At 32.8% G+C, this 72,089-nt stretch overlaps 3 protein-coding genes and 2 long non-coding RNA genes across 5 annotated transcripts; 1 reads left to right on the forward strand and 4 right to left on the reverse strand.

The window, feature by feature from the left end:
* Positions 1 to 354: 354 nt before the first annotated feature.
* LOC133202619 (uncharacterized) lies at positions 355 to 7,084 on the reverse strand. The gene is made up of 2 exons (XR_009723266.1): positions 6,735 to 7,084; positions 355 to 957 (listed from the first exon to the last, which is right to left on the reverse strand). It is a non-coding gene; the product is annotated as an uncharacterized LOC133202619 (long non-coding RNA).
* Positions 7,085 to 7,090: 6 nt separating this feature from the next.
* Positions 7,091 to 12,672, reverse strand: LOC133202621 (uncharacterized). The gene is made up of 3 exons (XR_009723267.1): positions 12,553 to 12,672; positions 11,945 to 12,018; positions 7,091 to 7,129 (listed from the first exon to the last, which is right to left on the reverse strand). It is a non-coding gene; the product is annotated as an uncharacterized LOC133202621 (long non-coding RNA).
* A 945-nt stretch (positions 12,673 to 13,617) lies between these two features.
* On the reverse strand, positions 13,618 to 16,655 carry LOC133202431 (uncharacterized). Its single transcript, XM_061338247.1, has 3 exons — positions 16,618 to 16,655; positions 15,154 to 15,225; positions 13,618 to 14,869 (listed from the first exon to the last, which is right to left on the reverse strand). Exons 2-3 carry the CDS (start codon positions 15,216 to 15,218, stop codon positions 13,660 to 13,662), a joined length of 1,275 nt encoding a protein of 424 aa, XP_061194231.1. The 5' UTR covers positions 15,219 to 15,225; positions 16,618 to 16,655; the 3' UTR covers positions 13,618 to 13,659.
* Positions 16,656 to 28,632: 11,977 nt separating this feature from the next.
* LOC133202822 (N-acetyl-D-glucosamine kinase-like) lies at positions 28,633 to 40,782 on the forward strand. Its single transcript, XM_061338700.1, has 12 exons — positions 28,633 to 28,663; positions 29,089 to 29,193; positions 30,702 to 30,831; positions 31,082 to 31,166; positions 32,834 to 32,932; positions 36,940 to 37,081; positions 37,495 to 37,605; positions 37,899 to 38,011; positions 38,693 to 38,780; positions 39,004 to 39,104; positions 39,211 to 39,289; positions 39,683 to 40,782. Exons 1-12 carry the CDS (start codon positions 28,633 to 28,635, stop codon positions 39,859 to 39,861), a joined length of 1,263 nt encoding a protein of 420 aa, XP_061194684.1. The 3' UTR covers positions 39,862 to 40,782.
* A 19,879-nt stretch (positions 40,783 to 60,661) lies between these two features.
* Positions 60,662 to 65,783, reverse strand: LOC133202824 (DNA ligase 1-like). Its single transcript, XM_061338701.1, has 11 exons — positions 65,713 to 65,783; positions 65,024 to 65,233; positions 64,622 to 64,846; positions 63,896 to 64,111; positions 63,532 to 63,756; positions 63,063 to 63,239; positions 62,698 to 62,922; positions 62,086 to 62,254; positions 61,872 to 61,916; positions 61,478 to 61,576; positions 60,662 to 61,162 (listed from the first exon to the last, which is right to left on the reverse strand). Exons 1-11 carry the CDS (start codon positions 65,733 to 65,735, stop codon positions 61,064 to 61,066), a joined length of 1,713 nt encoding a protein of 570 aa, XP_061194685.1. The 5' UTR covers positions 65,736 to 65,783; the 3' UTR covers positions 60,662 to 61,063.
* Positions 65,784 to 72,089: the final 6,306 nt, after the last annotated feature.

Here is a 72,089-nt window from a genome sequence, read left to right on the forward strand (position 1 = left end):
AAATATGCATAAACTCTCTCTTTATTGAAATATGAAATAAAATAAGTCATCTACCACAGATATATTGTCAAAATTTAAATTTTCTTCTTTGCATCAAGGGCAGATAACTCTTGAAAATGTTTACGGTGCAAAATGGTCATGCAGTTTCTAATATGTTATCAGTCATGTGAATTTGGTTCATTTTACTTTCATCATTAATATCTAGCAATACATATTTAACTAGTTTAAAATAATTCAAAATTGCTCAATATTCCTTCATTATACATTGAATACCTTAAAATAACAGATTTTTAATGACATTATCCCATTTTTCATATTTCTTCATTATCTCCCCTTGAAAAAAGATGCAGCACCTTTATTTGAATAAGCTTTATTCCTTTTAAGCAGAGATACATTGTACCAAATGTGGTTTACATTGACCAAATGTTAGAAAAAAAAGAAAATGTTAAAAGTTAATGGAGGACAAACAGTCAAAACATAAATGTTGCATTGTTGGATACCAGAAACTTCTTTTTATCAGAATTGTGCAATTGAGCCTTTGGATCAGGTGAGCTAAATTCCATATCCATGTTTAGCTATGGACCTCACTGTTTAAACAGGTGTGCTATATCTTCTTGAAGTAATGTACACCATATACAAATGTTATTTTTAAGGCAACTCACTTCAATTTATTAATACTGGTACAATTTAGAAGATCTGAATTCCACTGGCAACTGTCAAAGGCAATCTAGTCTCACTTATAGATGAATCAGAATGTTTTTAAATGTACTTTTTAAACTTTAATTCAATTGTCACAGCAGAATTTGTTTAACTTCCAAGAAATATTTTTCGAACTGGCTGGCTCTCTCAGTTGGACATTCAAGCACTCAAAATGGCTGCATGATTATTTTTTCTGATGAACACTAGGAATTTTCTTTTGTCCTGGTTTTCTTCTTTAGCCCACCATCTTGCATGCATCTATATTGAAATTAAATTTAAATGATCATTTAATCATGCATGTTTAAAAAAAAACACTTCAAATTATCAAATCCTTCCTGCATATATATATATATATATATATATATATATATATATATATATATATATATAAAACAGTGTATTATTTGAATTTGGAATTATTCGCAAATGTACATGTAATCTGGTTCCCCTTAAAAATTAGAAAGGCTATAATTCTGTCAAAAATCAATAAAGTGGAATGAAATGCAAACTTGATCTGTAACTTAATTATCAAGGTACACACACATGTACTAAAAATCAGCTAAATACACATGTACACTGTATCTGCGGGTGTTTAGTATGCTGGCATATTTCTGCCCTCTACATGCAAGTTAAATTATGTTAACATGAAACATAATTATGTAGACATGCAATTTATCTATGTCAACATGCAAAATAATTATTTTAACATGCGAGATAAATATGTAGACATGCGACTTATTTATGTCAACATTCAAGATAATTATGTAGATATGCAACTTATTTATCTCAACATGCAAGATAATAATGTTAACATGCAGCTTATATTTTTCAACATGCGACTTATTTATGTCAACATGCGAGTTATATTTTACATGCAAGATGATTATGTTAACATGCAACTTATTTATGTCAACATGTGACTTATTCATGTCAACATGCAACTTATTTATGTCAACATGCGAGTTATATTTAAACAAGCAAAATAATTATGTCAACATATGCATGCAAGATAATAAGTTGCATGTCAACAAACATATCTCACATATTGACATAATAAATTAACCCGCATGTCAACATAATTATCTTGCATGTTGACATAAATAAGTTGCATGTTAACATTAATTATCTTGCATGTTGACATAAATAAGTCGCATGTCTACATAATTATCTTGCATGTTAACATAAATTAGTCGCATGTCAACATAATTCTGTTACATCTTGCTTGTATGATGTCATATAATGGCGTGCATAAGTAAAGTTTAAAATTAGATTCTCTTGAGAAGTTGGAAACTTGCAGGTAACATAATTATTTTGCATGTTGGCATAAATAAGTTGCATATCTACATAATTATGTTGCATGTAAACATAATTTATCTTGCATGTAGGGGGCAGAAATATGCCACCAATGCCCATAGTTTAGAAAAAAAATCCAGAAAACCAAGTGATAAAGACTGACAGACAGACTGAAAGACAGATAAAGGGGAAACCTGTAGTCCCCTTCGGTTTCACTGGTCAAGGGGACTAAAATAATTACATATGGTGTACAAATATTTTGGAGACTCTCTGGAACAGTAGTATATTCATTAATTTTAAAATGAACATCATGAAAATATTGATCTTAGTACATGTACATGATGTGTCATAATAGAACATGCTAACTAAATAAATTAAAAGGAAAATCCCACTTTTCAGAGCACGGTTTTAATAAAACAAAAAGTGTGGAAAACCAAATGGGACAGACTGACAGACAGTCAAGGAGAAAATCTATAGTTCTCTCCAGTTTAAACGACATGGGACTATTAAAATAAGAAGTTTACACCCCCTCAAATGTTAAACATATAAAAAGACCCTTCTTTTTTGGATTGAGATTTTTTTTTTTTTTTTTTTTTTTTAAAGTGATATTCTTACATTTGGTGATCCAAACAGAATTATAAAATTTAAAACTAGATTTACATAAAATTTTAATGAATAATGAGTAGAGAAAACATTTTTTAAACATTAGAAATTTTAATCTATCCATTTTAGCAAATATTTTTCATCACTCGAATCATTCTTGCTATGGCAGATTAAATTTGAAAAAAATAATTATTAGATGCGTAGGTTGCAGGGGCTTTTGAATTAAAAAAATATTGTGTAAAGGAAGTCTTAACATACAAATATTAGCTGTACATATATACATTAAATATTATACAATTATTGCTGGTTTTTGAGGTCAATACAATGATTTAGACACCTGAAGAGTACAGTATTCACCGAGCCCGAAGGGCGAGGTGAATATTGTACTTCGAAGGTGGCTAAATCATCGTATTGACCGAAAAAACAGCAATAATTGTTTTATTATATGATTAAATGACACACACTCATTAAGCAATCCATGCCATCTTACTTGTTCACATCTATTGAAGTACTACCTGAACATAATGAGAGAAACAGGGTTAAAAAACAACCAGTTTTATCACATGTATTTTGGAATTTTTAATTCTAGTTTAGGGTCAATGTAGAGGAAATAAATGTCAGGCACATATATAGGATTGATTTTGAAAATGGGGGCATTAGAAGGGGAAAAAAATGACAACTTACCTGAAAACAAACTTTTGACTAGCCCCCCCCCCCCCCCCCAAAAAAAAGGAAAAGAATTCTCCCAACTCAAAATTTTATTTAGTGGGATATAAAGATCCATAAACGAGGGGAGTGGGGCTTTCATTGAAATTTTTTATACTTAAAATTTAAAATAAAACTTTACATTCTCAAAAGGTGGGGAGAGAGCGGCAGTCCTCCTGCAACCCACCACTCCCACCCCTCACCAAAGAATCAATGTGCCTTTAATGTTATGTTCATATGAATGGAAGTCAGGTGCAAGTGAAATAACTTTCCAAAACTATTTGCATCAATTTGGAATTTCCCTATCTATTTTTGGTCAAATGTAGAATAAATAATTCCTTATATTGACCTGAAAGGTCACGTGCAGGTCAATATAACGTAGTATTTTTCTAACATTGTTGGATCTCAGCCAATCAGAGAGATGGGAATTATTCAATCATATAATAAATAAATATATATATATTACCGTATATACTCGCCTATAAAGTGGTTCGCATATAAGTCGGTTGTATTTTTTTAAGCTTTTATTAGAGGGATTGACCATGTTGACCGTCTAAAATATCAGTCTTTTTATAACTCGCCTATAAGTCGGACAAAGAGTTTTGGTCCAAATTACAACTCCCAAAAAACCGACTTATAGGCGAGTATATACGGTATATATACACTGTACTGTAGAAAGCCTGTCCACTGCTAGAATTCATTCACCATTTTTTAATAAATATGTTGTCAACTTACATGACTTAGTGTCTTCAACTTATCCCTCTTATCAGTTAAACTTACATAATTAACATGATTAACCATGTTATCTGACACATTTGCTTTCAACAGATTTTATCATAATCTAAAAATATCTCATGATTTTATTGCAATTATAAATTCATAAAATTTATAAGTCCTTATTTGTCGCACATAGTCTCTTAATTAGGGGTGTTTGTTATACATGGACCAGTATATGGAGATAACTTTCAACTGAAGTTGGTTACCAGTTAAAGGCAATCTTAATTATCTTTACTTTTTTGGTTGTCAATTTAAAAATCAGAAAAGAATTCAAGTCATCTTAATTTAAGTACGACTTCACTGTACTTTACAAAATGTAAACTTTTTTTTTTTGAGATATAGAATTTTGGATTACCATGATTACTGATTCTATAAACATGATAAATTATATTTATAAACAAACCTTATCATAATGATTGAAGAACACATTTATTCTTATTAATAACAATTTTACAGTGGAAACTTCAAGGAATTTTTTTTTAATATTCTATAGAACACGTAGAACAAAAGTAAAAAAAAATTAAGTGATATGCATCAATATATATCATAAAACACAAGTCAAAATATTGTGACAGTCATGATTAAATTTTTTTGCATTTTGATACTCATCCCTACTTTTAATTAAATGAATATTTACTCTACACTTTGTGTAAGTTTTGAATGAAAAAGCATTTATGAGATTAGACTCAAAGCAAAGCTAGGGGGCTTATGAACAACAAAACAAGAGGCCCATGGGCAACAACACTCACCTATCAGTCACTTTGGCCCTGCTGTTCTGCCACAGATTTTTCCCCCAATATACATGTGTTCCTAATGGCTATGTAAAATTTTGATCGTCTTTTGTGGCCCAACCCTATATATAGGGGCCATCATTTAATAAAAATGAATCTACGCTACCAGAGGATGCTTCTTACATTATTATGTTTCATTGTGGCTTTAATGTTCTTGAGAAGAATTAAGCATTTTAAAGATTTATCCAATGTAATCCCTATTGTGGCCCCACCCTACCCCCAGGGGCCATGATCTGAACAATTTAAAACCTACACTACCTAAGAAAGCTTTCACCTATTTTCATCTTTTCTAGTCCAGTATTTCTTGAGAAGAAGATATTTAAAATTTTTCCTATATATTTCAATGTAAAGTTTTGATTCCCTATTGTGGCCCTATCCTACCCCCAGGGGACATGTTTTGAACAATTTACAATCTACACTACCTCGATCAGGAAGCTTTCAACTAAATTTCATCTTTACTAGTCCAGTAGTCTTGAGAAGAAGAATTTTAAAGATGTTTTTCCTACAATATTTTCAATGTAAAACATCCATTCCCTATTGTGGCCCCACCCTACTCCCGGGGACCATGATCTGAACAATTTATAATCTAATCTTCCTTAAGAAGCATTTATATGAGTATCAGCGTTTCTGCCACAGTGGTTCTTGAGAAGAAGATATCTGAAGATTTTCCCTATATATTTCATTGTAAAATTTTCATCCCCTAATTTGTGGCCCCATCATGCCCTGTGGGGGCAAGATTTGAATAATTTACAATCTACACTACCTCAGGAAGCTTACATATAAGTTTCAGCTTTTCTGGCTCATTGCTTCTTGAAAGAATATGTTTCAATGGCCCCACCCTATTTTTGCATTTCTTGATTATCTCCCCTTGGAAGGAAACTTGGCCCTTCATTTTAAAATTTAGAATCCCCTTTACCCAGGAATGCTTTGTACCAACTTTGCTTAATATTGGTCCAGTGCTTCTTGAGAAGAAGTTGAAAACATGTGAAAAGTTTACAGATGGACGGACAGACACTGGACAATATGTGATCTAACTTGAACTTTCAGCTCAGGTGAGCTAAAACTGGAAAAAGGGTGGGAAGGGGGGTGTTAAGTCATACATGCACCTTGTCCATTAGCTTTCATGAAAATTAAAAATATATGTACATGTATTTTTAAAAAAATCAATGTGAGAAGCTACATCAGGGTTTGAAATTAACAGTCGCCCACTCGCAATTTGCGACTAATGTTCCATATGGGCGACTTAAAATTACGTTCAAGTTGCCCACATGGCGATTAGAAAATTTACGATAATAAATATTTGTTTTTCAATTTTGTCCGAATGTTTTGTTTTTTCTCTTGAAAAATTTCATAATCAGTAAAGTGCTTTATGATTACCCGTAAGAAGTACTTATACATAAAGCGTCTAAGTGATTGTGTCAGGCACAATGTGACATCGACGGGTCAATAAGCCCAAGAAACCAAAAAGTTCTGTTGTTATTTGTGAATGAAAACGTGCCATGTGCTCTATATATGATATTGAATGATCATATCAATCTTCATAAACAGAAGAGTTCCACTTCAAATTTAGATAAGTCGTGCATAATGTTACAACGGATAGAAAAGAAACACAAAACACATGATAAAAAAGAAAAGAAAAATGGGGTTATTGTTTTTATATTCAATAGAAGGTGTGATAATCTGTGGGTGAATAAATTTTGATGTGGGCCCCAGAATTGAGGTTCAGTAGCCCACATTGCTATCAAAGATTACAAGTTAGTTTAAAACCCTGTACATGTAAAAATTAGTTAAAATTAAATGGTAGTAATTAAAATTGCTAGGTCATTAACAATCAAGATAATTGATATAAATGTTTAATTCACTTACCAACAATGAGATCCAAGTTCAAAGAGCCATATTTCCAATGGTTGATTCTTTGTCATCAAAACTCCTAAAATCCGTCTTAGTCTTAACTCGCACATCTTCCTTAGATTTTTGAGAATCATGATTTTTGTTAATTTTGTCAGTTCAACAGTATTTCCTGACTTAATGGAAGTCTGAAAAAAGTCCTGAGGATAACACTCTACTATTCTTTTTTTTCACACTCCCATGGAATTTATTCTGATTTGTCATATTTGGTTTCTCACAATCCTTAAATCTTTCTATTGTGGCTATACATGCTTCCTTTAAACTTGGTTGATATCATGTGTTCTATGATCCACCACAAGCTGTAGAACAGACGTCTTCTTCTTACAGGGTTTGTTGATAAGAAATGTTCATAACTAAAAAGATAAAGCGATTCCCATCTATTAGAATGTTGCAGACCTTTAATGAAATATCAAGATTACAAACAGTATTTAAGCTCAAAGGTGCATTGAAACATTACTAATTGTGAGCATTGCAAACATAGATCTCTAAAACATCAGAGGTGGGATGAGTTGTCATGGAGGAATAAGCATCCCCTGTCAACTAGTTACACCTGCTGTGAGCTCCTTGTCATAATAGGGTGAAATGGATAAATCTGTAGACAATTCAGTATGAAAATAATGGCATAACAATTTCTGTATGAAAAACATCGATCAGTAAACATTTGACTTATCTGTACAGTAGACTGTATTTGTTAACAAGGTCATTGTATCAAACACAGAATTTGCAAAATGTTCAATCTGTATCATCAACTTATTTGCCAATAGCTTGCCTCATTTTAGTAATTGTTTGTACTAGGTACACATGCTCTTGTCCTTTGAATCAAATGGGAGTCATAAACTCCATATGAAGGTGATAATGCTACATAAGTAAGGGAAGTTAATAATAGAAAAATTAAAGTGATGTGTTTATCATAAAATTTAGTTGTTACTTTGCCATTAATGTCTTTGTCTAGTAAAATATTCAAATATGAAACAGATGTATATGCCTCTGTGGTGTCTTTAATTTTGAGTTCAAAGAGATAATTACATGTGAATGAAAAAAAAAATTAAATATAATGAATAGTGATCAATCTCAAAAAATGTATAAACATTACAAATCTGTGAAGTGCCTTGCAAAAACAAGGACCCCCTGGAAATCCCAGAGGTGGGATCAGGTGTCTAGGAGGAGTAAGCATCCTCTGTTGACCGGTCACACCTGAATAAGTTAATGTAGGAATAAAAATGAATAATTACTGTCCATTGATAAAGCATCATCAATATGTCATTATACATGATATATCTAATCATGTACCATTAGTATATATAGGACAGGAAATACAAAATATAGTTATTTATAAAACAGTGTACAGTGCTACCTCGGTATATTGCCAGCTTTTGTCCAAGGCAGATTTTGGCATTATAGCGAGGGTGGCAATATAACGAATTCTGCCATAAATTACAATTCAGTGGGTAATCAAAGCAAAATAAATAGTTTATGTAATTCATTTCAGTTACAGTCTATTAATGTCATGCTTGTGCACATACGTATAAGGGAAGCTCTCGTTTCTTTTTGAAAAAGAAGTCATTATTTTTTTAGTTTACAATATTTTTACTGAAAAGAAACAAAATGTCAGAATATTGAACACCTGTCAATTCCCTGCTCTTTCGCCATGCTCCAAGAATTTAATAACCTGATAACAAAGATGTCAGTAGCCGTTATAGCCTCTCGGTATTAAAAAAGTTTTGAGAATTATTATTAATCTCATCTGAATCGAAAGTAGATTTTTTTCACCGTCTCAAGAATTTCTGAATCAGTTAAAAAGTTTGGTTGGTAAAGTGTCATGACGAATGGCAAGTCACGTGTCAGAATACGTCAACCTGTTGTAATAAACATGCATTCTTATGTTTGCTGGTACCTGTGTACTTCTCTTCCGATTCTGTTTTGATATTTATCAATCAACCCAATCTGTGCCCAACAATTTATGAAAAATTCAGGGGTAACAGAATCCTTAATATTTTCACGTGCGGAATTATAGTAGTCTAAAAATAGAGGTGGGATTTCCTTTTGATCGATAGAATGGCTTCTTAATCTAAGAGGACACAAATGAATATTTGCATTTATTATGGTTGGGGGCATTATCCATGATAAGCAATAATCGGCGATTTACAATCAAATAGATCGAATATTGATCAATAAATTTTTTTCTTCTCGTAATCCAAATTTGTACGCTTTCTCTTGCCTGACGTTTCCATTACTGTGATGAAATAATTCTTCTTTCTTATAAAAACACGCCAAAGACATTGCTAATTTTGAGTTTTATTCACCAATTATTTTTAATTTAGCTGAATTCCTTGTCCAGCCCGTTACGCTTCACCGCAACCACTGTCAAAGCACGGGTGTGTTGTCCAAATTACCGACCCGCTCTAGGTAATTGGCATTGTTCTCGAGGGTTTTCCTTATATAATTTGACCTTTTGTTTCCAAAAACCAGTGGCGGATGGCAATAAGCAGGGGTGGCAATATAACGGGTGTATTAACAAAAGGGGGAAATCCGTTCTTCGAGAATTCTTGGCAATAAGCGAGGGTGGCAATATAACGGAGGGCAATATACCAAGGTAGCACTGTATTTTCAACTTCAGCTAGGTCATCATATTAAAAAAAATCATATATTTCCAAACATTGAGGAGTTTCATTGTATTTAATCTTGTAAATAATGTATCTGACCAGCAACATATGGCATGTGGCTTAATTGTGCTATTACGCATGCATCAAAATTTATTTCTAATTATAGCTTTCCTTAGTGTGCACACGGCCTAAATGCAAAGAAATTTGATGCGCAGTAAATTAATTTGAATTAACTTATTTGCATTAAATTGTCCATGTGAATGTGGTTCAAATTTAATCTGTATTAACTTACGTTTAATTCGAATTAAACCCTCCTTGTGAAGACGACATTAAATGTACATATCTCATACTGTACACCCTCATCAAAACTTCACAACCAGATAATACATATTCTTGTCAGCTGTCAAAATCACATTCGCATGATTAAAATGAAAGTGAACGTGAAGTTGAATACCGATCCCGATTAGAATGAAGACAATTAAAGGACTGTTAAGGACCCTCTATACACTAAATCAAAAATGTTTTTAGTCCAAGATAAATAAATTGAACACTTTATTTGCATGTGTTATCTCACTCAAGTAAACAATGTGTAGAGATTTCTGTTCATCAATACTTTAATGTCTTTGAATATTTTTCTTAGGGTGTAAACATGCCACGTACCCTGTGTTGAACATGTTGAAATTCAAGAAAATGAAGTAGATCTGATAAGCTCATTATTTATACCTTTATACAATATGATTTTTTTATTCAATTGTTAAGAATGCTTGTATTAACTAAAATTCAGTAACAGACTGCTAGGATTTCAATTTATCAAATTTGATTTAGACCCCAGGGCGAATTAGTCTCTATCTCAATAAAAATACCATAAAATCAGAGCTCTTTGGTGTGCAGTATATACTAGAGTGTAATTGATTTGTATGAAAAAACTGAAATTAAAATAATCATGGAGGGTAAAAAATTGGGGGGGGGGGTTACAATCTTTCAGATTTCTTCTAATTCCATCAAAAAATATATACAGAGAGATTAATTTATGCAATCTAAGTAATTATAATACACAGATGATAACATTTCTTGCTCATTTGAAATTACATATACATTTGTAATATTCTTGGCACACCGACTTGTTCACTATCAACAAAATGTTTTCCTTTTAAATTAAATTTTAATAATCTGGTTAAGTGGTACATTCTAACAGATACTCTTTATCAACAAACTTCTCTTAACATAATTGATCACTCAGGTTTACAGCGCCTGCCAGTCAATCGATATCAAACATTAATTAATAGAGTCCGGCCTCTAAAAGATTATGAGGCCCCTTATATTTTTTGTTGTATTGTCAAAATGTCTTTTATTGTCTTTTTTACTATTTTTAATACACTTACAAACAACTTGTTCCTTAGACACTAAATAATGATTAAATAACTTGAGTTTGGTCTGAATTTACTGTGCTTTTCCAGTCACTGCACTTAAAAATACTATTTTTGCATCTACTGTAAGTTTTACTCGCATTAAGGTGTTGATTATATACATGTACTGTAGAAGGACAAATTTTCGTGGGCATAAAATTTTGTTATTTCTTATGTTATCTGAGAAGGTTGTGTAGGCATTAAATTTCATTGTTATGAATGTAACCCTACTCATTATATTGAAATGTAATATTTCATGTGGGATTAACAACGAACAAATGACAAAATAAAGGAATATTTCTGCTTTAAAAGCATAATATTGTGTGTATATATATACACTGTATAGCACTGGCCTTGGGGAACTGGAATCTTGCTCCCTCCCTCAATGATATACTTTAACTGTATAATAACATAATTGTATTCTCTGCAGTTGGAAAATCTTTTCATTAATTTTTCTTTTTAAATCCCTCAATAAAAAAAAAAAAATCTCTTCATTTTGAATTTCAGTGGTTGCATTATACCCCAATAAATACATGTATAGTGTGTACCCCTCCTTCTTTGTTTTTTTGGGTTTTTTTTCTGAAAATAGAAGTGTGCACACCATAAAAGAGAATTTATAGTAGTTCGTATTTGTCTAATATATTAACACATTACATATGGAATGCCCCGATGACAACAATGGCCAATGGTGTAGTATTAATTATCTGTCCTGTTTATTATGGAAAATAGCTTAATAATGAAAATTATCAGTATGACTGTCAGTTGCAAACAACTTTTTTTTTTTAATCCCATTTAAATAATTTTATTTTACTTTTTATCTGGACTACATGTATCATTGGTGAAGTTCTTTGTCTTTTAAACTGAACCTTTAATTTTTTTTTTATACTGGCACAATTAGCTGATAACATACAGACTTAATTTTAAATTTATTGATCCTCCCAAATTGGGCCAACAGACTGTCATTAAGGTAAATAAATATGTAAAACACTGATTCATGGCTGTAGTATATTGAAATAATGCAGGAAAACATGTACAGATCATGTTGATACACAAACACATCATCATGAACTCCGATCATCAGAACTTCAGGTAGTTTTGTTTTTTTTTCTGACATGTAGGTTTTCACTATTAAATGAATATTATATAATTGCATTCATACCATAAACTTCTCTCTGCTGTGTTCTGAGAATCCATGAACATTGATAATTTCTGATCCGAAACCAATGAATCTACCTGAAATGTATTATAATATTATGCAGTTTTAAAACATAAATTCCATGATAAATAAATAGGAAAATATATTCTTTAATTACTGTAACTTAGTAGAAGTCGCATCATTTTCATGAATCATCACAGCTATACATGTATATACATATTCTCTCAAAACTGTCCCAATGCAATAATGAGTGCATAACAATAAAATGACAAGTATCAATCTTTAAATTCACATACTTTGAAAACTTTGTACATTAAAATTAGGGCATGGCACTGTCTAAATGCACAGCATGCCTTTGACATTAATATCAACTTATATAGCTGCACTATACCCTCAGGTTGCCAGGGCTAGAAGACCACGTTGAAGCAGGGACCTATACATGCTTAACAATTATATCTATGTCCCTGGGAGAAGTAAACAGCTAACCCCCCCCCCCCCCCTTTCATCATTTAAATTATTTCTAATATTTACGCCTCAGTTGTACATGTGTTTTTTTAGTTGACAGCTTAATATGTACACAATATTAACAATGCTTTTAGCAGCCCACGTACCTATATATAACCCAGGCAGACTGAACGTTTCCCCGGCCCATAACACGTTGTGACCGACTCTACTTTCGTTTTTAATATGAAACCTTCGAACTTGACATGACACATAAACAAGACGCGAAACGCAAGAAAATATTTAAAATTTCTAACAATATATTTTGCTACACATTTCAAAAGATCAACGTTGATTCAATAAAAATCGAAATATTAGATGCACGTACATGCAGAAATAGTTTCTCTCCGCGAGTACAACATATGCCAATACGGAATGTGTTTACCTTCCCAGAGACATAGAAGATTTCTTTATGTTTTCACTAACATTAATAATAATAACTTTTAGTTTAATGGTTTTAACCATTTATACTGCAATCATGCAACGATGCACATTGTAAGAATACAGCATATACATGTATACATATCGTAGGAAATTATTGAGTAAACAATAATGCCGTAATGTCATAATGGACACATATCTTTACTCATTTATTCATAGGCCATATTTAATACATGTACATAAAATTTATTTATTTATTTACAGATTTTGTACTTACCTTTTACAAAGTTTACTTCGTCCTCATGTACATGACTAAGTGTGAAACGGGTACTGTATTATGATGTCATTTACGACGTCATTTGATGTAACGAGCATGCGCACTCGCAATGTGTGTAAGTCTCGCCGAGAAAAAATGATGGATCGGTGGTCATCTTATACACACTCATTACACAGATCTCATGCATCCGGTCAAATTAACACTTCATTTTTTTGAAATGGGATGCATCCTAGGACATTTTCTAGTTGATTTATGACAAAAATCAACTGAACACCACCATTTCGTGTTCATTTGGATTTTTCCGTGTTCATTTAAACGTGTGCCGTCTAAAGCACGTGTCCAATTGACAGGGTTTACAAACACACTGCAAGCTCAATAACAATTTAACAAATAACCATCATATTAGTATTTACATTACACAACCATAACTCCCCCCCCCCCAAAAAAAAAAACCAACAAACAAACAAACAAAAACAAAAATACTAGTAAATAAATACATAAAAAACAGCAAAGAGAATTGTCTCAACTTCCTCCATTTATTTTAAATTTGTATACATTTCTAAAAAATTTTGAATGGTTCCAGAGTATTGTAATTGTCATCAAAATCGTTGTCCAATAGAGAGCTTCCTGTGGTACTAGAGACGGATGTGCTTCCTAAGGTACCCATTCTACTGGTCGTTCCTGAAAATGATTTCAGCCAATCGTCATCGTCATTATCAAATCTCAATGAGGAACCCATGTTTCCGAAGGTCCTAGAGCCACCAAAAGAGCTAAAGAGATTATTCATATCGTCGTCACTACGAAGTGGCATGGATGAAGCCATATTTCTCGAGCTTCCTATGGACATAGAACGCCTGAGTGGATTCCAAAGGTCATCGAGATCATCGTTATTGTCATTAAAAATTCGCATTGGCGAAATGTTTCTGCGACCCCCCATGGTTCTAGAGGGCAAATTTAGATTGAAACCGTCATCAAGATCATCGAAATTGTCACTAAAACCTCGCATTGGTGAGACCATGCTTCTCATATTTCCCATGGTTCTAGAGAATGGCCGGTTAAATCTTAGGGAATCGAAATCGTCATCATCGTCACCAAATCTTCGCATTGGTGAAACCCTACCTCTCATGTTTCTAGAGAATGGCCTTAGGACATCATCATAATCGTCATCTAGGCTGCTAACTCGCAACGGTGAAAGCACGCGCCTCCTGGAATCCATGGTTAGAGGGGCTCGCCTGTTAAATCTGAACAGGTCATCGAAGTCGTCATTGTCGTCACTAAGAACTCGCCTTGGCGAAAATATGCTTCTCCTGTTTCCGATGGTTCGAGGAATTACTCTTCGTCCAAGTCCCACTCCTGGACCAAGGTATCTTGTGCTACCTCTCATTCTGCGTCCAAGGATGTCACCCAGATCATCATCATCAAATCTTGGAGCCATTCTTCTTATTGTTGTACCGAATCCTGTTAGTCTCCTAGGTCTCAAAAAACTGTAATTATCGTCATCATCGTACAGTGACGTCATGAGAGAACGTCTTCCTACTCCCAGTCTTCTCACCGGGGATCTTCTTCGAACGAGAAGTGCGCTTCTTCTCAGGGGAGAAAACGTATTGTCATCATCACCAAGAGATACTACCCTTCTGAGACCCCCGGGGGATACCCTGGTTACACCTGATGTCAACAAGTCATCATCATAATTACGGATCATCCTCCTCTGTGGGAAGCTTCCACCTTGGAGACGAAACAGGTACGGATTGGCATAGGTTCTCACCAATCTAAATATTTGAGAATAAAAGGATTCCAACTGTTTTATTTAAAAAGTGGTGATTATTTGTGACATACAAGACGATATTACAAGAGAATATGGAAATCAGAAAACTAGAAACATAAATGACAATACTGAATTGAAACTGTATTAGCATGTACATGTGTATACAATCATGTACTAGTGTATGTATGGTGCATTTTACATTTATACTATCATATTCATTTGTTCAGTCCAAATGAAAATTAACCTATAGTTCCTTACATGCTAAGAGAATAAAAGTATATATCTAACCTTGTCTGCTGTGCACCGACAGCTGCCACTAGAAATAACAAACCAAAGCAAGCCACCTTCATCATAGAGACCCTGTAAAGAAAAAAAGTTAAGAAAATTTTGGTTCCGAGGAGGAAAAAGGGGGAAAATTTTGTTTGATTAGATCTAATGCAGTGATAAAAAACTTTAATCTACACATTTCTTTTGTTAATATTTTTGACAAGAACTTAACTGTTTAGTATCCATATTTACAACCTGCAATGTTTTTTATAGAGTATCTCTTAATTCACTACATATGTAATCATTGATCCAGATTAACTTTTCATTGCTATACAAGAAGGTTTGAGAAAAAAAAAGTGTGAAGGAAACAATATGCAAAATCATAAAATTGAAAAAGAAAAAATATATTCATGTACATGTAAATCGTATTTCTCCAGTTTTCACATGTAAGAGTATTGGCCATTTTCAACTGAGCATTTCAATTTTTAGTACCTCTCCGGATAAAATAATAGTGTTTTTGACGAAAAGAAAAAAACCCACACCTGCTTACATACTGTAGTACAGTCTTTGAATTTTCAGATTTAAATGTTAACGGAATGATTCTCAAGAGTAATACATGTATATTGCTTATACTAAAAACACAACATTCACTTTTTTATAATTATTTTGTACCCGAAAATCAAAGTTTCAGGTAGAAGTCTAGCTGCAGAACTGTTCAACTGTAGCTCTCCAAAAAAAAAAAAAAAAAAAAAAAAAAAAAAAAAAGGAAGACCGTAGTCCATCCCAATTTTTCTTTTAAACAAGTGAGCTACAGATCTGCAGCTAGTAAGAGCCAATCAAATTTACTTAAATACTCAGCCAGTTTAAATAAGAGGTACCTTAAATGTAAAAAAAAGAATGGATGAATAAATCGATCACTTATGCAATATCCAATGAATACTAATTTTACTGAGTTTGTGTTCCCATCCTGAATAAATTTATTAAAATTTCATGAACAACGAATAGGAAATTGATGGAGCAACTTTGGGCCATTAACGTCAAGGCCGTATGATGCAATTTCAGGGGGAGGGGGAAATCCAAACATTTTCAGTTTGGGTGAGTAGGGGGGCACTCAGCAAAAATTCCTTGACGATGAAGAGAAGGGGGCATCAGATGTTTTTGCAGAGGGGAGCACAATATACTGAATATCGACAAAATTAGGGGGGGGGGGGCACTTGCCCCTTCTTGCCCCCTTTCCAGTTCCTAGAGCCAGGAACGTCTTGAAATCCCCACAGAATAAATATATTAAATTTCATGAACAACAGATAAAAAAATTGATAGAGCAACTTTGAGTTATTAAAATCGCTTTCAGAATTTGAATTGTTTCTAAATTTGACCCCGAGATGGAGCTTTTTTCATTCTATGATAGTTGCAAATATTATTAAAAAAAAATGTTTTTTCCAATAAGTACTGAGTTTTCTGTTTTTTTTCCTTTAAAAATCTTACCTGACGATGACAGCAGAGTGGTACTAAGTCTTATGAGCTAACTACGTACACCTGACAATACTAGGACTTTAATACCTGAGTACTGAGGTTAACGCTGCGTTTGACCGATGACGATCTCATCCATTAATGGAATGCGTACAATAGACATTTGTAAATGAGCAGGTTATTGGGTAAGGTTTACAACAAATGAAGATGGAGTTGATATGTAGAAGGAATTAATTATCGGTTTTGAAGATTACCAAAAACATGTCCTAAATAATTGTAAAAAATTAAAAAAAAGTTAAGGTACCTTCAAGTACATGGTACAATTGTGATTTGTTTAGGAATCAACGTACAAATTACTAGGAGAAGGACATATTTTACTTTGAATTTTGTCTAGTTTAATTTTTAAGATAAAATACATGAGTCCGATTTAGTAAACTCCAAACAATTATTTAAAAAAAAAAGTTAAAGAAAGTTTACAAAATGGAGTTACATATTTTGAATATAGGAAGCTCAGTCGAAATCTTTCTTTGCAGTTCAAATCAGAGAAACATTGGTATTTTAAGCATCTTAATTCAGAGTTATTTAAAACTATGTAGTTAAACATTTTACTTTTTTGTCCTTGGAACTTTGTTGTAAAAAAATTGCAAATAAATGCAGGTAACTTACGTATGATACTAATTAAATTACCAACGGGTGTAATTCTTCGATAGAGTATTTTTAATGATATGAAAAGCCCCCTCTCTCTCTCTCTCTCTCCACACGTGCACTGAATTATGTATATTACGAAACACAATTAAGAACGTGGGTCATCCAAATCCAACTTTTCACAATTGTCACATTGCACATGACCGACTTTTTTTTTGATCGCCGAAACCCTTCAAATGCGGTCACCTCCTTTGATTTTATAACATTGAGACGTATTGATTTGAACTTTGTGAGTAAAATGTACAACTAATTTCAAACATTTTTTTTTTTGGATTTTTTAAAACATGAATTTACCTCGCTTACATTTTTTTCCATTAAAAGTGCAGTCAAAATTAATGTGATTATATTTTAAGGAATAACTGTCAAGTTGTTGTTGTTGTTTTTTTTTTTGGTTTATGATGTGATCAAACATGATAATTTGCATAAACACCGAAGACGGTTTATGCATAAAATTATCAAGTGACCTAAACACCAGACTGTTACATGTATCCTTATATTCACATTTTTACCTGATCTCATCTTCGCTAGCCAGGGGTTTTCAGTCCACTCCGCTCCATAAACGAGCGAAATGGACTGAAAACCCTTGGCCAGCGAAGATGACCTGATCCTTGATTCAATGAAAAAAAATGAGATTATTACATTATTTTTTATCAATAATTATAAATCTATGGTGTCAAGTCCCGCCCAGTCACACACAGCGAGAAGGAGTTCCATCACGTGATGAGCAGATGACATTATAAAGAAATCAAACCATTTCCTTATTTGTAATTTTATTTTGGACATGTAATTTTTTATTTTGAATATGTAAATATATGTAAATATGTATGATGTCTACCGTTTAGCAAGTAACTGATATATGTTATTATGGCAGAACCGCCACAGAAGATTTCAATCCACAATCACAGCTAGGTGCTTGGGGACGGGAACCCCCCCCCCCCCCCGCGTTCTGTACCCCAAGGGTTATTCGACTTTTTTTTTTTTTAGATAAAACAGTTTATATGATATATATATACTTTTATTTAAAAAAAAATCACATTCCCTGATACTATAAGAGAAAAAGTGTTCTCTTTTAGTATCAGAGAATGTGGAATTTTTATAAAAGGTTAGTTTTAAGTTAGATTCTGGATTTTTCAATTGTAATACTTGGTGAATGTGTCATAGACAGCTATTTCATATAAAAAAAGTCGATGAACCCTTGGGGTACGGAACACGGGAGGGGGGGGTCCCGTCCCCAAGCACCTGTGCCCACAATGAGACAGATCAAGACAGTGCTTTACTTTTTTTATCATCCTCATTTTGAATACATCACTTATATATGACACCTGTTTGTATATTAACAGTGGGTTTTTTTTAAATAAAGGAATTTATTATATGATTGAATAATTCCCATCTCTCTGATTGGCTGAGATCCAACAATGTGAGAAAAATACTATGTTATATTGACCTGCACGTGACCTGGTCAATGTAAGGAATTATTTATTCTACATTGGACCAAAAATAGATAGGGAAATTCCAAATTGATGCAAATAGATTTGGAAAGTTATTTCACTTGCACCTGACTTCCACTCATATGAACATAACATTAAGGCACATAGATTTTTGGGTGAGGAGTGGGGGGGGGGGGGGTTGCAGGAGGCCTGCCCCTCTCCCCACCCTTTGAGAATGTAAAGTTTTAATTTAAATTATAAGGATAAAAAATTTCAATGAAAGCCCCCTCCCCTCATTTATGGACCTTTACATCTCATCAAATAAAACTTTGAGTTGGGAGAATTCGTTTCCTTTTTTTAGGGGGGGGGGGGTTTCAAAGATTTGTTTTGAGGTCAGCTGTCATTTTTCCCCCTTTTAATCAAAATCAGTCCTATATATGTGCCTGACATTTATTTTTCTACATTGCACCTAAACTAAAATTAAAAATCTAAAATAATACAACTGGTTGTTTTTTAACCCCGTTTCTCTCATTATTTTCGGCTAGTACTTCAGTAGATGTAAACAAGTAAGATGGCATGGATTGCGTAATGAGTGTGTGTCATTTAATCATTGAATCATATGATAAAACAATTATTGCTGGTTTTTTGAGGTCAATACGATGATTTAGCCACCTTCAAAGTACAATATTCACCTCGCCCTTCGGATTTGGTGAATATTGTACTCCTCAGGTGTCTAAATCATTGTATTGACCTCAAAAACCAGCAATAACTGTATAATATTAACTGGCCTATACTATTCTTCACGTTTTCATCGATGGCGAATTTGTATAGGAGGGAAAAATAGCTATAGAAATGCACAAAAATGGAGAATTAGTTGAAGAACTACAAAAAGTTTGAATACGATCTGCACTTTTAGAAAAAAAAAGATGACTCATCATAATTCTTTTGTGACAATTGCAAGTAACATACCATCATGCAAGCCTCATACATCACACTTTACCATATCTTAATGGACTCTATACGCTATTTTGAATGAGCATTCTTAAATAATTTTAGGCATCGTTATAGTGCACGTTTAATCTTAGAAAATATATGGTAATATATAAATATTGCATGTAGTTGAGTGTAACATTGAAAAATATAACATTTTTGAAGAAGTTTTCCCATTATATCACAAATATGATATTTTTATCCATATGCCCTGAAAAACTGCTGAATCACGCCGGATATAGTTATATTACACCGGAAACAGTTATGTTGCCCTCCTGAACACCGTTATATTCCCTCGCGTGTAATCATTCTGCATATTAATTAAATCGGGTTCGAAATTCACAGAGGCAGTTGCTAAGCAAACGTTAGCAGTTCCGCGAAAATGAAAATGTATGGAAAACGTCTACGTTTTTTTATGTTCATTTAAATTCAGAGGAACTAGATAGTTTGATTGAGGAGAAAAATTCCGTAAATACAACAAAAGTTATAAGCACAAGTGTGCTGAAAACATTCTGCAATGAAACAAGACGGAATATTTCGGAATTATTTATAGAGGAAGAGAAATCAGCCTTCATAACTTTCAGCTGTCCCCCGTTATCATTTTAACAACAATAGTGTTAATGTTCCTTAGCATTATTATCGAAACTATTGGTACCCACCAATCAACTATTTAAAAAAACAATTTGATGTTTTTTCCAGATATTTACACAGGTCCATAGTCTTCAATACATATGTCCGATTTTGTTTTTTTAAAAATGTTATATACCATATATTACATGATTTCTCGGGCAACAATACCAGAATATTTGTCCCTCGGTAACAGGAAAGCCCTGGAGTGTTATGTCGCCCTCTGCCTTCGGCATCGGGCGACATAACACTCCAGGGCTTTCCTGTCACCTCGGGGGCAAATATTCTGGTATGTTGCCCTCGAAGCCATGTAATATATGTATATTGTCACCCCAAGAAAACCACTGTCAACCAAGGTGCAGCTGAGGTTGACAATGGTTTTCGAGGGGTGAAACTTTTCAATGTTACTAACTTACACTCAACTACATGTAATATTTATTATACATTTATTGACTGGGTTCGAGGGCAACATGCATTTTGTCGGACCCATGAACCAAACTGTTTGCTTGAGGCCGTTAGGCCGAAGGCAAACAGGTTGGTTCGAGGGGTCGACAAAACGCATTTTGCCCGAGAACACAGTCAATAAATTTTTTGTTATACCTTTTATGATTTATTGTTTTGACATGTATGTATCTTGTGCCGGCTTCCATGATGTAAATTTTCGGGCAATTCTGTCACTGTCGAGCACCAACAAATGCAAATCAAATCTAGCTGATCCCGCCCACAGTGTGACGTAAGCAGTCCAATATCGACAGGTCCAATTTCTCACTCTGCGGTCAAACATCGATTTTTTTATGACCGCTCAGTAACGAAAACATTGGAAATGTTAGACCCTTTTTAGTATAGATTTATTTAGGAACCAATTTTAAAGGTTTACAATATAATTATATTGAATGTTTTATACAAATACATATAACAGTGAACCTTGCGCGCATAAATTCTGCGCAGTCGCTATTTTTTGGAATATCACCCGTCGTCAAGCAATGTTGACTGTTGCTACGCTGGAGGGCGGAGTTTCATTATTCAGCGGGTACGTAATAGTGTAACAAACGTTTCTCGACGAATCAGATTCAACTAATTTACATGATAGTATAATATTTGTACATATCGTAACCTTATCTTTTACGATAAGGTCGTAAAGTATAAAAATCACAACGATAAAAATACACGTTTTCCTGATAACATGTATATTGGAAAAAAGAATACAAAAACCTCTTTGATGATCTTTCTACTGGGTTTTCCTTTTTTGATGTGCAAGAAATGTTAACTAGTATGTTACATACGTTGTGTGTCTAATTTTTTTTGTCCTCTGCTTTTGCAAAAAGTGAAGGTCAAAAAATTGGGTTTGTCCGTCAGCATGTCCTCTGTCTGTATGTAACGCTATAGTATGCGGACAATATCTCAAAAAGTCCTCTAGATTTTGTAATGAAATTTTATATCAGTATATAGACCCCTACTGATGTTGACGTCGAAAGGTCAAAGATAAGAATTTTATATATTATTATCGGCGGCAGGAGCGGCCGATATATTTGTGGTTGTGTTAGAATATGCACATGGGGAAATGAGACGTTATTTTTTCATAGGTTCAATGGAATAATTCCTTATTGATAACATACATAAACATAGGAAATCAGAGATTACAGAGCTCAAGTCCCACACTAAACTAATAATCTAGTAGTGTGCATTCCTAGATGCAAAATTCATGCAATTTTGGTCTGATAGGGCTTGCAGTTACTTGGGAATAGACTTGTCTAAAAACTTTAAACTAGTCATTCATCCATAAAATGTAAGTCAAATTCAGCATCTGAAGCAAGTTTGAGAGTGTTCATCCCTTGACGTATCTTCCATGCAAGTTTGATTCAGATAGGCCTTATAGTTTCTTGGCAATGGACCTGCTCCAAAAACTTTAACCTGGTCACTCATCTGGAAAATGTAGGTCAGATCCAGCATGATCCGAATCAAGCCTGGCAGTGTCCATCCATAGGTGTATCATCCATTCAATTTTGGTCAACATAGGGCTTATAATTATAGTTACTTGGAAATTAGACCTGCTCCAAAAATTTTAACCTGCTCCAAAAACATTAACCTGGTCATGCTTTAGCTGAAATTGCAGCATCTGCAATTTGCCCCCCCCCCCCCAACATTTTCCCAAACATAACTTTTTACTGTTGAAAATGTTCATTGAAATGCCGGTCCCCCCATCAATTAGGGGAATGTAGTAGTGTTTTAATGTATGAATAAAATTTGGTACTGAAAAAAGTTGAACCCCCCCACCCCCCTGAAATAGGATTTTTGAGTTAGGTCAATTCCTTTTTTTTTTTTTTTTTTTTTTTTTGCTACGATCCATATCCATGACTTAATTTAATTTTAATTATAAGTTGAAAATTAAAGTATAAAAAAATGAGCAGAAAAGTAGACTTAGACTACACAGTTTTGCAAGTATACTTTTTTCTATTTTGAAATTTATTTTCTTTGCATGGTTTCTTTCATATGGAAATACTTTAATATGCTTGTAATAAGTAAACAGTTTTTGCTATGCATCAATTTCACTTGTATTAATTGTTTCTCCGAGATAACTTAAGCTCTTCTTGAGTGTTTGCAGTGGAATTTCATATCATAACTCCGTTGACTTATAAAGACCCCTATTCATTCTCAGATCAAAAGGTCAAAGGTGAAGGTCAGAAATTCGTACATAATTTATATCTTTAGTTCTCTTTCAGCTTTTGCAGTAAATTTTATATCAGTACCTTCTTTTACTTAAAGATGTTGATGTTACGATCAGAAATTCATACACATGTAGCATAAAATGGTTTCCAGAAGATAACTTTGAATTTTTGCAATGAAATTTTATAAACCACTATGATTTATTTAAAGAAGACCCCCTATTGATTTTGAGGTCTGTGTCAAAAATTCATACTTTTCAATTACTTTTCTACTTTAAGCTCTCCATCTATATTTTTTTTTAAAGATTTTCATGCACCCTCTTATTATTATTATTTTTTTTTTTTTACTCAAGTGGGGGATATAAATTCCCTAAATTAGCTTGTAAATTCTTGTTTTCTAAACTTTCGATAGTAGACGACATAAGTTCGAACTAAAACTTAACTTAGTACCAATCTGAAAGAAGATTTTTAATTACTAGCGTCAGTTTGATAGATATATAGTTAAGGAACACAGGCTTTTAACAAGCCTAATTGTTTTTTATATATACTACATGATCGATCTCTGCGTATATTAACACTTACTGACTCTTTGTATTTTTTTTTAAAATCTTAATAGAATGTAAGTTTGCGTACAAGAAAATTCTGAAATTTAAATTAACGAAACTATCATGTAGATTCTAGTAGCCAGTAATATGATTTTGTTTTAAGGTTCATGTAGATGCTTGTAAAATGCATGTAGAATTGTAGAATTCCTTGAGACTAAACTACTCCCAACTCTTTTAAAATTCAGAAGTTTATTCTGATTGTAAATGTAGGTCTAAAATTTTCTGCTGATGCGTTTAATTGAAACATCCAGTTCATTGATCACTATCTATCAACGCGATACATCACTTCCCTGCACATGGGTATAGAAATAGGTTTACATGTATTACTCCTCTGAGAGTTCACTGAAAAAAAGCCTTTGTTTTTACATTGTGTATTTTTGGTCATATTCTTAAAATTAAAATAAAATGAAAATAAAAAAAAAAAATGATTTTTTTTTTTAGAATTACACCCCACTTCCACACACATATGTAGATTTTTTTTCTTGAACAATGCAAATTTCACGATTTAAAATTTATTATATTCATTGTATTCTTTTTTGATTTAAGGTTTAAAAACATAAGTTGGACGAATGTTTATTTTTCCACCACAATATGTAAAAATACTTCGTTTTTTTTTTTTTTTTTTTTTTTTTTTTGCAAAAGACTGCAACTGCATGTGCTAACTTTTTATATGGAGTGGGAAAAAGATATTTCTGAAAATGAAGGAGGTGTAGCAATATTAAATAGACTGCAGATGTTTTTTTTTTTAAATGAAGAAATGTGAGTTTGTTGACCTTTGCAGTTACATAAACGAAATTTTGACATGTTCGTGATGCAGCAGCTCTCCATGCTTCATTAAGCATGACTGAAGTAGACCCAGCTTCGTTAATCACCCTCTCTTATACTGCATGATGTCACTCTTTCAAACATTGTTTGTATGATGCATCTTTCCCTGAACTATCCATGAAATTACGTAGGAATTTTTTCTTTAAATGCTAAAAACATGGACTAGCAATAAAGTCAATGGGTTTGGGGAAAAACATTTAAAAAAAAAAAATTAAGTACTACCCTGGTTATTTTTCCGGTTGATAATATGGATTAAATTAAAAAAATATATACATTTATGTATACCATAAAAGATGCTTTATGGAAAAAAAAGTCGAAAAGGCATCTTTATTTGTAATGTAACTTTCATTTTAATGTTCGTGTTTTCTTATTTCGATTGAAGGGTTTTAGTATTTTTTCTTAGATTAAAAGAGATCAAAATGAATAAATAAATAAAATTAGTTTCAGTACATTACTGCAGAAATTACTATTTATAGGTGTCATTTTTATCGATATACCAGACGGTGTTATTTCATTGCAACTTTAATATATGTATATTCTCCCAGGCCCCAAGGGAAGCAATTTCAGTTTGAGGGGGTACAACCATACATTTTCAGTTGGGGGGGTGGTGGTGGTGGCACTATCAACAACCAAATATTTCTTGACAAGCAAAAAAAATCGTTATTATTGAGGTGGCACAAGCATATAGCAGCTTTGTTTTCTATAGTATTCTATATATCGGCAAAATTATGGGGGGCGTGCCCCCCCCCCCCCCCGGAATGTCTCCAATGCATAAAACTTACACTTACCACTTGCAATACAGAAGGAAAAGCTTACATAAGAATCCTATATATACAGCAGAACTAAAGGTTTTTTTTTTGGGGGGGGGGGGGTATTTTTATACAGTTAGAGTGACATGTCCTTAAAATGGAAATCTTCAGTATATTGCTCAATTTAAAAAAATAAATTCAGCATTCTTATTGTTTTATTTGATTGAACACTTTATTTGGATGTATTTTCCACAGTGATACATGTATCTCTGTCTATCAATATTTTGTTTCTTCAAAAAAATTTTCTGTTGGTATAAACAATCCTACATATATACTGAATTAAATGTAGGAAAAAGTAAAAATAAACAAGAGGCCCACTGGCCACAATGCTCACCTGAGACATTATGGCCCTTCTGTTCTTCATGAGCAGTTTTTTCCCCTATATATTCCCATGTAAAACTTTGATCACCCAGTATGATCCCTCCCAACTCCCTGGGGCCATGATTTAACAAACTTTAATATACACTATCTGAGGATTTTTCCATATCAATATGACTAATCATGGCTTTGCTATTCTTGAGAAGATTTTTAAAGATTTTCCCTACATATTATAATGTAAAAATAACTATAAAAATTTCATCCCTCATTGTAGCCCCTCCCTACTCACAATGGTCATGATTTAAACACATTTAAATCTATACTACCAGAAAATGCTTCTATATCAATATAACTAATCATGCTTTGTTGTTTTTGAGAAGATTTTGAAAGATTTTTCCTATACATTCCCATGTAAAAAATCTGATCACCCATTGTTGCCCCACCCTTTCCCTGGAGGTCATGGTTTGGAAAAATTGATTCTACACTATGTCAAGAAACATTCACATAAGTTTCATCTTTAATTTTCTGGCCCAGTGGTTCTTGAGAAGAAGACTTATAAATGACCCCACCCAATTTTCACTATTTCTTAATCATATCCTTTTGGAAGAGGTTGTGGCCCTTCATTTGAACAAATTTGAATTCCCTTCACCCAGGATACTCTGTGCTAAGTTTGGTTTACCGGTATATTGGCTTAGTGGTTCTGGAGAAGAAGATGAAAATGTGAAAAGTTTACGACACCACCAACAATGATTGAAGACATTGGGTAAATTTTTATCAGAAAAACTCACTTGAGCCTTTGGCTCTGGTGAGCTACAAACTAATTAAAAGGTACCGTGAGCACTGAGCTCACAAAATGATACCCCTATTCCCACATGAGTATAATGGCAAAGTCCAAGTTTTACTATTGGAAACCCAAAATGTCTGTCTATAATGGAAACAAAAAATAGGATGTGCACAATACCACTATGTAATAAATATTTGGTGAAAGTTTCATTAAATTGCATTCAGTGGTGTAAGAGGAGTTGCGGATAAGGGAAGGCTACCCCCAAGTGTTATGGATGTACAGACGTATGGACAGGCACTCCCATCACTATCTACCCCTACTTTTCAAGTGGGTGAATAAAAATCTGACAGAAATTTTTCATTGGAATCTTTTATGTACAAAATCCAAAGAATGTGTATGCTTAGACTGAACAGGAGACTATAGGAAAAGGGGAGTAACTCAGATCATTACAAATTACAGAATAAGTCTCCATAAAAAAATCCCCCAAAACATTACAGTTGTTTATAACATGTAGTAACAGATATTGCAATATGATATTTTTCTTTGTTTACAATTATACTGCTCTGTAAGTAAAAAAATCAAAGAAATGAATTACATGTATGTGGTAAAAATTGAGGGTTTTCCTTTAACACGATCTGATGATTCATGTACAGGTATATGCAATTAACATATAAACAGAAGTTAAAGGTCATATCAAAATAAATACATGTATACACTAATGGCTTTAAATAAATTCATGAATGTCTTCATAAAATTAAAACAGTGAACACTGAAAGGACAGTTGAGCTACATGTATACTTTACATATTAATCACATAAACTGTTCATTTTCCTATAACTTATGAGAACAGAGTCACTCACAAATCATTCAATGTTTTTTAAACATAGTAAAAGGTAAAAAAAAAAATGAAAAACTAGGACCAAAAACTAGACTTAATGCTGATTGCACAAACACATTAAAAACTCTTTGCTTCAACACATTTTTTTTCATGTTTCATTGACTTGAGTTCTTCCTAGAATCTTCAATTTGTTATAATATTTAGTTAAGAAGGGGAAAAAAACTTACATTTTTTTATAAATAAAAAGACTACCATGTATATTTTTGAGAGCATATTTTTTCTTTCAAATGCTGTCCTTAAACATATATCAAGTGAAGCTAATCTCATAGGAGAAGAAAAACAGGCTTCTAACACCACAGATGTGACTTTCAACATAATAAATAATGTAGAAAGTGTTTGACATGAAATACAGATTTCAGTTTCAGTCAAATTCTGGAATATCATCATATGAATATCCATCGTATCCTTTGTATGCGTAGTAAGCTATTCTTACATGGTAGGCTCCAGGAATGAACATGAGTGCTCCTATAATTAACACAGGCCAAGTTCTGTCTGCATACTAAACAAAGGAAATTATCTACATGTAACTAGGAATTAAATTGTAAGTATATAATAATACTTTTTATTCATGTTATCTCAAGTTTATATAGAACTGTATAATAAAAAAAAGTAGAGAAGTCAATAAACTGTAACTATTCATATATAGAATACTAAACACTGTTAAATTAATCACATTTGTTTCAAAAGAATACTGGTAAATAGTAACAACCAGTTTGAAATTTTCAAAATGTGATATAATAATCAAAATACATGTATCTACATACAGGTGACTCTCGATCTCTCGAAGTTCAAGGGACCGCAAGAAAAGTTCGAGAGATCGAGGGGTTCGAGAGATAGAACGTGAATAAAATCCGGAATTTTCAGTTCCGATCATCATTATTCTACTATTATAAATATCAGAAGTATAGGTTGATAATGTCATTGCATGTTTTCATTGGTATTTTACAGGTAATTCACTTGATTTCAACAACAATTATTGTATTTTGAATAAATAAAACGATCTCTTTAAGTTTCAATATTTATTTGTTCTCATTTCATGATTACATGAAAGCTGAATAGCAATCGTTGGTGTTGCTATCCGCCGGGCTTGATGGGGTCCTTCACCAGATTTCTTGAATTAAATCGGATTTAGTTCTTGAGATAAGATTTCTTGTGCAATGTTTGTAATGCTGGGATTATGTAGACTCTAATAAAACTTCATGGAAAATTATTGACACGTCTCTTAAATTATTTTCTAAAAATTATCGTCTCGCTGTCAAGTCAAAATAAGTTGTGAAGCAATTTGTTTATAATTTACCAATTATAACAAATAAATTATATCAACACTCGGATGCTCACAGGTATAGTGTCATCTATGTAAACACCCAATTGACACCTCCATGCCAGCCCCAGGCATTCACTGTTATCCAGGTAAGTCCAAGCTGCATTGATTTTACGCTTGATTGGCATGTACACACGTGCAATAAAAACTTCGAGAGATATAGAGTAAAAAACAATGAAATATGTGTAACGGGACCCAGGTCTTGGTTCGAGAGATAAAGAACTTCGAGAGATAAAGAACTTCGAGAGATCGAAAGTTCGAGAGATCAGAAGTAAATTTGCTTAGTTATATAGAGGGAAAAAACGGAACCGGAGGTTCACTTCGAGAGATCAAGAACTTCGAGAAATCGGAGTTCGAGCCATCGAGAGTCACCTGTATTTCCTTTTAAAATTGCTTAAACAGGCTGGTAAATATGTTAGTACAAAGTAAATGACAATCCTTTTTATCTGAAATGTATAAAAAGAATGAAAGACTGAATTTGATACCCCCTCTTTTCAAATAAGTCTTACCTCAGCATTGATATATCCTGTCAACAGCAAAGAGCCAATAATCAATAGGATGGTCCCTATAGAAAACAGCACAGTTGCTAATAGGATAGCCTTATACGGGACTTTTGGAGGTGGTCTCTCAAACTAGAAAATGAGAAATAACAGCTGATGGAATTTCCTGCAGATATTTTTATTTCAGACTATATACTGATGTTTTTTCAATGTATATTCTATATTTGTTAAGCCTGTGCATTCCATCCCAGGATCTGTTTTTGCATATTCATAAAAAAGGGTTGAAATACTATCATGATTATATATACAACTGTATTAAATCATACATAGATTATGTATATAGCTTTTCTGTTTTTAATCAAATTAATATATGAACATAACATTTGTTGCTCTTTTTTCTGAATAATCTATTTTATAATTCATATAATGTAAAATACCAGATTATTTCTAAAGGCAAGTTCTGATTTACTTTCCTTGGAATTTACTTTGTAAATGAAATGAACACATAGGGGAAAGGGATGTTAATCCAATTACATGTAATTATTCCAAGTGAAGTCACACTTAAGGAAATTTCAAAACATACAATCCACATGACAAATCCGAACGTTTAGTTTCCATGAAAATTTATCAAAAACAGAAATGAACATCAAGGAAAATAATTGAACAAAGATGATGATGGTAATTTTACTCTAGAAAGATCTTCTTAAATCAAGAGAGATTTCAAAATATTTGAAAAAGTTGTCCATTTTAACTTACCTCCTCAGAATCACTATGAATCATATCACTTGGGATAAGATGGTACATTTTAAATAGAGTTCCTTCCCTTGTCCCTCTGGCCTACCTTTTCTACTCATTTTTATAAAAGAGTGCTAGCAAGGGAAGTAAATCTAAAATGGTCTCAAGCTAGCCCTTGGCAAACATGGATACAGCATATAGTGATACTTTCCCAAACTGATAAATACACTATGTCTACTAAGGGAGAGTCATATCGATATATCAAGTTTTTTTTAACATGTCTGATAAACTCCATTTCCTGCACAGTCATAGTATATCAGAATTTATTTATGTTCAGTTTGGTTCCAAAGCACACGTTTAGCATGCTGTTTAAATGTGGAGTAGATTTAAAGCAATTCTCGACCCTTTACTCGACGAAATTTAGCAATTTATCCCTGTTCAAATCCGATAACATACGCTGTATATACAGACAGCCCATCAATCCAAAAATTTCAGGTGAGATCAATCTTTTTATCAAGTGTACAGTGCTGTAATCTCTGTGTTCAGACGTTTTATAGATGGAGGTGTTGTTAAAGATGTTCTACTAAAGACACAAACCTGTAAACCAATATAACCATCGTCGTGAGACTTTGTCAGCTTGTGATATTTAGCGGAGCCTCCATCAACAACTGATCTTTTCGGCATCATCCAAAATAATTTGCTTTCATGTCAACAAATGTGCGGATTCTAGAGCCCGATTCAATAACGTGTGGTATTTTTTTTTTTTTTTATTTTCTTCATTTTTTCACAGGGATCTACATTGTATATGTCAGGTGCCAATATTCATAATCTTTTCTCAATTTGTTTTATTATTTACAAACCTTTTTATGCTTTTTCTTAATTGCTCAAGGAGGAACACATAGAGTCGGGCTCAACGTCCCTTCAGAAAGTGAAAGTAGAGATAGTGACTGCTCGGCTTGCTGTTTTGGACTGTGGACACCTGTTGAGATGGCAACACCAGAGTATTATGGTGGAGTTGAAGGGTAGATATATCCATTATATACTCATTTTAGTATGAAGTTAATCCATTTATTTGAAAACAGATACTCCTTTAAAAGACCCATGAACACCTTGAACTGTTGAAACCATTTATTAAAAGGTATCTGGTGTGCTGTTTTATTTGCAGGGACCAATAAAGATCCAAGAGTATTGTGTTGTAAATCTAAGTGGTCATCTCTGTGGGCAGTTGACACAGAGTTTTCTATTGGCTGAAATGTTTCTTGTACATTTTAGGGGAGCTACCCATTCCAAAATGGTGTTGATGAATGAGAATGGAAACATCTTAGCGTGGACAGACGGACCATCAACAAATCAATGGGTTAGTAATCAAAGTACACTTTTTAGGTTCACAATAATGGGAAAGTTGTCGACTATTTCTTGTACAACCATTATAAAATCCCTGAAACATTCTATATACTACCCCACATGAGCGCTGAGCAAATTGTCAGTGGTGAGCAAAATATGAGAGTGCAGGTTGAGCAGATGATGAGTGATTACAGAGTAAGTGATGAGCAAAACGGTATGATCAGAGTGAGTGGAGAGCTAACAAAGAACTGAACGTGAATTTAGAACACTTGCTCACTAATAGTCTGACTACCCACTTTTCTGCACTCTCTGTTCACTTGTATGCTTATCGTTCACTGTTGCTAGTAAGGGTGAGAATGCTTTTAACGTTTCACTCACTGTTCTTAAAGTTTATATGCTTTGCATATGCTAAAAATACAAGTATTGCACAAGTCATCTAGGAAGTTTTTGAAATTTCCATATTTCATCTTGGAATAGACTGGGGATTCAGTATACACTTATGAACGATACCGTAAATCTGGAAATTTTTGCTGTAGATAAATTTTTAGCAAATTTGCACGTGCATTGCATTCGCAAAAATATATTTCTTAAAAATAAATCAACAACAAAAAAATGAAAAACAAAAATTTTTGCTATTTTTTAACAAGATGAACAGGTGTTCGTAAGCAGTGGTCATTTTTAGAAATCTGTTTATACTACAAGCTAATTACCCGTGACAATCCGTGCGTAAGACTACCTTCACTACATTCAACATCGTCCGATGGTCTGACAGGCAGTATGTCTCTTTAAATTCAATTATTTCTCTAAGAAAGAGAGGCCAGTTGTTTTATCTAAGAACAGATGTTTTTATCTGAAGGTTAGTTAAAACTGACAGCGTTTTATATATTTTTTGTACATGTGTGATTTATTAAAATGTTATGAAAACTTTAAATAGATTAGATGTTTTATCTCCTAAATTCTAATATTTTATCTTATTATCGAACATTGGCATTGTTTAGTATTGTATGTACATGTTTAATTTATTGTAAGTACATGCGTAATCTATAATCCGATTATTTAATGTTGGCATCGTTTAATATTGTATGTACATGCATAATTTATTGTATGTACTACATCCTTAACTTATAAACTGCTATGAAAATTTTAAGTGCTTTTTAATTTTAGCACCAATGTCAATTCGCAAAATTTTGAAACGTAAAAATTAATCAACAGCTTTTTGAACCAGATTCGCAAAAATAAATCGACGTAAAAATTTCCAGATTTACGGTATGCAATTTCTGAAATACCAGACAAGAAATAGGATGTTGTGATTTCATTAGTTTATGCAAAAGTCTCTTAAACATGACAGGATGGGATGTTAACAAATCCTCTCTGCTCTAGCATAAGAGGTTGACAGACAAGTCGGATTGAAATTTTTTTAAAAATAATTCTTTGGTTTCTGAAAGTTTGTCCTTATATATTTCATGTATTTGATACCAGACCATTTTTAAAAAAGTATTCAAGCTTTTATCAAACAAAAAAATGTTAAAAGTGGGTATCATATTACATGTAACAAGATGTTCCATTGGATTTGTGAATTGTTTGTACTAAGTAGTTTGCCCCAAAAAACCCCAAAAATGTTGCCTGGAGTCTGAGATATGTAAACAAAAGGAAACCTTCATTTTGGTTAATGTTTTCCAGTTGATAGGACAAGAGGAATGTCTGAAGAGAGTAAACAATATGGTTGAGGATGCCAAATCTAAGGCAGGACTGGATCCCAGCACCAAGTTAGTGTCTCTGGTTAGTGAATGAATTTAATTTTTTTGAAAGTTATCTTGATTTTTTTTTAAAGTTAATTATTAAGTCGAGCTCTTAGTTTATGACCACTTCATTTTTAGCTCACCTGAACCAAAGGCTCAAGTGAGCTTTTCTGATTGAAAGGTATCTGGCATTTATCTGTCATTTGTAAACTTTTCAAATTTTTCAACTTCATCTGAAGAATCTTGGGTAAAGGGATTCAGGTTTCTTCAAGTGAAGGCCCACATCCTCTTCCAAGGGGAGATAATTAAAAGTTACTGAAAATTTGATGGTATCTTTTAAAAAATTTCTTCTCAAGAAACACTGGGCCAAAACAATATGAAACTTAAGTGAAAGCGTCATTACTAAAAGTTGATTCAATTTTCATCAAGTCATGAACCCATAGTGTAGGGTGGGGCCACAATAGGTGATCAAAGTTTTACATAGGAATATATAGGGGAAAAATCTATAAAAACTTCTTTCAAGAACAGCAAAGACATGATTAATCATTTTTATAAGGAAGCATCCTTAGGTAATGTAGATTCAAGTTTGTTCAAATTATGATCCCCCAGGGCAGGGTGGGGCCACAATAGGTGATCAGAGGTTTACATTGGCATGGTGTAGATATTAAGAAAATTCTTTAAAAATCTCAAGAGCAGCAAAACCATGATTAGTCATATTATTATAAAAGCATCATCAGGTAGTGTAGATTCAAGTTTATTAGGTCACCTGAGTCACTCAGTTGACCTATTGCTATCCGTTTTTGTCCGTCGTCGTGCGTCGTCCTTCGTGCGTTAACATTTAAACATTTTCAGCTTCTTCTCTGAAACCGCTCAACCAGTTTCAACCAATTTTGGCATATAGCATCTATGAGTGAAGGGGGACGAAAAGTGTGAATTTCATGATGCCCTGGCCCCCGGAGCCTGAAGGGTGGGACATAAACCACCAAAATTAATGCAATCTTTAAAAATCTTCTTCTTTACTCCTGGACATCAAGCAGTCAAACTGTTGGCATGATGGTAATAAACATTGAGCCCTCTACCAAAATTGTGAAATTTATAGCCCCAGGGTCAGGGGTTCTGGTGCTAGGGTGGGGCTATATAGATCTTATAGTGAAAGAAAGTGCATTATTTCTTTGAAAATCTTCTCTGCTCCTGGGTATTAAATAAACTAAGTACATAGTTATGTTGAGCAAGACTGCCTCTTCCAAAATTTTGAATTTCATGGCCCCAGGGTCAGGGGTTCTGGTGTTAGGGAGGGGCTCTATTGATTATATAGTGAAAATGCATTAAATCTTTGAAAATCTTCTTCTCTGCTCATGGGTGTTAAATAAACTAACTAAGTACATAGTTATAATGAGCATTGCTGCCTCTTCCAAAATTGTGAATTTCATGGCCCCTATTGATTATATAGTGAAAATGCATTATTTCTTTGAAAATCTTCTTCTCTGCTCCTTGGTATTAAATAAACTAACTATGTATATAGTTATGGTGAGCAAGAGTGCCTCTTCAGAAATTGTGAATTTCATGGCCCCTGGATCAGGGGTTCTGGTGTTTGGGCAGGGTTCTATTGATTATATAGTGAAAATGCATTATTTCTTTGAAAATCTTTTTCTCTGCTCCTTGGTATTAAATAAACTAACTAAATATATAGTTATGGTGAGCAAGAGTGCCTCTTCAGAAACTGTGAATTTCATGGCCCCTGGATCAGGGGTTCTGGTGTTAGGACGGGGCTCTATTGATTATCTAGTGAAAAATGCATCAATTCTTTGAAAATCTTCTTCTCTGCTCCTTGGTATTATTTAATAAAAGGAAGTGCATGGTTATGATAAGCAAGAATACCTCTTCCAAAATTGTGAATTTCATGTTCCTCGGGTCAGCAGGGGTTCTGGTGAAAGGGGGAGGGATCTCTATTGATTATATAGTGAAAATTCATAATTTCTTTCAAAATATTTTTTCTACTCCTGGTTATAAATCAAAGAAACAAGTGTATACTTATGATGAGCAAGGATGCTTTTACAACATTTTTAAAACTTGTGATCCCAGGGGTTCTGTTGTGTCTGTGAGGGGGGGGGGGGTCTATTGATAATATAGTGAAAATGGGTGAATTCTTTGAAAATCTTCAACTACATGTAATTGCATAGTTATGATGATGAGGGTACCTCCTCCAAATTTGTAAATTTCCTGACCCTGGGTCATGGGTTCTGGTGTTAGGGTAGGGCTGTGTTAAATAGTGAAAAAGCATTATTTCTTTGAAGATTTTCTCTGCTACTGGGCACATTGGAGGCAAACAGAGTAAAAAGTTTTAATAAGCAAGGGTATTTTTACCAGAATTTTGAACATCTGGACCATTTAGTCACGTGTTCTGGTCCTGGCCAGGGCTCTATTAATTTGTATTTGACTGAGTGAAGTTATTCCCCTTTGCCATTCACCTTTGATAATTAATCACTGTAGATGATGTATTTGAAAGGTTAATAGAATAAGAGAATTATGCAAGAACATTTATTGTATAACACAAAAAGTACTTTCTTAGTCTAAATGATCAGGTAGACTTGGAAATAATACATGAATAAAAATAAAGCAAAAATAACTTATCTTTTTAAATGTTCTTCAAAGGCCAAGCGAGGTCAATGTGAGAGGTAATAGAAATTTAGTTGAAAGTCTGCATGGTAATAGTGATAAATGGGGGACAGATAGATAGATACTAGAACAATTATTTTGTTGATCTTAATCATACTATTTTTCTTGCTTTTTTGCAACAAAGCTTCATTTATCAGTTTATGGATCCTCTAAATTGTTGTACTCAGGTGACTGTTAAGGCCCTTGGGCCTCTTGTTTAAATCATGACCCCTTGGGATAGGGTGGGGCCACAATAGGAGATCAAAGTGTTACATAGGGATACAAAGTAAAAAAATCTTTAAAGATCTTCTCAAGAAAAGCAAAGCCATAAAGTCATATTTAAATATAAGCATCCTCAGGTAGTGTAAATTTAAATTCGTTCAAATCATGACCCTTTGGAGCAGGATGGGCCACAATAGGCCATCAAAGTTTTACATAATACATGTAATATATATGAAAAAAATCTTTTTCTCAAGAACAGCAAAGCCATGATTAATCATACATGTATTTACTTCAGATAGTGTTGATTCAAATTTGTTCAAATCATGTCCCCCAGGGATAGGGTTGGGCTACCACAGGAGATCAGAATTTTACATTGGAATATATTATAGGTTAAATCTTTAAAATTCTTTCTCTAATGAACAGCAAAGCCATGAAAAATCATATTGATATGCAAGCATCCTCTGGTAGTTAAGATTCAAGTTTGTGCAAATCAGGACCCTCAGGAATAGTTTGAGGCTACAATAGGGAATCAGAGTTTTACAAGGGAGCATATAGGAAGAAATCTTTTTCAAGAGTTGCAAGACCACACTAAATCGTATTGATAAACAAAACATTCTTAAGTTGTTAGATCAGATTTTCAAAAATCATGAGCCCTGGGGGTTAGGGTTGGGCTGAAATCAGGGATCCAGATTTACATAATGCATGTGTACTAGAAAAAAGAAATCTTCTCCAGAAGAGCAGGGCTTTGTTGATCATACTGATATTAGAGCATCCCACTGTTGTGTGGATTCAACTTTGACTAAATCATAGGTCCCCCAGGGCTAGCTTTGGCCCACAATATGGAGTAAAAATTTTTATGGAATAAAAGAGGGAAATTTAAACAAAAATGCTGATGAAAAACAGCAGGGCAAAATTGATTCAGGTGAGCATGTGGCCCATGGGCTTCTGTTCAACTTATTGCTTTGTTAATAATTTAGCTTGATATCCATATAAGAATTTATCAGACTCTCTTCTGTCATTAAACTAAGCATTTATTAATCTGTTCTAGGTACCATTTGTGATTGACATTTAGGTGTGAAAATAAAAGTGTTTTTTTTCTTGTAATAATTAATGATTAAATCATTTGAATGAGTTGTTCAGAGTGGATTAAAATCTAAGTTTTTTTGACAGGGCTTATCAATGAGTGGGGCAGACCAGAAGGAGGCTCAGGATCAGCTGATCAGTGGAATGAAATCCAAATACCCCCAGTGTAGTCAAAATGTGTTTATTGCTAGTGACACTGCTGGGGCCATTGCAACAGCCACAGAGAAAGGTATTGAATTCAAGTTCAGGCAGGGGAATTATAGAGCTGAATGCTTTGACTAGATAAGACAGGCTAAAACATCTTACCATTTTTTTAAATGTAAAATTTTCTGATTTGACGTGTGAAAAGGGTTTTGGTTAAAATGTGAAATAATTCTTTCCATGAAAAACTTCAACATGTTCAAGGTCTAATGGCAACATTCCTGGTTTCTATATTTGGTAACATGTTGTGTAAAAGTGTTAAGTTTCATAGAATATGAAAATCTTTTTTTGATTCAGTTCACAAGATGTCTTGCAAATATTGTACAACTTGGTCTGAGTGGTTAGGAAAAATTATGATCTACCAGTATAACACACACACAAACTGAAAAACTACACATAACTCAAATGACCTTTAAAATTGCAATTCTTTTAACATTTTAGGTGGAATTGTTTTGATTGCTGGAACTGGATCTAATTGTATGCTGATCAATCCTGATGGAAAAGACTTCAGATGTGGAGGTTGGGGCCATCTCCTAGGAGATGAGGGATCTGGTACAGTTTGCGGATTTTTACCTATTTCTACATTAAAACTTGTCTAATCTGGATGTTGTTTATTCCAAAATCTTTCCTATAATGATGAAAATTTTTAGTCCTTTTAAATCTTTTGTAATGTTGTTTTATCTTACCTATTGTTGTCTATTAATTAAGCAAATTTCTATGTAACCAGTGGTGTCTAGATTAGACAAGTTTCACTGTATAAAAAAAGGGAGGGAAAAAAAAAGGAAACTACTGCAAATTTAATATTTCTTTTGCTTTTATATTCTTTTTGCATCTTTCATGCACAGCATATTGGATCACACAGAAAGCCATTAAGATTGTGTTTGACCATGAGGACAATCTGAAAGTATCACCACACGATATATCGTTTGTACGGGATGCCATGATGAAATATTATCAGGTGAAGTTATTTTATTTGTACTGTTAAATGAATATGTTTCATAAGAGATTAAATATAGGACTCCTTTTTTATATATTTAATCTTTCTCAGTTAAATTTTTGTTTTATTAATTTTCAGAAAAATTAAGTGGATTTACTAAGTTTATTTGTAGCAATAGAACCTTAGGGTATGGATTGTATTAAATGAGGTTAATTAAAAAAAATACAAAACCAGTGAATGGTTACCTTAATTGCTCACTGGTTTTGCAGGATTCATAGTCTACATTTGTGGAGAGATTTGATGCCCTTGTTTTTTTTCTGAGTTACTGATGTATTTACAGTGTCAGAATGGTTGACAGACATAAACATTTGTAGCAGTAGAACCTTAGGGTATAGATTGCTATATATTTAATCTTTCTCAGTTAAATTTTTGTTTTATTAATTTTCAGAAAAATTAAGTGGATTTACTAAGTTTATTTGTAGCAGTAGAACCTTAGGGTATAGATTGTATTAAATGAGGTTAATTAAAAAAAATACAAAACCAGTGAATGGTTACCTTAATTGCTCACTGGTTTTGCAGGATTCATAGTTTACATTTGTGGAGAGATTTGATGCCCTTGTTTTTTTTCTGAGTTACTGATGTATTTACAGTGTCAGAATGGTTGACAGACATACGTTGAACTGGTATGATTCTTTTTTTCAGATCAGTGATAGAAATGAAATTCTTCATTACTTTTATTCCAAGTTTGACAAATCCTACATTGCTGGCCTATGTAAAGAACTTGCTCAAGGTTTAACTTCTTTTCTATACTAGCTGAAATGACAGCTAGATTTTAAACTGCTATTAGGAGAGTCTGACATGAAAATCATTTAATTTTTATATTTTCATGTTCTAGCTGAGAAATATAAGAGGCATTCATGAAAAATAAGATTAACAGAAATAGAAATTTGAACTCCTACAGTAAAATCAAAATAAACAAAATTCATGATTTCAATTTTACATCTCTTTTTTAGGTGCCAAGGAAAAGAACGACAAGATATGTCTGGAACTTTTCAGACAAGCTGGGGAAATTTTAGCAGAACATATCCTTGGTGTTAGCCCACGAATAGCAGAGGTAATGTCTGTGGCTATTACATGACTTCAGCAGCAACTGGAAAACATACATAATAATATGTAATAAGTCTCTCGAAAATTTTTAATTTATTTTATTCCCCTCGCAGGAACTACTGAACACACCCAGTGGACTACAGGTGGTCACAGTGGGGTCTGTTTGGAAAAGCTGGGATCTCATGAAAGACGGTAAGTTCAATGTTCAATAGTTATTTGGATGTCAAGAAAAAGGAAACAGCACTATAAGACACATTTAATTTATCTTGTAAAATGAGTGGATTACAATTACATCACAACAATTATCTTAAAATATTATGTATATCTTGTCCTGCTTTTTTTTACTTAGGTTTATTTTGCATCATGAAATTGATTTAAAGTAACATACATGATAAACAAAAATGCAGATAAAAATGGGGAATTCAAAAAAAAGAGCTAAAACAGAATGGTTCAGGAAATGTGAAATAACCATGACAGATATCAATTTGATATTACTGTACTTTATACTGTCGCCATGATTAACCAAGGTCTTTATCGTACGTTATGTGAAAGAGATTACATGTTTAAGGCTATTGCTTTTTTCAGGTTTTGTGAGTGTTTTAAAGGACAGGAAAAGAAATACCAGAATATCTAAGATAAGTTTACTAGAACTTAAGGAGTCTGCGGCTATAGGAGCTGCCAGTCTGGGCGCTAAGTCTATCAAATTTAGTCTGCCTATCAACTATCAAAACAACGCTTCTCTTTATTTCCAGGCAGAATTTTGAATGTCAACATTTACTCCAGGCAAAATAATGGTAAAATTATTAGGTTTCATTTTGGAGGTCTTTTTTTTTATAATCAGCAAAGATTTCTTTACATTTTTTTTTTAAAATGGTCTAATAATGAAATATATTGCACCAAAATATTCTTATTGTCCCCCACTTTTGCATAAGTGTGGGGACCTGAAATCTCATTTGTCTGTCTATCTATCACAAAAACTTAAACCTTGGTCATAATGTTTGAATGAGAGAAGATAAGGCTTTCATATTTCACATTTGCATTATTTGTGACAAGACTTTTTTGAATGCAGTATGATTTTTTGACTTCATGGTCATGACCTTGAAGATTGACCTAATTTTTTAAGAAAAAAAATTAATCTTGGCCTTAGCTTTTGAGTGAGAAGAGATAGGTCTTTCATATTTCACATGTGCATTACCTGTAACAAGACCTTTCTAAATATACTATGATTTTTTACCACTTTACCTTTACCTTGAAGTTTGATCTACCTTTCAAAAATATAACCTTGGCGATAATTTTAGTATTTTTTGTCACATCTGCATAACCTATAACAAGACCGAAGGTACTATGATTTTTTACCTCGTCTCCTAACTTTAACCGGCAGTAACTTTTGCACCTGTGCCCAGAACATATTGCTTCAGGTACATCATTTTTTCATTTTATGAATGGACAAGACAGTTACAATATGCCATAGATCAATGCACCCCAACCAAAAGCAGGGAACCACAATTCTCTGAATTTGCTTGTTTAGAACCACATTATGAAATCTAATGGTTTCTGGATACATTAGTGCAAGTGCATTGTACATATCATCTTCGCTAGCCAAGGGTTTCTGATACGCTACTCTCCTCATAAGCCCTTGGCATACGGTGTTAAAAAAAAGTTGGGATTTTTTTCTCAAGTTGTGATTGGAGTTGATCGACATCGTTCGACCAATCAGCAATTGTTTTTTTGCAAATGACGATATTTGTGTTCGGGAAATATCTTGACTCTTTAATCATGTTAATATCGGGAATGAAAAACGCAAGTAAACAACGACCCGTAAGATAACATGCCATTCTATGAATAGCTATATGGTGCCATCCAATGTCTAAAGCTACGTGCAAAATATGTGATTAAGAATCAATACTGAAGATCTAGATTTGCATTTTAACATGTTTAAATAACAAATTAACATAACTCAATACCTTCCTGTTAATTATTCTTTAAAAACATTAATTTTTTAAATACGCTTTTTATTTCTGTCGATGACGCAATCTGTGCCGTACCTGGTAAGAATTGTGATCACGTGACGAAAACAATCCCGTCTTTTGTCAGCACCGTATGCCAAGGGTACGGAAGCGTATTAGGGCCGCAGCAGTATCTTTTATTAATTTGTTTTAACAACTTACTAATTTGTTATAACAGATTATTAATTTGTTATAACAGATTACTAATTTGTTATAACAAATTATCAATTTGTTAAAACAAATTACTAATTTGTTAAAACAAATTACTAATTTGTTATAACAGATTACTAATTTGTTATAACAGATTACTAATTTGTTATAACAAATTACTAATTTGTTATAACAAATTATCAATTTGTTAAAACAAATTACTAATTTGTTAAAACAAATTACTAATTTGTTATAACAGATTACTAATTTGTTATAACAAATTACTAATTTGTTATAACAAATTATCAATTTGTTATAACAGATTACTAATTTGTTAAAACAAATTACTAAATTGTTATAACAAATTATCAATTTGTTATAACAAATTATTAATTTGTTATAACAGATTACTAATTTGTTATAACAAATTACTAATTTGTTATAACAAATTATTAATTTGTTATAACAGATTACTAATTTGTTATAACAGATTACTAATTTGTTATAACAAATTATCAATTTGTTAAAACAGATTACTAATTTGTTATAACAGATTACTAATTTGTTATAACAGATTACTAATTTGTTATAACAGATTACTAATTTGATATAACAAATTATCAATTTGATATAACAAATTAATAATTTGTTATAACAAATTGGTAATTTGTTATAACAAATTAATAATTTTGATAAAGTGAAAGTGTATACAGATCTATGGAAGCCAGATGAGATCAGAAATCTTTTTATAAGTTGGATTTGTGAAAATAGTAAATGTGCAAGCTCTGCAGCTACAGCTTTTGACCAATATGTTAATCTGGATTTACATCTTTTAGCATTTAGAGTTTTCACTGTCAAACATTATTGTTATAAAGATACAATGCATTAAATTCTTTGGTTACTTATTCTTAGGAGCTCTATTTGAATTTTGTCCTCCTCCCCCACCAGGGCTCCGTCCTTGACTCCCATTTACCAGGTCATTGCATCCTCGTTCGTATGCTAGGAAAAAATATCTTATCAAAGACATGTTATTTGGAGAGGGAATTTTTCCCACCCTGAATCAACATGTTCATTATAATATTTTTTTTTCAATATGTCTTTTATTTTATTTCATTTTACCCCCCCCCCTCCCTCTCTCTCTCGGTTCATTCTATACATGTACCAAATGATTTATGCCTACTGTTCAATCCAGTTTATGTATCATGAATAAAATATATTTTAAACTAAACCGCCGTTCCTAATGCAAAAACCTGAATCTGCTCCTCTGGTTATCCTCCTTGGCCCCAATTTATGCTGGGGGCAATAAAGGCAACATTGATAAAAAATGAATTTGTAGATAAATTATCATAGAAAAATTGATAAACACTCTGTAATAACCTTTTCTGAAAACGAAAATAAACAATATTCTTGAGTGGGTAGTACTTCGTAAAATTTGAATTTAGATACCTTGTGAAATTTTTTCATGTATGTATGTATTTTTATAATCAAAATACGTGCCTTTTGGAAAAGCCCTCAAAGTCCCACTAAAGCCTTCATAACTTATTATTGGCTGAAAACTTTGACAGTTGTTTCTTCAAATTCATTTGTAATTTGTATCCTGGTTGTCTCATATAGGACTACTCATATATTTTACAAGAAATCGTTAAGCAATATAATTTGTTATAACAATACACACAAAATATTACACATGTGTAAAGAAGGAAAAAATAGGTCTTCTCCCATTTTGACCCCTGTGTTGACATTGAAAAAAGTGTTGATTTGAATGGACGACGTTGAAATCATATTTAATTGTCCGGAACTTCGAATTTTTCTCGAAGGATCCAACATTCTGTATTTCTTCTACATAATCCCTGGATCCAGAGGAGCAGATTCAGGTTTTTGCATTAGGAACGGCGGTTTAGTTTAAAATATATTTTATTCATGATACATAAACTGGATTGAACAGTAGGCATAAATCATTTGGTACATGTATAGAATGAATCGAGAGAGAGAGGGAGGGGGGGGGTAAAATGAAATAAAATAAAAGACATATTGAAAAAAAAAAAATTATAATGAACATGTTGATTCAGGGTGGGAAAAATTCCCTCTCCAAATAACATGTCTTTGATAAGATATTTTTTCCTAGCATACGAACGGGGATGCAATGACCTGGTAAATGGGAGTCAAGGACGGAGCCCTGGTGGGGGAGGAGGACAAAATTCAAATAGAGCTCCTAAGAATAAGTAACCAAAGAATTTAATGCATTGTATCTTTATAACAATAATGTTTGACAGTGAAAACTCTAAATGCTAAAAGATGTAAATCCAGATTAACATATTGGTCAAAAGCTGTAGCTGCAGAGCTTGTACATTTATTATTTTCACAAATCCAACTTATAAAAAGATTTCTGATCTCATCTGGCTTCCATAGATCTGTATGCACTTTCACTTTATCAAAATTATTAATTTGTTATAACAAATTACCAATTTGTTATAACAAATTAATAATTTGTTATAACAAATTAATAATTTGTTATAACAAATTATTAATTTGTTATAACAAATTATTAATTTGTTATAACAAATTATTAATTTGTTATAACAAATTATTAATTTGTTATAACAAATTATTAATTTGTTATATCAAATTGATAATTTATTATATCAAATTAGTAATCTGTTATAACAAATTAGTAATCTGTTATAACAAATTAGTAATTTGTTTTAACAAATTGATAATTTGTTATAACAAATTAGTAATTTGTTATAACAAATTAGTAATTTGTTATAACAAATTAGTAATCTGTTATAACAAATTAGTAATCTGTTTTAACAAATTAGTAATCTGTTATAACAAATTAGTAATCTGTTATAACAAATTAGTAATTTGTTTTAACAAATTAGTAATTTGTTTTAACAAATTGATAATTTGTTATAACAAATTAGTAATTTGTTATAACAAATTAGTAATCTGTTATAACAAATTAGTAATCTGTTATAACAAATTAGTAATCTGTTATAACAAATTAGTAATTTGTTAAAACAAATTAATAAAAGATACTGCTGCGGCCCTAATACGCTTCCGTACAAGGGTTTATGAGGAGAGTAGCGTATCAGAAACCCTTGGCTAGCGAAGATGTGTACATATTTGATGTGAAATTCCATATTTATGGTTAAGAAGTCACACATATGATAGACACTGATACATATACATGTAGATAGCTGTGATGATTCATTATATAATTTTTTTAATGAAATATTTTCATAAATATGCAATATTGATTTCTATATATACATGTATCATTGTACGTACAAATAAATTGTCAATTACCATATTATCATGATGTATATATTGTATAGCTAGTTTTCAAGTTCAAAAAATGCAGTATTTACTAGTCTATATTATAAGTGCTTTTGTTTTTATCTAAATGTTTTGTAAAACATTTTCTTTAAAGAAATTTGTTTTAATCATGTATGTTTATACATTCCACCTTTGTTTTCCTTATTAACTGTGTTCATTGATATGTTATTGAAGTGGAAACATGATGTCACAGTGAAAACATGTTGTATGGAAAGAAACGCAAAGTATGTATGGAAAGAAACGGAAAATACACAGGTTTAAGTGATGAAAGAATTTAAATTTTATATAAGCAGTCATTAATAATTCTGATATGGTACTTCATGTACACAAAATTTTGCAGGTGTGCATACACATTTTCATAATTATAGACTAACATTTTATTTAGTTTTTATGCAAACCTTTGGGATATGGCAACACAAAAGAACTAAAAATGAATGCAATACTGAAATAATTATGCATTAAAGCTTAATTAGTAACCTTTACAGCCTTAGTTATTTTTTTTTGAAGGACCAGTTGCTTGAGTTGTGTATGAACAGTGAAAATAAATTAATCATAATACATGTATTACTAAATGGAATTGAAAGCAGAAGTTTTGATTAGTATTTTTATAAAGTAATCTGTCCATTTGGAGCTATCCTATATAAACTATCCATACTTGGTTTACTTGGTTATCTTGAACACATTGTGACTGAGAAAAAACTTCAAGATTTCTGAGGATTCGAGACATCTGGGTAAAAATACATAAAGAATAGGTGCTTAGGCTTCCATCTAAATTGGACATATCCAAATATCAAAGTTTGAGATACATACAAAAGTTCAGCTGTTAACTGTCCAAATTTTCTCCAAGATGGCTCCTAGACCTATCAGCACACTGGCAAGTTTATTATCACCAGGATTCTGTGAAAAAGTAAGGCCAATTATAGTGGGAGATCGAGGATTTCTGAAAGGGGGGGGGGGCAACAGGCTCCCAGGTTTAAGGTCTTTATATACTTTATGTATAGTAAAAGCAATATCTCTCTCTCTCTCTCCCCCCCCCCCCAATGATTTATTCTTCTTTTCTAAGTTTACTGTTTTGGGACACAAAAAGGGCCCACCTCCCTCTAAATCTGTTAGTGAATTAACCTCTGATTGGTTCCTAAGTTATATTGTTTCTTTCAGAAGCAGATCAAAATGCCAACACAACTGCACAAGATGGTCTTTGCAAATTTATCTTCAGTCATTTTGCACACTGGTTTGATGTTTAACTCATCAGAATTATTGTGAAGTTGCATTAGGATTAGAGTCCTTGTTGCTGTCATATGATTTTATCTGGATCAAATATTTTGGACTGATATTATTAAAAAGACTGTTATACCATTTCAATTCTTAGAAAGATGCATTTGTGCATTATTTATTTGGTTCTTATCCTTAATAATTAGATTTACATCAATTAAATTCAATAATCAAAGAGACTTGTCCTGGAAGAAATCGTATCATTAAAGCCCATGTCGTTTTAAAAAAGTATTTGCAAAATATTGCATCAACTGAAAAGATTTGATGATTCTAAACTGTATAGTATCGTAAATACCTAGCTAAAGTGTTTTGAAAATGAATAGCCATAAAGTAAGGTACATGTGCATTGAACCTGTTATTGTAAAATTTACCCCCCCCCCCCCCGTTTAAATGAGAAATATTAACCTTTTAAATATTTCCTATCAGCAAAGACCTATATAATAATTGATATGTAAAAGAGTATAGGTCCTACTATCATTGATGTGCATTTTTTCTTCATATGTTGTCCAAACTATTTTTTTTACCTCTATCGAGAAATTATTCGCAAACTGTAGGTGCAGAGACCATTATATTTTTAGAACAATTTTAAGACTGATATTTAACCACAAATTCATGTATTAGTTGAATACACTGGTTCCCATGTATAACCAAACGAGTTTTAATGTCTTTTACAATGTAGGTAAACATGTAAGAATAATTCTACAAAGACAAAAATCAGAAAATTCAATTTATTTACTTAAAAAATATATATTTATCACAGTGCTCATATATATGTAATTGAAAATTAGGAAATTGCCATTATAGTTTCATATATTTAACCGGTCGAAAAAATCGAAGAGATTGAAATATCGAAATAAAATTATAGTCCTTTGTGTTCAGGGACGGAGACTTGTGGGTGGCATTGACGTCTGGTTCATTCAGACAAAAGAGCAAAAATAAAGTTACAAATGCAAGATTTTTTTTTCTAACCGCTCAGCAAGGCAATCACTGGTACAGTCAGAAGTGACTGATAAAAAAAGAACAGTTAATATGCTTTCACCAGCTTCACAATCATCATAATTATCTTCACATGATTCATCATCACCAACATCATCTTCATAATTTAATTATCTTCATCTCATCGTTTCATCATCATCAACATAGAATTTACTCCTGCCTTTCTCTGCGGAACGTTCTGCTCACAAATCGTCTAAACCTTTTGAGAAGTCCGGGCCTTTTCTCCGTTTCATCTTTTCGTTTCTTGTTCTAGAGAAAAAGTTTTTTTCCCATGAATGATGAATACATCATCACAAAAATTATCAGATAAGAAAATCTCAAAAATTGAATAAAAAATTAAATTATGTAAAATTTCTTTCAAATTCGAACTCAAGTATATTTACATAAGGAACTTTGTTGTACTAATAGGTATATTTACATAAGGAACTTTGTTGTACTAATAGGTATATTTACATAAGGAACTTTATTGTATTAATGTCACTATTTGAAACGAAAGATCATGGCATTTGTGGACTATATGAAAGTTAAAAAAAAAACATATTTGAATCTCTTTTATACCATGAAATGTTACAGTATTGATCAAAACTGGACAACTCAAAGAAGTCGCCATTCAAAGGACCATGGCACAGGGATTCTGAACATGAAAATGTCGCTTACGTGTGCTCTCTTCCGGTAAATACAGATACAGCACCAATACATAGGTTCTGTGAAGGACCCGATACTCTCGTCTTCATTTACGTCATTACTGTCAGCAACCTATACAAACAAACAAACAAACAAACAAACAAAAACAAAACAAAAATAATGCATATTTTCATTCGCTACAGTTTTATCTGCATTGTTTTTTTTTTTTGTGGTGATACCAAAGCATGAAATTTAAAGTACATGTAGCAAAAATATTACCCAAGGTTAGATGACAGGAAATAAGTTTTTAGAAAAAAGTAATGCATTTTGTCTGGAATTTTTTTTAAAGCTATGCACATTATCAGCGAAGGCCCTCCCCCTTCTTTTTCCAAGAAGGAAAATATCTTAATGTTTGTGTAAAATACCAAAATGTATTTGCTAAATTGTATCACATAATAAAATACAGAGCTTATTTCAGCATTTATATCATCTGGGATTTTGTTTTGAAAAACTGTTTTGATCTATTATAGTCGTGTATTGTATATCATGCATAACAGACTCCCTACCTGTACATGTACATTTCCTTCAAGTCCACAAGTTTTTTCATCATTTCTTTTGTCCTATAAATAAATAAAGAATGCATGATCCGAAGGGTTATGTAATTCCTTAGAAAAACGGACCATAATATTTTTTTTTCAGAATTAAGATGATGGTATTTAGTCATAAATCAACGTCGACAATATTAATAGTTTTTGATTTTTTTTCTTTTATAGTCAAGCCGCTATCGTACTTTCCACAAGTATTTGGACCTGTACCTGGTCTTTTTCAGCACTCTTGCATTCAGCCTGCTGTGTAACAGTTTCAGCATCATTTTTTCTTGAGGGCTCTTGTTTTGACTCTTTTTCAGTAGTTTTGGTTTTGCTTTTTTGTTTAGTGTCATCAGCAGCACCATTGATTTGGGATTTTTCTAGGGTTTTCTCTGGAAACCATGCTCTCCTTAATCTGCAATAAAATCTCAAAACTATTATGCGAGTAAGGACATCGATGGTCTTAATTGCATGTATTTTAAATCATAATTTTAAGATCATCAGAGTGGATTTAGGAGTTCACTAATGAAAATTTTTATTAATTAATAAGAGGCAATTGCAATAGTAAGGCTAAATGAACTTGTAATAAAAGAAGATGGGTGAACAAGGCGGGCGAAGTGCCTATAGTGCGACAAACATGAAGTGAAAAATAAATTCTCAATTATATAAAAAATTTCTTTGAAATTTCATCTAACATTAAAGTATATTTTATGCTAAATCTCTACAATTTACAAAAATCTCACAAAGACTGAAATTATTTGCCTACGAAATAGCATACACACACTAAAGAGGACAAAAAGGATCATTTTCTCACACTTTAACAAAATTTTTCGATATGAGTGGGTCTTCGCTCCATTTTTTTGAAAGTTGATCCTAAATGTTTGCATAAAAATATACATTTTTTGGTTTACAAAAACATGGAGCAAAGACCCACTATACCTTAAAAGTACACTTTTATGACAAAGCATTCGCATCTTTCCGAGATATACTTGAAGTCCATTAAGTCAAGGGTCATATCACAAACATGATTTAAATACCATTATTCGTCAGGAGCCGCGTGGCGTAGTGGTTAGCGTGTTAGTCTCAAAACAATATGATACTCCGGATTTTTATTGATAGGGGTTCGAATCCTACGAATACCATTTTATTTTTTTGATAAAAGAATAATTTTTTTCGAGATCTTTTTTCTCAGAAAAGTTTTGTTAATCATAATTTCATAAATTTCAATAATGAGAACGTTATTTTAAATACTTAATTCACAAATTGAATATGATTTTATTAATATCTGAAGCTATAGGCATTCTGCACGCCTTGTTCACCCATCTTCTTTGTTTTTTTTAAATTATACACTATATATTCTAGTGTTGTAGTAAATATGGCATTTTAAATTTCAGAATTAAAAAAGATTAGTCTAGAAGAAATGCACGTACAGTACTTAATTCTTTTCATCAACTATTTTTTTTTAAGAACGGGACCCCACTAAGTGCACTCTCCCTCAGATGTGCAGTACATTTGTACTAATCAATGAGGCAACTGATCATGAATTTAAGATTCAACTTAACTTAAGTCATTGACTGATAAGAAGTCGTTCAAATACGTTAGAATTTAATCAAATTCATTTTGTATATCGAGATAAAATAAAAATATTGATTGTTTTTAGACATATTTACATTTCCATCTCATTTCTCCTAATTGTTTGGAATATCTTTTCAGCAGTGAGGATAGGTTCCTCCTCGTGTCCCTTACTGCCATTCCTGTTGTTAAAATAAAACACACTGTAGAATATTAAAAACATTAATTGAAAAAGCAAAGAATACCTGGAGATTAAAACAAAATAATCAAAAACCTACCCGTCCTTTTTCTCGTTGTTTTCTCTCTGGTTGTGCCCTTCTTCCTGTTAGTGGGAAAAAACTAATTTAAATTTCAATTCTTTTCATGATTTTTCCTTCCTCTGTTCGATCAGTTTGTGAATGATTTTACAGCGATATCAAAGGGCAGTCATCTCCCCGGACAATACAGGAAAGATGTGACACTTGATATTAACAAGATTAATGCACATGCACAAAAAAGATGCGCATGCTGGCGACACGTTATTCTTTAAATAGAAATGTATTACAGGAATTTTTAGTTTCAATGGAATATTTTCGTGAACTGATTTCCTAAGCACGTTAACCAAAGAGAGTGCATAATATGTACCTTTCATGTACATACTGCAAATATTCAAACTATTTGTCTGAATACAATTTTGATAACCTTAATCCATACAGGTCATGTCAGTCCTATAAAGGATATATCGAAAATTTGTCAGGAATGTTCAAGAAAAGATTGGCGAAACTGTACTTAGAATGCCAATGTATTCAAATCCTCCACTTCTCGCTGAGATTACCCCCCCCCCCCCCCCCTTCCTCGTAAAGAGAAAACAACACAAGACGTGTATATATATTTCAACAACCGTTATCCGTTATAATATTTTAGTTAAAGAATGCATACAAATTATGAGCACGATAATTAATTAATTAATGCCAAATTTAAAAAATTTAAAGATTTTAGAATTCGGTCGCAAGCAACAGAACATAAGAACCACATTTAGAAGATATTTTTCCATTCACGTACAAAGTTTAGATTTATAGACCTTCTCTGACTTTCCGACAGAATCAAAAAACAGCGAAAACTAGCAAGCAAAAAGTTGCATTTTAAAAAAAATACAGGCCTATTTATCTCACCTCCATCATGCCAGCACTGAACACTTGTAAACAGAAAAAAAATGTCTAACAACCAGATAACGTAACAATACTGATGACGTCACAATAGAGCTGCCATTTTAAAACCGATGTTTCAAGTTGTGTATTCATTTCAAATATTAATGATAAAGATATACATGTACGGCATATACTACGGCATAGGCGTAAACGGTAATTTTTATCAGCTCAGAGATTTTACATGTACTGAGTTTTGGTAGGAAAATTTCACTATAAAATATTGTAACGTGCTGACGCTACACTCTGAACTGCCTGAGTCTGTCAGGATGGTGCAGTTCAAATTTTGAAGTTTAAATTTATTTCTTTTATTATTTAATTCTTTTTTTTTTCTGACACCAGGTACTATTTAAGTACCAAAGAAACAAAATGAAGAGTCTGCTTCAAGTTCCACAATTTATTTAGTGCAATAGTCCCTTTTAACAAGATAATAAATTAATAGCCTCCTCAAAATAACATGAAATTAATTCCTTTGTTTCTCAATTTCTCCCAAAATAAAACCAGAATTCAAGTAAATTCACAAACAGTACTTTTGTAAAGTCTGATTCAGAGATAACTCCAAATATGTGACTTTAATTAAATTACTTGCAATTAATTAATAAATTGATAAAATTCCCAACTTTTGTAAAGTCTGATTCAGAGATAACTCGGAATATGTGACTTTAATTTAAGTTATTCACACTAATTAACAAATTAGTTGATCAGATTTCCAAATTCAGAAATATGTGATCAAATCTAAATCCCTAAAAATATTTCCTAGCAATTTCAATTAGTTTTTACCCAGTAAAATTCCAAATGAATAAATAAACTTACATCTTAAAAATTATGCTAACCCCACTTGTTTCTCTAAAACCCAAAAGTTGCAGACTAACGAAAATTGACGGATTCGTCATATTTATACCCCGTCAAAATCCGTTTAACCAATTTACTCTAAAAATTCGTCTACTAAGAACAGATTTCGTTTACAGTAAACGGAAAATATCTCGTGCAACATAGTTCCATTATTAAAACTTTCAAACAAATAAAATTATACAATTCAAATACTACTTTTCATTCAACATCTCATGTATAAAGATAACAAGAATAGATATGGGTTACCCCATATCCAAGATATTCGACTTTTAATTTATTCGAATTTTCATTGTGCTCAGATGATTTCTAATTTAAAAAAAAACTATTTACTGATAAAACGTCAGAGATACTCAAGCTGTAGAAAGTCAACTAAACAATGGCCATAAATAACCTAAAATGACATAATATTTAGGCTACTGCGTTTCAACATCTTTTGTTGAATAAAATATGCATGTACTAAGGAAACTGCATGTACATACATGTATATAACGTTACATGCGATTAGTGACTTTTATTATCACAACGTTGCAGATGCCTATAGAAATAGTTTTAATTTCACATAGAACATAGACTAAATATAACTAACCGTATAATTTTGAAGATGTATTTAACAGCTCACTCATTTTCAGGAATATTTAATCCAAATAGCATGTTACAGGACTGTAGCAACGTTTTCAAAGTGAAGGGGGGGGGGCTCCGAAAAAATCCCGCGTACTATGGGCCTGTGCTACATGTGTACCATCTAACTTTCCAATGTTAGAATCTTCTGTAAAAATTCGAAACAAGTCCAAGCAAAGATCAAAGATAGCCCAATTTTTTAAATAGCAAAACTATAGATCTATCAAGAATAGATTTTAATTTATTTTTTAATTTTGTGCTATTAAAGTACTATCACTCAAAGTATAGGCAGATGTAAAAGATGGGTCAACAAGAGTGTCTAGAGATGCATTGACGGCCGTTGTTAAACGCAAAGGAAAGCGCGAGATCGGTTGCGGCTGTGGAGCACCACTCCTTCGTCATAGAATAAAATCCGACATTTAACACTTTATATAGATTTTGAACATAGAGACGTTTTGAAGATAAACTTCATTTTTGTTTCTAGAAATGTTTTTATTTACAAAAATAGTATATTTTCGTGTTTTTAAACTGAGTAGATCAATGACCTAGCATCATTTTAGGTAACTCAGCCCCTCTAGCCCAGTCTAGGGCTTGAGTAAAAAACCTGCACTTGTTATGAAACTGGTGTATAGTTCTTCTTCATGTCCGTAGCAAATACTGATACAGTCTACATGATCTAAGCGTCACTAACGAACGGTTCACATACCTGTGCTTGCAAGACCAAATAGACTAGGTTTACACACGTGCGAAGATCCTTTCAGACGAGCTCGGCAAATCACGGCAAATCACGTTGCTTTACCGAGAAGTTACGATTGCAGGTGTTTAACCACAAAATAACCATTCCGTTATTTAAAAAAAAGAGAGAGAAAAAAAAACACACACACAGTTTATGATTAATATTCTCACTCAAAAGAAAATATACGGCAATTAACGAACAATAATCATGACAGTTATATAATTGGTGAAAAGATTTATCACTATCAATCGAAGGATGACCTATATATTTTCGTGAAAAAGACTGAGGAGGCAGCGAGCGTAGGAATATGAAAACTTTTTATTTTCTTTTCTGGGGAAAAGTGATTTTCTTAAAATCTTTTTACGTTAATTTTGTTTTCTTTAACGTATTAAATATACATCATTATTCTTAACATTTGTTGTAATGTTGTATCTACTGATCATGAATGGAACTATTTCCTTCGGAGCAATTGTGTGAAGAGTACCTGACTTTAGTAATATATCTTGAATAGATAATATGCACTGATCGAATATATTAAAAATATTACTTTGTTTACTTACAATGTCACGTCATGAAATTCACAAGAGGCATGAATATTAATAAGGGTGAAATCTAAAAACAGCAAATTGACCCGGAAGTAAAGGTCAACCTAACAAAAAATAGTAGCCGACAACTTCCTTCAAAAAGTGTACAAATAATGGAATTAAGACAGTGCATATACCCTAACAATACAAGAAATGCATCATATAGCCTGGGAATGAATCAGTAAGTGTGTCAATTAAAATATTTAATGATTTCCATGAAATGAAACGCACGTGTGACATCTCAGTTCGAATTTCCTCAACATAACTAATACGTAAGATATGACATTACAATAATCTAGTAATAAATAAAATTACACACATTAAACTGTAAAAATAAGTACCTGAGCATAATACCTGAGTAAATGCAAGTTTCCCGTAATTTACAACTATAAAACAAGTAAAGTTAACTCAAGTCAATTGACAGCATTTAGGGACCATCTCAAAATATAATGTTCAATATAACAACACAACATAACATTACATTTTTATCCCCCTCTTAAGTTTCCAGTGTCCTCACGGAAACTTAAATAACAAATAACTTAATCATGAAATATTTAAAATACATTTGAATTCCTTAAAAAATATTAATAAAAATACACATCTCTTCAAATATAGATATACATGTGTATATATAAACAAATTCAACACTATTAACATCTACTTCCCCCAGGTCTGTCTCCTCCTGATGGGCGTTCTCCTCCTCCTTAGTGTTCTTGATCTCCTTCTTGACTGTGCCTCCTCTCTAGTGTGTGTAGGTACTGGTACTGCATGTGGAGGAATGCTGTCTGCCAATAAGACCTTGCGCACCAATAAGGGTGATCCTATTCTGATAATTGGCAGTACTTCATGCCCTAGCTCTAAAGTATTTGCTTTCAAGCTGATCTCTGCCTGCCCTATGTCATTGTACATCAAAAAATCAATTCCAATTAACCCTTCATCTTGAATATCTGCAACAATAAACTCAAAACAAAATTCAACAGTATGAAGTTTTATTTTGAAAAGGGCCTTTCCAAATTCAACAAGTGGGTCTCCATTGACGGAAGTTAGTGGTGAAGATTTTTCTAAAACTGGTCTTTCCAGTTCTGGGATTTTGTCATAAACTCTCTTGGAAATTACTGACTTCACGGCTCCAGTGTCTACGGTGAAGAATATCTTAACATTTTCTAGTGTGCCCCTTAAATAGATCCCATCAGTTCTTGGATGCTGTCCCGTACCCCAAGGGTTCTTTGACTTTTTTTAGATAAATATTTTTCTATGACAAATTCACAAAGTATTACAACTGAAAAATCCAAAATATGACCCAAAACTAGCCTTTTATAAAATTCACACTCTCTGATACTAAAAGAGAACAAGGTTGGTAACTTCGACAGACGACTTTCGACACCTAGATGGGAAATCCTCAAAATATGAAGTTGAAAGCTTCTTACCGACTGGTTGGTTGATTGATTGTATGTTGTTTTACGTCCCGTCCGAGAATTTTTCACTCATATATAGACGTCACAATATACCGAGGAAGGGCTTCAAATTAAGACCTTTACTCGGCACTCAGGGCAATTAAGTGCTGTGAGGGTTCTTTATCGTGCCAACGACTGCCGTGACACGGGGCCTCGGTTTTTAAGGTCTCATCCGAAGGACCCGCAACTTTCACTTCAAAGTGCCGGGCGCTTGGCGAAGGAACGGTTGCTGCCTATATATTTTTATCAACTTAGGTCAGTCGCGGTCGTGATTCGAACACACGACCTTCCGATCACAGGGCGAACGATGTCTTTCCATTTAGCCAACATTTTGAAAAAAATACAGTTAAATCTGTGTTGACTGTGTTGGGATGGGGTGCAGGTAGAAAACAAAAGAATTTAATTATACAGGTAGGCTATAGTCTGTTTTATATATCAAAGAAATTGGCTGAATGTCCTTGTATTATTGACTTTTGCTGTGCTGATTATATCATAATTCTTTTTTTATGACCCTTTTGTTTATTTCATAAATAAATCACCTTAAATTATAGATTAATTCAGATGTAGTCAAGAATACAAGGATGATTAATTTTTCTAAGTTCCAAATCAAAAAAAAAAACAAAACAAAACAAAAAACAACATCAAATTAGCTACAACATTCATGAATGATTTTTTTTTCATGCAAATATATGAAAAGTCAATTTGCAATCAAATATTCTCAGATTATCGTCAACTGCTGATTCCAATGTAATAATTGAATTGTAAGTAACATATATCTAAAGTTTATGAACAAATCTTTCCTGGGATCTTGTATTTTGTCTTCGTTTATATAGTACACAGAACCTCATGTAGGTAGTTTGAGAGAATAAATGAAACTTTAAGAAGGCTGGGGGGTTGTGGTCATTTTCAGACTATATTGATCTCCTTTAGAAGAAGAGCTCCATATAAAGATATACAAAAATGATCAAATTTTAAAACTAAAATTTATGAAATTTTTCTTTGCCAAATGAAAGATGACAGCTTAAAATATCATACCTAAAAATTAAGTTATATCTGATGGTTAATTTGTTGACCCCCAGCCTCCTTTTGTCAACTTTAACCTTGCCCATAACTTTTGTTTGGTTGGAGCTATGACTTTCATATTTCACATGTGTATTCCTTGTGACAAGACCTTTCTTTTGGTACCATCATATTTGACCTTTTGACCTTGACCTTGGAGTTTGACCCACTTTTGCAAAATTTTATGAGACTTTAACCTTGGCCATAACTTCTGAACAGTTGGTGCTTGGGGTTTCAAACTTCACATGTATATTCTTTGTGACAAGGCCTTCCTTTGGATACCAACAACTTTGACCTTTTGACCTACTTTTGAAAAACTTTAACCTTGGCCATAACTTTTGAATGGTTGGAGCTAGGGCTTTGATACTTCACATATGTAATCCTTGTGACAAGACCTTTTTTTGGATACCAACCACTTTGACCTTTTGACCTTGACCTAGGAGTTTGACCTACTTTTGAAAACTTTAACCTTGGCCATAACTTTTGAATGATTGATGCTAGGGCTTTGTTACTTCACGTATGTAATCCATGTGACATAACTTTCCTTTGGATACCAACCACTTTGACCCTTTGTCCTTGACATAGGAGTTTGACCTTCTTTTGAAAAACTGTACCCTTGGCCATAACTTTTGAATGGTTGGTGTTAGGGCTTTCATACTTCACATATGTAATCCTTGTGACAAGACCTTTCTTTGGATACCAACCACTTTGACCTTGACGTTTTACTTACTTTTAAAAAACTTTAACCTTCGCCATAACTTTTGAACAGTTGCAGCTAGGTCTTTCAAATTTCACAGGTATATTCCTCGAGACAAGACCTTTCTTTGGGTACCAACATTTTTTCATCTTTTGGCCTGGATTTTGACTTGCATTTGATAAACTGTAACCTTCGCCATAAGCTGCCATACGGGCATCAGTGTTTCACAAACACATTTTGGTTTTTTTTTTTTTTTAAATTATTTTCAATGAAAGTAACCCTCAGGTAATGCACAAATACTCATACGTGTATATAAAAACAGACTAATCTTCTGTTCACTCAGGTATAAAATTCAAATATTAGCTATGTGGGAATAGGATTTCTCTCCTTTCACACTCTCTACCAGTCACTCTCTCAAAACACTCTCTCCCCTTCTCACTCTTCCCCCTCACTCACACTCTCCCCTCTTCTCTCCCCGCTCACTCTCTCTACTCAGTCCCCTCCTCTCCCCACTCACTCTGTCTACTAACTTTTCCCCTAAATCTCTCCTCCCTCTCTCCCCGCTCACTCTCTTTACTAACTCTCCTCTTCCCACCCACTCAGTCTCTCCGTCCCAACTCTCTCCCCCATTTTCTCTCCCCCTCTCTCTTTCCCTACCCTCTCCCACTCTCCCCACTCTCTACCTCTCTCTTATTTTATTTATTGTCCGTCTGACTCTTTGGCCTTCTGAAATAAACTTTATATATGCATAATACATAGATGTTTCATAGTTTATTTACAATAAAAAATAACGGAAAAAATACTTATTCTACAACAAAGAGAAAATTCTTATCGTTGTTTTAAAAGAGATTATAAAATGTTTATTTTTGATCTTTTTACTTTGAATTGGATTCAGCAGAATTGCTTATTTTTGAAAAAAAAGAATGTGATTTATAATTATAAGGGCGATAACTTCAAACAACAGAAAATACTGCTTTCCCGTTCAAAATTTGATCATTGCGTTATTTGTTTGCGCATTTAATTTAATTTTAATTGAAGAACAATATTCATAAGCTTACTAACATGCAAGGAACATGATATGTCAGCTTGAAATCTCAGTCAACTTGGATATTATTTGTTATATCGTCATGAAAAGTAGATGTGCGACTGATGCCCTAAATTATCCACATGCAGAGAGGAGGTCTATTCTGTATTTGATCAAGGATGTAAAAGGGTTTGACATTCACTATCCCTTTCCCTTGTATGCATTCACTTTACTAAACTCTATATTTTTAAAAAAAAAATTCCTCTTCAGACATCGTGTCGTTGCGTTGAATGTTAGCCAAAATGCACTTGCATCATGACTACCTCGTTGTTCTACGCATTACCCGGTATGTCATGTTTTCTCATTGCATATAAATGTTCGTTTGGTGTTTTATTCAAATGCGTACTGTTAATAAACCTACATGTAACCTTTATTTCTTGCATGGTTCTTCTCTACTAACCATAGATTTCCCTTAACGTTTTTGAATGAATAGTGTTAAATGATTAACCGTTGGGCCATCAGTGTAATTTGAGTAAATGTTCACTTTATTACAGGCCCGAGCCATGCCTCTGGGAAAATTAAAATCATTCATTTAAGGTAGTATGGGATACCTCCACGTTATGAAGTATTTCCGTTTGAAGTATTGTTTGGATTTGCACGAGTGCTTATTATCCGGTCAAAATTTGTAGATACACCGTTTAAAAGAATACTCTGAAGCTATTTCAATGCAAGTTCTCACAAGTGGGCATTTTAAGTAAAAATAGACAAAAAAATCGCATTTAAATTTACTTATAATTGTACTACGGACGTTTAAAAAAAGCAAACTCCTAGCTGTAAAAGATAGTTTAAACATTGCTGCTTTTGAACACTTCTGAGCAAAAGCTGTATTTCAATAATTGTTTGAGTACATGTAACTGTACAGCACCTTGTGTGCGGTGAGGCATGGATAAGTGCGATTACTTCGCATTGTGCTGAATTATGACCAATCAATTATCACCTTAATCAGAGCCGATCTTCTTTGTTATTTAATTCAAGAAGTATCTGTTTCGTCTCAAATCAGCTAGCTGTTGTATATATTCACAAAACTTTTAGATGAATGCAATTGCTCTGAACAAGACACGTCCTGGAAAGCGATTGTCCATGCATTGTTTTCAAAACACTTCAAAGTTGAAAACTACCACTGCAACAAAGTGCGATTTTTAAAATGCTCCTCATTTCAGAAATAGCACCGAGGTTTTTTCAACCCTTGGAAAATAAAGAAGGATAACTCTCCCGCTCGAATCTTTTAATTCAAAAAATTTTAGATGCACTTTATATTTTCCATTTCTATGTATTTTTTCAATTTGTTTATTTCACTTTGTTAACATATTAAGATACATTCTAATTGCAGACTTTCATGAAATTTTATCCGTCTGTTTTCAAGAAATAAACTTTATTACACAATAATTAATTCCTCGCGTAAGTGTAGGAATGTACAGTATACATTGTATGTATTGAGCATGAGGAGACAACTAGGTACCCTATAGTGCAGATGATGATGGAAACAACCGCTATAACATGCAGGCGGAGACAAATTCACCAAGGAAGCAAACAAATTAATCCTTATATTACTCCAAAGGCTCAAGACAAAAATCCCAAAAGTGTCAGAAAACTTCAAAATCATCCACGCCGTATACTCTCTTATGCAGAGTGTATACGGCGCGGATCTAAGAAGTCTGATTTTAATTAGATTCCCCCACCCCCCACCCCCCAAAATCACAAAAAACCTACTCTCCTGAACAGGAGAGCAAACAATCAAATGACTTCTGATTTTATAACAAGAGCAGAACTTAAAGACATATTGAATGAAGTTCTCTTTGTGGAATCTTCTATTATAGAACATCCATGCAAGCTGAAGTATCCTCTGATATGTTACCGCTGTGGTAAACGAGGGCATTATACTTGGAGATGTTCAAGTGAAAAAAGTTCACAAAGGAAATGCAGAGATTAAACTGAACCCTAGCTAGAGTCACTGACTCCCGTCAAACTAGAAAGGGTCAACCCAAGTAGATTTCAAAAATGGCCAAAACTTTCAAAATTGTTTTATGAATCAGAAAAAAAAATCACATTTTGATTTTTCTGAAAACATTGAGAGTGTGAATTGTCATATTCAACAATTTAAATGAAATATGAAAATTACGAACAGTAAGCAAGCTCAAAAGTCCATTGAAACAATACAAATCGGGAGCAGAGCAAACCAGGACCTCTAAAGACAATTAAAACATCAGAGATGGGATCAGGTGCCATGGACAAGTAAGCATCCCTTTGACCGGTCACACCCGTGTGCTCGTTGTCATAAAACTGTAAAATCTGTGGACAGTTCAGTGAGAAAATGTCCTAGCAATTTGTATGAAAACGTCAGTCAACATTCGTTTTAATGTAGATTGTATTTGCTGACAAGGTCATTGTATCGACAACAGAACCTGCGAGATGTTGACTTTAAACGAGACTTTGATATTCTTGTTTCATCAACTTATTTATCAATGCATGTCGCTTATCTTGTTTTAGAAATTGCTTGTACAAAATACGATACCAAAAAAAAAAAAATAAAAAATAAATAAATAAATAAAAAAAGGAATTTAACCTTAAATTCTGCTATCCTGTTACATTTCATATGCTTGTCCACAAATTTATTCACGGATTGTTCCCACGAAGAGACTGATTTCCATCTCTTCTGCAATGCTGCTGGAAAGGGAAAAAATGAGCAAACAAAAGTTAAAAACCAGTAAATTAAATTTATTAAAATAAAAAAAAAATTATCACAATGCTCATATATTATGAAAACTAGGAAAGAACATTAAAGCTTATTAACCAATAAAAAAGCACTGAACAGTATCAAATATCGTGATAATATGATAGTCTTCATCGTCGAAAACCCATGGCTGATTTGGGAAGGAAACATGCTGTAATCTTGTGGATGACATTGACATGCGGTTCATCTGGCAAGGAGCGGGAATGCACTTAAAAGTGCAAGAAAATTTCATTTTAGTCTTATTGAGCATGGCAATCAACGTGATTGTAAACATAAAAGAACAAATGTTTTATATGCTTATAATAATCATCAAAATTATCATCACATGATTCATCACAATCATCTTCAATTTCATCATCATCTTCATCGTTTATCTTCATTAATATCATCATAAAATAGATTCTTCGTCATCATATCCAGTTTACTCATGCCCAATGTGGAAAGTTCTGCGTACAAATCTTCTAAATCTTTTCAGAAGCCCTGGCCTTTTCTCATTGTTTTCATCTTTTCTTTTCTTGTTCTAGACAAAAAGAAATTTTTTTCATACATATTTCATGGCTATGTATTTTTTGTTTGTCTATAAAATTCTGAATTAAACATTTCTTTTAATTGTTCCTTGATCAATCCTTGTATGTGAACGTTTCAAATGAAGAATGTGGTGGGGGTTGAAACTTAAGGAATATGAAAATTTTAGATAAGTTATCTAATCTCTTTAATAATGGGAAATGTCTTGATAAAAACAAGAGCAAGTCAAGAACTAGATGTATTCGCCAGTCAAAAAGGACCATGACACTGCGATTCCTTCACTGATTTAAGACATGCAAATGTCGCTTACGTGTGCTCTCTTCCGGTAAATGCAGATACAGCACCAATACATAGGTTCTGTGAAGGACCCGATACTCTCGTCTTCATTTACGTCACAGCTGTGAGCAGCCTACAAAAAAGTCATATCTTCGTTTGCTACAGTTTTATTTTCATTGTTTCATAACAAAAAAGTAGAATGAAGCAAAAATACTACTAAAAAATTAGATGATATAAAATAAGTACAAAGGTGCTGAAATGAAAGGAAGCAAATTTAAAGCATTTTGTTTGGGAAAATTAAACCAGTGGACAAAAACGTGAAATTAGAGAGCGCATCTCCCTTTTCTTTTGAAGTAATATGTTATACAAAATAAGATTTTTTTGAAAATTAATCAAAAGAGTAAGAAATATTCAAAAAGATTCCCTACCTGCTCATTTTCTTCAGGTCCATGAGTTTCATCATCTTTTTTCTCCTACAATACAGATACCAAAGAACTTATAAAATTTTACGCAAGGTCGGTTTATTATGAGATTAAGACGATGGCACTTCAACCAGCAATTTTAACAGTTTTTATATTTTTCATTTTCACCAAGCAGCTATCTTACTTTTTCCTACAAAATTAGTATGTTGGTCGTTTGTACCTTGTCATTTTTTGCGTTTTTACTCTCAGCCTTCAGTGTTGTAGCTTCAACATTACTGATTCCTCGGGGTTCTTGTTTTGAATCTTTTTCAGCAGTTTTGATTTTGTTCTGTAGTTTAGTGTCGTCATCAGCAGTTTCTTTGGCATCTGGAAATCCTGCTCTCAGTAATCTGGAATAAAATTTACTTTTAACCACTAAGGATATTGATGGATTAATTATTTTAATCATAATACATGTGTCTCATAATGTATGTCATATTCAACAGAGTGGATCTAGTAGTTCCTTGAGGGAGAGGCAAGATTGAAAAAAAAGTTTAACAAGAAGTATTTTGAGCAGCAAGGAGAAATAGTATTTAACATACACTGTAAACTGTAGTTGTAAGGTAAACATGGCTTTTTTAAAGGTTTACTTAGGATATTTGTCTACAAGAGATCTCTTTATTTATTTTTTCCAAATATATATTTCTTAATCATTTTTAGAAGGGGACACACAAAAAGCATCTCCTCTCTCAGAAGTTCACTATCAACCAATGAGTCAAATTCAACCAAAGTCTGATTGATAGGAAGTGGTAAAACAAAAGTAAGTATTGAATGTCTACAGATCTGTATTTACATTTCTATTTCTCTTTTTCTCATTTGTTGAAACAACTCCTCAACATCGGTTGCTACACTCTTGCTTTGGGACTGTTGTCTTGTAACCTCTCCAGATTCTTTGCTTTGGGACTTTCCTTTAACGTCCTTTTCCAAAGGTGTACTCTGGGATCGTTGTTGGATGTCTTCTTCAATACTTTTGCTTCGAGACTGTTGTTTTGTAACTGGAAATCCTGCTTTTCGTAGACTACAATGAAATTTTATACTAATAAGAGCTGTAAATACTTATATTCTAATCAAAGAGCCAGAGGACATAAACATTCAACAAGCTTCATACTTGAACCTATCTTTTTTAAAACAAAGTTGAGATAATTTATGAATATTTACACATCTATTTCCTTCTTTCTCATTTGTTGGAAGAGCTCTTCAACATCCCTGGGACTGTTGCTTTGAAAGTTTTCTTTTGTATCGTCTCCAGAAGTTTTGTTTCGTGGATGTTGTTTAGTGTCGTCATAAGCGCTTTTGATTTTGTCTTTGGTATCAGGAAACCCTGCTCTCAGTAATCTGTAATCAAATTTCAAACTATTGTAAACTGTATTTTTATGGTAAATATGGCACATGAAATGATATATTAACCAGGATTATTCTAGAAGAGATTTTTGTCCCTCTTTCACCAAATATTATTTCTTGATCATTTTTCAGAATGGTAAACGCACAAAACGCATTCTCCCTCAGAACTGCACTACCAATCAACAAGTCAGTAACTTAAAGATTCAGCCAAATTATTGACTGATATCATCGTGTATATATTGAAACAAAATGTTCAAGTATCAAAAGTGTAAAGATATATATTTACATTTCTATTTCTCTCTTCCTCATTTGTTGAAACAACTCCTCAAGATCGTTTTCTGCATTCTTGCTTTGGGATTCTTGTTTTGAAGCTTCTCCAGTTCCTTCCCTCTGAGAATTTTCTTTATCGTCTTTTCCAACAGGGTTGCTCTGGTAGAGTTGTTCAATGTCTTCTTCAACATTTTTGCTGCGAGTTTGTTGTTTTGTATCTGGAAATCCTGCTTTGCGTAGTCTGGAATGGAATCTTATACTAATAAAAGTTGTTAATACTTATATTCTAATTAAAGAGCCAGAGAACATTAACATTCAACCAGCTTCATAATTGAAGATATTTTTTAAAATAAAAGTTGAAATAAGTAATAGATATTTACATATCCATTTCCTTCTTTCTCATTTGTTGGAAGAGCTCTTCAACATCCCTGGGACTGTTGCTTTGAAAGTTTTCTTTTGTATCGTCTCCAGAAGCTCTGTTTTGAGGGTGTTGTTTAGTGTCGTCATCAGCAGTTTTGATTTTGCTCTGTGGTTTAGTGTCGTCATCAGCACTTTTGATTTTGTCCTTGGTATCAGGAAACCCTGCTCTCAGTAATCTGTAATGAAATGTCAAATTATTATATTAGTATTTTATTATACGAGTTAGGATATCAATGACGTTAATTGTTTTAAATCATAATATTATAATCAACAGAATGGATCTAAGAACGCAATAAGGGAGAAACAAGGTTGAAAAACAGTTTTGACAAAAAAAAAAAAACAAAAACAAAAAACAAAAAAAACCCCATTTATTTACAACAGCAAAGCTAGATTAATTTTCAAGAAAAAATATTTAACAACTATTGTATATACTGTATTTTTATGGCAAATATGGCACTTGAAATGATGAATAAAGCAGGAAGATTCTAGAAGAGATTGTTGTCCCTTTTTTCACCAAATATTATTTCTTGATCATTTTTCAGAATGGGAAACGCACAAAACGCATTCTCCCTCAGAAGAGCACTACCAATCAACAAGTCAATAATTTAAGATTCAGCCAAATTATTGACTGATATCATCGTAACAAAATGTTAAAGTATCGAAAGTGTAAAAATATATGTGTTTACATTTCTATTTCTCTCTTCCTCATTTGTTGAAACAACTCCTCAACATCGTTTTCTGCATTCTTGCTTTGGGATTGTTGTCTGGAAGCTTCTCCAGTTCCTTCCCTCTGAGAATTTTCTTTTTCGTCTTTTCCAACAAGTTTGTCCTGGTATAGTTGTTCAATGTCTTCTTCAACACTTTTGCTGCGAGTCTGTTGTTTTGTATCTGGAAATCCTGCTTTGCGTAGTCTGGAATGGAATCACCGAATATTGTACGAATAAGATTTGCAAATATAAAAAAAAATATTTTGATAAAGAACCAGATATACTTAAATTTAATCCATGTCATCTTTGAATTTGTTTTTTTTTTTTTTGGTAAACAGATGAAGCCAAAAAAAAAAAAAAAAAAATACAATAAATATTTACATATCCATTTCCTTCTCCCTCATTTGTTGGAAGAGCTCTTCCACATCCCTGGGACTGTTGTCTTGAAAGTTTTCTTTTATATCGTCTCCAGAAGCTCTGCTTTGTGAGTGTTGTTTAGTGTTGTCATCAGCACTTTTGCTCTTTGGTTTAGTGTCGTCATTAGCACTTTTGATTTTGTCTTTGGTATCAGGAAACCCTGCTCTCAGTAATCTGTAATCAAATTTCAAATTATTATATTAATATTATATTATACGAGTAAGGATATGAAATGACGTTAATTGTTTTAAATCATAATATTATAATCAACAAAATGTATCTGGGAGTACAGTAAGGGAGAAGCAAGGTTGAAAAACAGTTTTGACAAAAAGTACATGTATTTACAACAGCAAAGCTAAATAAATTTTCAACAAAAAATATTTAACAACTATTGAATACTGTATTTTATGGTAAATATGGCAAATGAAATGATGAATTAAGCAGGATTATTCTAGAAGAGATTGCTGTCCCTTTTTTCACCAAATATTATTTCTTGATCATTTTTCAGAATGGGAAATACACAAAACGCATTCTCCCTCAGAACTGCCTTAGCAATCAACAAGTCAATATTTTTAAGATTCAGCCAAATTATTGACTGATATCATCGTAACAAAATGTTAAAGTATCGAAAGTGTAAAAATATATGTGTTTACATTTCTATTTCTCTTTTTCTCATTTGTTGAAACAACTTCTCAACATCGTTTTCTACATTCTTGCTTTGGGATTGTTGTCTGGAAGCTTCTCCAGTTCCTTCCCTCTGAGAATTTTCTTTTTCGTCTTTTCCAACAAGTTTGTCCTGGTATAGTTGTTCAATGTCTTCTTCAACACTTTTGCTGCGAGTCTGTTGTTTTGTATCTGGAAATCCTGCTTTGCGTAGTCTGGAATGGAATCACCGAATATTATTCAAATACGATTTGTAAATAGGCCATCTTTAAAAAAATGTTTGGTTGCCCTCTCCCGACTCAGGATAAAGAAATTGGGTCGGTAGGTAGTTGGGAAAAATTCTTTTTATTCAAAAATACGTACGAATATGAAGTTAAAATAATTCTTCATGGGATGAAAAAATTTCAAAATGAATAATAAAAAAATAATTGTTACCTGGAGATTAAAAAAAGTATGAGTCGGGTCGTTTTTAGTCAGTCGGTCGGGAGAGAGCAAACAAACTTTTTTTTTAAAGATGACCTAATAATATCTTGATAAAGAATCACAGATATTTAAATTTAATCCATGTCATCTTTGGATTTGTTTTTTTGTAAACAAAAGAAGCCATAAAATATGCAATGAATATTTACATATCCATTTCCTTCTCCCTCATTTGTTGGAAGATCTCTTCGATGTCCCCAGGACTTTCGCTTTGAGAGTTTTGTGTTGTATCGTCTCCAAAAATGCAGTTTTGTGGATGTTGTTTTGTATCATCTTCAGCAGCTTTGAGGTGTTTTCTAACTTCATCACTTTTGCGTTGAGACCACTGTTTTGTGTCTGGAAAACCTGCTCTCAACAGTCTGCAATGAAATCTCATAATTTCACTCTTTTGAAAATTATAAAAAATTCTAATTAGCCAATTCATGTTATTAAGATTCGCTAAAAATTCAAAAATATAGACTGTATAAAAATACGTATTTACATTTCCATTTCCTTTTGCCTCATCTGTTGGAACATCTCTTCAACATTTTCAGGATTTTTTCTTTGGGACTGTTCATTTGTGTCTTTTTTAACAGTTTGGCTTTGTTTTCTACTCTTTATGGCACTCTTGCTCTCGGACTGTTGTTTTGAATCTGGAAAACCTGCCTTCAGAAGTCTGCAAACAAATCTAAAAATTATTACATGTATATCAGTAAGGAAACTTTATCAAAAGTTTAATTCTAAAATTTAATCAGATTTGTTGTATTGTATTATATTGTATTGTATTATATTGTACTTATATTGAAACTTGTCTTATCCGGATGTTGTTTTCCGAACTCTTGCCTAATACCATGTAATTAAACTTCAGGTTCCTTACAGTATATTCAAGTTTTACAGTATATTGTATATCCAAACAAGGAACACGCTGATTGTTTAAAGAAATATTTACATTTCCATCTCTCTTCTTCTCATCTGTTGGAATAGCTCCTCAGCACTGAGGTTAGATGCTTCCTCGTGCCCCGTGTTGCCATTTCGGCTAGAAATTGCAAAAGTGTTAATTATTACTTCAACATTCAATAAACATGTGAAAATTAAAACACACTGTGGAATTAAAAAAAAATTAATTGAAAAGAAAAAAAACTTGGAGATTAAAGCAAAAATAATTAAGAACCTACCTGTCCTTTCTCACGTTTCTCTCCTTATAGTTATGTCTTTCTTCCTGTTAGTGAAAAAAAGAAATAATTTTTTTTCTTGTTTTAATGATTTTTCTCCAGTTGTTTGATCAATATATGAATGACGGCAATGTCAATGAACCCCCAACTTTCCCCCTTTTCCCGGGAAAATGGGAAAATACAGGAAAGAAAAGAAACGTCATTTTATACGTCTGAAACAAATACCATAAAAAAGATCGGCATTCTACCGCCTCATCATTATCTAAGTACATGTAGAAATGTATTATATGTACATGTTTTTTTTATTTCAACGGAATTTTATGGAAACTGGACACTGAGTTCTAAAGAAAGTTTACTAGAGAAATTACTTTAGTTTATAAACCGAAATCAACTCGTGTCAAGACTTCATCAGTATTATGAAAAATTCGTCAGAGATTTAGGATAGTGTCAAGAATGCTTATGTACTCACTAAACCCCCCCCCCCCCCCCCCACACACACACACACGGAAGAGAGAAGGCAGTAAATATATATACATACTAGTAGATGTATACTGTTAAAGCAGAAATATTCTTTAGGGTAGGGATTAATTTTTTTTATTTCATCGAAATTAAATCCCACAAGAATTTTTTTCTTACTACATAATGAATAGGGTAACATTCAAAACAACGAAATTTAATGCCCATGAAACCTTTTTAGATGACAAATCAACGAAATTTTATCCCAATGAAATTTATTGATTCTACAGTATATATATTTCAACAATTCGTTTTAGTATTTAATTTAAAGAGCATACAAATGGTTAGTATAACTGATATCGAATATAAGATTTAAGAAATCATTCGCTACCTAAAGATAAAAGGTAGGAAATGCATTTCGATAGTTAAAAGATCAACCACTTTCGAGTTTCGATTCAACATTTTTATACCTAAACTGTCTCACTGATACAATCAAAAACAGCCGAGACTAGCATGCAAAATTTTCTTTTATAAAACATAGGCCTATTTACAATAAAATATTATTTCTCACCTCCATCTTGCCAGGATTTAACATTTGTATACAGAAAAGTTTTCGTCTAACAACCAGATAACGTAACAATACTGATGACGTCACAATAAATCTTTCAATCTATCGGAACTCACCCAACTTTTTCACTCACTATACACACAAAATATTGTGGCATGGAGATGGCCGAGACGTTACGATTGATGTGTCAATTTTGAATTATGGCATAATAAAATTAATTACAAATTCATTCAACACATTTAAAAAGAAGAAAGTGCGAATTACAATGTAGATAATAACTTCTTGTTTCTTGTCGTTTTTAGGTTCAAAATACTTTGTTACATGGCAAAACTGGAGCAATTTATTTCTTATTAATTTCGGGGGATTTCATTTGTTTGCATTGAATTTCAAAATAGACTTGGCGAGAAGGAAAAATAGGGCTGTTTTGATAAGGAAATTTCATGTTATAGTAAAAATTGCCGATACTAACTGTTTTACATATACCATCATGTTTTGAGTACATGTATCCTATGTCTTTAAGATGGTAAAGATATACAGCATATACATCACAGACACTTGAGAGGTTGGACCCCCCCCCCCTTTCCATTTTTTTTAATATCTGGGGTCGACACACCTTTTTCCAAGGCCGTTACTAGGCCCAATTTTTTAGTGAGGCAAGGAGACTTCGGTCGGCCCTATGGCCCCAGCAAGTACAAAACAGTGTCGGGATGGGGGGGGGGGGGGTCCAAAACTTCTTGGTTTTAGCAAATTTATTACTTTAGAATTTTTAAAGTTTTTGATAATTTTTGCCACGGAAACAGTCTACAGCAAACATGATGTGAGCGATTCTGCCCTTTTTTGCATTCAGTGCCATTTCACACAATCAAATGGAAGGTGACGTAAGTCAGTAAGATAAACTTAACACCAGCAACATTTCCAAGTAGTGTCAATAAAAAAAGAAATATATGTGTAGTTAGAAATGTCAAGAAAACATGCTGGAATTTACCCCTAAAAGGGCTCTCTCAATAGTGCAATCCAAGCCTCATCCTATTTGGTCAAATGATATGTTCAAAATAGTACTTTTGTTTTAGTTAAAAAAAAACCCAGAATTTTTTGGTGAGGCATTTGCCTCACTTGCCTCAATGGTTGTTGCGGCCTTGTATTATTGAGCTTTCATCTGGTGTAATGTCGTTCGGATCATTATTTGCGAGAGGGAAAAATCCCGAATATTCTCTTAATATTTAACGGTAAATTCTGTATTTAACTGGATAATTGTTTCTAGCAGCTGATTCTGATGAATGAAGATTTACTATTAATATACAACCTTGCCAATCAAATGTCATAAAATTTTTATTACAAGGTCGGGAAAACCTTTTTGATGCAAAGCATTGTAAAGAATCTAAAAAGTCAGAGTTATCGTTATTGCACTTCCGTGACCAGCTGGTGCACGCCTTGCAAACCTTCTCTCTTTTTATGTATGATCAGTCGAAAAGGATATATTAAAAAGCATCTTATTGAGACAAAAGGGTTACATTATCGATATCATGTAATGCACTTTAGACTATACCAAGATAGAAAAAAGGTGCGTCGACTCCAGATTTGAAATGAAAAAAAAAATGGAAGTGGGGATCCAGCCTCCAAGTCACATGTACAGTTGTATATGAAATAGGTTGTCAAGTCGATCAATTTTTAGTAACCGGTTACTCGCCTGCCTTTCCGATGGAGTACTCGAGTAATTTTTCAAGAAAAAATTTAAACGTAGCTATTTTCACGATTGTTTATTATTAACTTCAAGACCTAAATGCCGATGTTCATTTAGTCATAGAGTAAAAAGAAGAATATAAATTTCAAATATTCAATATTCATGTTCTTGACCATTCGCAATGGCATATAAGTCATTGCCGGGTTTCACAAAACTATTGTAAGATATGTCCTAAGATAGATCTTAAGATTATCCTAAGATCTGACTTTTGACAATCATAAGATTTGTCACTGCTGTTTCACAAAACTATTTTAAAAGTATAAGAAATCTTGAGACAAATCTTCAGACAAATTCATGCGTCAATGTTACAAGGAAATTTTACAAAATATGTTTGCATGAAGTTTTTTTTGTCTTTCTTTCATTTTCTTTAAAATATTGAAATAATAGTGTGTCTCAAAAAATGTCTTTTGCAGTTATACTCTCAGAAAAAAAAATATTGCATCAGTTTCAATGTAATTTGGAGGGGGGGGGGGCAGAAAATTAAAGCGATTTTGAATAAATTTCATTACAAGAAAGAGGGTGTTGCAGTCCTTTTGTTATTTTCCCTAAGTGTGTAGCAGATACTGAAAACGATGTTATGTTTTTACGGATACAAACGTTACGATATATACAGCACAATGTAGAACAATACATGTATTTGGAAGCCGCATATTGACTTCCAATTGGCCATTAAATGAAGTGTAAATTAGTCACACAGCAAAATATATCAGATTTTCTATATTTTAAATAGGGAATCCCCGTTGTTCTGAAAAATTGCCTCCTTGAAACAGAATAATTTTGATATATGCACAAAGAGGCAGGAATTTTCTTCAAAACTGCCACTTCCGATTTTTGTTTCAAAGAGGCATATTTTTTTAAAAACACAAAAATTGAATAAAAATTATTATCCATACGAAATGCAAAATGTGTACATAAAATAACGTGAGGATGAATTGTGTCAGAAATGGTCTAGTGGTAATGCTGGTGGGCTCAAAACGAATTTTGGAGAATGGGTTCGAATCCTGGAATGGGTCATTTTTACATTTTTTCTTCACTTTTTTTCATATATGGAAGTGCAATAAAATATATATTTTAAGGGAGCGAGGGAAAGAGAGAGTGAGAGATAGAATATCAAGAAGTTAATGAGTAATATTTTAAACGCATGCAGATTTAAATTGTCTTCCTTGATACTGTGACCAAAAACTAACTACATAATGCTAATATTTAGTTGAAAGGCGATGTCTTGGAAAATAAAGTATTGCTCTAAATAATTTATTTTTTACATAATTTACTCATTTTGCTTCATTTTTGGTCTGTTATTTAGTGGCCAAAATTTGATTTGAAACGAATGGAATGTCTTGGATGTAGCATAAACAATGTGATTATGGGACATAGTTTCCTTTATTTAAAAAATATTCACAGACGTTGTCTGCCGTATATCTTTCAAAATGTTGTGCAAGGTGCACTGGCCATTGCATGTGCTTTTTAATGTTCAAACCTTTCTCGTACAAACCGGCGATAGTGACACATGCATGTAAAAATGAATAAGATAAAAAGGTTAACGTTCACTAAAAGGTCGCCAATCGGTTCCTACGTTAGGAAAAACTATGCATGAAATAAACTGAAAATGTGAAGTGTTTTGCTATATCAAGCTGGAAATACCCGCCGTAAACACAGCTTTTTCTATATTTAGACATAACTCTTCAGGCGTCGTGGGTATTTAAATGTCCTTCTCGATATAGGTAATAATCGCGAGTTTCTGCAACACCCTCTTTATTGAATAAAGCTTAAATTTCTTTTTGATTAGAAAAAAATATAGTTGCCGACAAAATGTATATAATACTACTTTGGATTAAATCCACTACTGCATTTAAGCCTTTGCTTTGCAAATAATGAATGGTTTTCCAATAAATTCAGTTGAAACGCTAACTTGCGTTCAAAGTACACCCCTCTCCCCGGTTCGTTCATAAAAATCTATGAAGGTGTCTCTGA

The sequence above is a fragment of the Saccostrea echinata genome, unplaced genomic scaffold (assembly GCF_033153115.1).
Source record: "Saccostrea echinata isolate AGI-Se365-2 ecotype Australia unplaced genomic scaffold, CSIRO_AGI_Sech_v1 ptg000047l, whole genome shotgun sequence".
NCBI classification, from domain to species: domain Eukaryota; kingdom Metazoa; phylum Mollusca; class Bivalvia; order Ostreida; family Ostreidae; genus Saccostrea; species Saccostrea echinata.

Excerpts from the sequence above, each read along its gene's own strand:
- LOC133202824 (XM_061338701.1), bottom strand. The coding sequence starts at position 65,735 with ATGAGAAAAAGAGAAATAGAAAT. Across the intron at positions 62,255-62,697 it reads AGAAAAAGAGAAATAGAAAT|ATTACTGAGAGCAGGATTTC; the intron begins GTAAATACAGAT and ends ATTTTATTCCAG. Across the intron at positions 61,163-61,477 it reads TTTACCGGAAGAGAGCACAC|AACAAGAAAAGAAAAGATGA; the intron begins GTAAGCGACATT and ends CTTTTTGTCTAG.
- LOC133202822 (XM_061338700.1), top strand. The coding sequence starts at position 28,633 with ATGCCAGCCCCAGGCATTCACTGTTATCCAG. Across the intron at positions 38,781-39,003 it reads ATGTAAAGAACTTGCTCAAG|GTGCCAAGGAAAAGAACGAC; the intron begins GTTTAACTTCTT and ends TCTCTTTTTTAG. Across the intron at positions 39,290-39,682 it reads CTGGGATCTCATGAAAGACG|GTTTTGTGAGTGTTTTAAAG; the intron begins GTAAGTTCAATG and ends TGCTTTTTTCAG.
- LOC133202431 (XM_061338247.1), bottom strand. The coding sequence starts at position 15,218 with ATGATGAAGGTGGCTTGCTTTGGTTTGTTATTTCTAGTGGCAGCTGTC. Across the intron at positions 14,870-15,153 it reads GTCGGTGCACAGCAGACAAG|ATTGGTGAGAACCTATGCCA; the intron begins GTTAGATATATA and ends TCAAATATTTAG.